This window comes from Erpetoichthys calabaricus, chromosome 11 (assembly GCF_900747795.2).
Source record: "Erpetoichthys calabaricus chromosome 11, fErpCal1.3, whole genome shotgun sequence".
Lineage (NCBI taxonomy): Eukaryota > Metazoa > Chordata > Cladistia > Polypteriformes > Polypteridae > Erpetoichthys > Erpetoichthys calabaricus.
In genome coordinates this window covers 102,895,917-102,968,005 of record NC_041404.2, presented here as the reverse complement: position 1 = coordinate 102,968,005, position 72,089 = coordinate 102,895,917, and the positions used below count along the sequence as shown (strand labels likewise).

At 38.2% G+C, this 72,089-nt stretch overlaps 2 protein-coding genes, 2 long non-coding RNA genes and 2 other non-coding genes across 7 annotated transcripts in view; 1 reads left to right on the top strand and 5 right to left on the bottom strand.

Annotated features, from left to right (window-relative positions):
* Positions 1-20,151: 20,151 nt before the first annotated feature.
* Positions 20,152-30,796, bottom strand: rps11 (ribosomal protein S11). Its single transcript, XM_028813660.2, has 5 exons — positions 30,682-30,796; positions 29,662-29,793; positions 26,548-26,623; positions 22,529-22,658; positions 20,152-20,316 (listed from the first exon to the last, which is right to left on the bottom strand). The coding sequence occupies exons 1-5, from the start codon at positions 30,694-30,696 to the stop codon at positions 20,193-20,195; spliced, it is 477 nt and encodes a 158-aa protein (XP_028669493.1). The 5' UTR covers positions 30,697-30,796; the 3' UTR covers positions 20,152-20,192.
* On the bottom strand, positions 26,240-26,333 carry LOC114661440 (small nucleolar RNA SNORD35). Its single transcript, XR_003717827.1, has one exon. It is a non-coding gene; the product is annotated as a small nucleolar RNA SNORD35 (small nucleolar RNA).
* Positions 29,858-29,942, bottom strand: LOC114661441 (small nucleolar RNA SNORD35). The gene has a single exon (XR_003717828.1). It is a non-coding gene; the product is annotated as a small nucleolar RNA SNORD35 (small nucleolar RNA).
* A 1,882-nt stretch (positions 30,797-32,678) lies between the features above and the next one.
* On the top strand, positions 32,679-38,732 carry LOC114660767 (uncharacterized). 2 transcript variants are annotated; one of them, XR_003717761.2, is made up of 4 exons: positions 32,679-32,799; positions 34,781-34,832; positions 35,253-35,379; positions 38,503-38,732. It is a non-coding gene; the product is annotated as an uncharacterized LOC114660767 (long non-coding RNA). The 2 variants fall into 2 exon arrangements; XR_003717762.2 differs by lacking the exon at positions 34,781-34,832 and having other exon boundaries at positions 32,681-32,799.
* A 17,147-nt stretch (positions 38,733-55,879) lies between these two features.
* Positions 55,880-59,500, bottom strand: LOC127529576 (PWWP domain-containing DNA repair factor 3A-like). The gene is made up of 6 exons (XM_051933558.1): positions 59,268-59,500; positions 58,183-58,869; positions 57,575-57,740; positions 56,867-57,067; positions 56,694-56,782; positions 55,880-56,002 (listed from the first exon to the last, which is right to left on the bottom strand). The coding sequence occupies exons 2-6, from the start codon at positions 58,278-58,280 to the stop codon at positions 55,939-55,941; spliced, it is 618 nt and encodes a 205-aa protein (XP_051789518.1). The 5' UTR covers positions 58,281-58,869; positions 59,268-59,500; the 3' UTR covers positions 55,880-55,938.
* A 10,118-nt stretch (positions 59,501-69,618) lies between these two features.
* Positions 69,619-72,089, bottom strand: part of LOC127529585 (uncharacterized) — a 45,093-nt gene continuing 42,622 nt past the window's right edge. The window contains exon 3 of the long non-coding RNA XR_007936207.1: positions 69,619-69,906. This is a non-coding gene — a long non-coding RNA (uncharacterized LOC127529585). The remainder of the gene's footprint in view (positions 69,907-72,089) is intronic.

The window sequence follows — 72,089 nt, the reverse complement described above, 5'->3', positions numbered from 1 at the left end:
TATGGTACTTAGTGTGACTATTTGAGACTTACTTTTCTGTTCAGGTATCCATTTCATTTATGTAATCCTCGGATTCTCCGCTATTTTTTGTTCATTTATTACGATTATAGTTATTTATTGATTCCCTTCTTTAGCTGACTGCCTGCTCATATAAGGCGCTCCGCTTTTTTTTTTTTTTTGAACAGGTTTGATTCCTCCAAGTGATCACTCGGGCTCCGTTCATTCACTTCACGTGAGCCGCTCTCTCGCTTCTTATTCTTTCGCTGCCTCCTTGTAATAAGGTGCTTCAGTGCAAAACCAGCTACAAAGATTGGAATGTTTGGGATGATAGCGAAAGAATGTGCAAAAACTTGTTTCTCATAAAGAGTTTCAGAATGTTATGGGAATACAGTCAAGGCTATGTACTTGTTTTTCACTTCGAGGGGCTTCATTGCAAGCAACGCTTGTTATTGTGTGTCTTCTGATACTAGGCACCATCTCAGTGAGGGCCAAGTAGAAGAAAAACAATACTGCGTCCCGTGGAAGGGTGTGTGCTGAAACTGATCACTTCTGTATACACTGCTTACACGTAAGCCATTTTGGGTAAGGACACTCAATTAGTATATAAGGGAAGGTTCCGCCCTCAGTTTTGTTCGGAAGCTCAACCGTGGGGAACGTGCACACCGCCCGGTATTGGACCAGGCTCACGAGTTGATCCTCTGACGAGACTGACACGCGGGCTCCCTCAGTCTACTGGTCTAGGATGATGGCTCTGGGTCTTTTGATATTACTGTAAGTATAGTATAATTCATATATCTGTATTACTGTAAGTCAATAGTATAATTTACATATATCTGTATTACTGTAAGTCAATAGCATAATTTCTATATCTGTATGTTTATTACTATTATATTGTATGTAACTGATACTATATTTGAACAAGTAAACAATTAAAGTATTGGACCTTTCCTCTCTGATTCCTGCCTGCTTATTTTCTCTTAAAACCTTTGAACCATTTTCCCAAAAATAAAACACTCCTCAATTGTGTAATGAATGTTTTCTTCAGCGCTCTTTCACACTCTTCCTTGATTTCTACGTACTGCCTTCACAGTCAGTTCACGTGATTACGTGGGAGGCGTGATGACGTGACATGCAACTCCGTCTCCTACGGCCATCTTGCTGCCTTCCATTACAGTATATGGACAAAAAAGAGGTTCCAGTTATGACCATTACACGTAGAATTTCGAAATGAAACCTGCCTAACTTTTGTAAGTAAGCTGTAAGGAATGAGCCTGCCAAATTTCAGCCTTCTACCTACACGGGAAGTTGGAGAATTAGTGATGAGTGAGTGAGTGAGTCAGTGAGGGCTTTGCCTTTTATTAGTATAGATTCTCAGTTTTAGCTCCCCTTCTAATAGCAACATTTACAGAAGCTAGAGAAAATCAATTTCTACCTCCAACTTTTCACCAAGCATTAATCACCGTCTTTCCTAAACAAAATAAGGACTTATTAAAATGTGCATCGTACAGACCAATTTCACTTCTGAATAATATTAAGATACTCTCCAAAGTCCTAGCTAGAAGGATGGAGAAAGTGCTGTTTTTGGTAATATCACAAGACCAAACTGCATTTCTTAAAGGCAGACACTTAGCTTCCAATCTTCAATGCCTGTTTAATGTAATATATTCACCCACAAAGTCAAACACCCCGGAGATGATATTATAGTGTGATGCAGAGCTGAATGGCTGAATGGAACTACCTTTACACTACAATGGAGAAATTTGGCTTTGGCCCGAACATTTGTGTATGGATCAAACTACTGTATACCAATCCAGAAGCTTCAGTTTGTAGTAACAACATTAATTCAGACTACTTTAAACTAGAGCGTGGCACCAGAGAAAGATGCCCCTTGTCACCACTGCTTTTTGCAATCACCACTGAACCACTGGCAATTCATTGTCAAAATGCTTATGAGATAAAATGGAATATCAGAGAAGGACTAGAACCGAAAGTTTCTCTATATGCAGATGATATGGTACTGTAAATATCAGATCCACAAAATACTGTGCCTGCATTCCTAACAGCACTAATAGAATTTCAAAAGATTTCTGGTCTCAGAATCAATTTGAATAAGAGTGTGCTCTTCTCAGAGAATTTTCAAGCATACAATATTAGATTGGACACCTTCCCTTTTATCATCATAGAGCAGTTTAAAAACCTAAGGGTAAACATCACAAGTAAATATAAAGCTCTTTATCAAAAAAACTTTTGCTATCTGTATGGAAAAAATTAACCAAGACTTGTACAGATGGACAACCCTTCATCTCACTTTAGCTGGAAGAATTAACATTGTTAAGATAAATATCCTTCCTAAGCTTCTCTTTTTATTTCAAAACATTCCAATATACATCAATAGATCATTTTTTAAGAAATTATATACAACCATAACCTCATTTTATTTGGAATTCAAAACATCCACATATCCAAAGGGCAACCCGACAAAGACCTAAGGAGGAAGGTGGCATGGCTGTACCTAATTTTCAATTTGATTACTGGGCAGCTAAGTTACAAACTATAAAAATATAGACATGGACACAAATAGATGAACATACACAGGCTTGGTCCGCAATAGAAATAAAATCCTGCAGTAACTTCTTTATATTCCTTGCTTTGCACCCCAATAAATACAAGTTATTGCCAATATACTAACAACCCAATTGTGCTTCATCAATGTAGGAAGTATTTTAAGATAGAGAAGCTTTTGTCTGTGGCACCTCTGCATGAAAACCACCTTTTTCCACCCTCTCAAACATACTGTATGCAGTTTTTAATGCCTGGAAAACATTCAGGATTAAATCACTTAGAGATCTGTACACAGACAATGTCTTTATATCCTACTAAACAATTATACTTCAAATTTAACTTTCACTACCTTTAAATTTGAAACTTTGTTAAACAGAACTTGCCCCAATTTCCCTCAGCTCCCACCTACCTCTATGCCAGAAAAAATATTGCTCAGTCTTGATGACTCAGACAGCATTTCCGTAATATACAAAACCATTTTACAGTCCCTCCTTTTCAAACATTCAAGAAAACAGTGGGAAAAGGATCTCTCACTCAACATCTCAGAAAAGGAGTGGAAAGTAGCAATGCATAGAATTCACTCGAGCTCCACAGGCGCAAAGCATAGAATTATTCAGCTCAAAATCATATATCGAGCGCATCTCTCTGGTTTAAAATTGTCCAAATGTTGCCAGGGCAAGATCCAAGCTGCGAACACTGCAATCAAGCTCCGGCCTCACTGGGCCACATGTTTTGGGCATGCACCAAACTAACATCATTTTGGACCAAAATCTTTAAATGTCTTTCAGACAGCATTGGTGTCACAATCCCTCTTAATCCACTAACAGCTGTGTTTGATGTACTTCCAGATGGGCTTAAAGTGGAGAAGGACAAACTGTAATTTCCTTTACTACAATATTGGCACGTACATTTATCCTGCTCAACTGGAAGAATCCTAACTCACCTATTCTAAGTCAGTGGGTAACTGAGGTTATATCTCTCTATTACAAAAAAACTTGTGATCTTCTGAAGAGAGAAAAAAAGACACTTCAGAGAGGCAGAGACACTTTCACGTCCTGCTACACGGTCAAGTCACGTCATACTGACATCCATTGGAAGCATGTTCCCGTCAGACGGTGACCTAGGCAAGGAAAGTAATAATCAGCCCGGAACATGTGGAATTGAAAACCTTGCAGGTCCAAACGGGGTCAGAAATAAAAGACAAAGAGTAAAAGACACAGTAGAACTTCATAAAGACGTTCAAAAACGTTGGCGCCATACACATGCAGAGCAGGTTACATATTATGAAAGCAGTGGAATTTGACAGGCTCAAAAAATACCTTGGCGCGATACACACGCAAAGAGAGAGAGAGAGGTTAAGAGATACAGCGAGTTGCCGCACCCATCACGTGACAAACCAACTCAGGATCCCTGGTTAGGACCTGAGTGCACACATGCAGAGCAAGTTCAAAAATATGACAGTACTAAAATTCAAAAGTGAAAAAAAAAAAAAAAAAAGAGTACAGATCGCATTCATGCAAACAAATGGAAATTATTACTAGGTGAATAACCGAACAGCAAAAAGAGATTGAACATATGGACATAGGTGATATGTCAGAAGTATGTTGATATTGTAAAGCTTTAAAGTTTAAGTCGGAGACTTGTAGATTGTCTCGTGTTGCCATCAGGGAAAAGTACTGCTGCTACCCAATGAAGAGGTGTTTCGCAGGAATTCAAAGATTTGTTGTTTAGTGAAAGTGAAATCCACAAACACTACAGGCAAAATATACGCGTCTACAATAATCTTTTCGCGTTAGCATCATTCGATGCAAAAAACGTTGATTTACACAATAATGGACCATACGCTATAAGAATCGGTGTTCACGCAACAATTACAGCTACAACAAGTTTAATTTTGATAAAAACACAATTTGGTCAGGTGTATCTTTATGATCACAGAGAAGCGATGCAACATAGAATCGAAAGAGTTAAACGATCCAACGTTCTTACAATGACGTGCAATCACCAATGGCCAGAAATCCGCAGCTTTTTGAGAACAATGCCACCTGCTACATCAGCTCTGGATATTCCCATATTCGTAAGTAGTGTTTTATCAGAAAGTCTTATTTTTATTGAATGATGCCATTCGTAATAAAACGTTTACCATTTCCTGTGAGAATAGATTTTGCAATGACAATTAACAAATCACAAGGACAAACATTTGAAAAAGTCCATTTATTTATAACAAAGACAAAGAAAGGATATTCACTCATGGCCAGTTATATGTTGCACTATCACGCTGTAAGACCAAACAAGGAATCAAAATTCAATGCAATCTTGGAAAAAGTTCATTCCAAATATTGTTTTTACTGAAGTTTTAAAAATAATGCATATGTAACAATTCCCCATGAAAAAAAAACACTTTAAATTGTATTTCCACAGGACCAACCTGGGGGTTGGTGAGCGAAGAGAGCTGGGGGCAAAGCCCCCTAGTACTATTTGAAACTGGAAAAAATCAAATTCGCACTGAGAGGATCTGTACAAAACTTTTTCAAAACCTGGAAGGATGTAATAAATAACATTTTAGAATAAGCATTTAAATTGAGGAAGCAGGTTCTCTCCCCTCTTTTACTCCATGCATCTTTATTCATTTATTAATTTATCTATTTACTTATTTTTACTAGCATAGAGTTTTACACTTCTGGCCTAACTCTCTTTCTCGAGGATGGGGGCTGATTTATTTTAAACCTTTTTTTGTATTTGTATGAAATGTTATTTGATTTTAATAAAATCAATAAAATTACATAAAAAAACAATTTTCCTGTGATGCACATTAAGCTTACTGACCTATGGTTGCTTGGATCTGCCCAGTCACCCTTTTTATATAAACAGAAATAATACTTGCCATTTTCCAGAACTTCAGAATCTCCCCAGTGTGCGGTGATTTCCTAAAAATATGTGTCAAGGGTTTATGTATGTACTCGCTAACCTCCTTCAGAACTTGAGAGTAAATATTACTTGGTCCTGGTGATTTTTTTGATTGTTAGCCTTTTTAATCTGAGAAGTACTTCTCCCTCTACAATTTCTAAATCACTCAGAACCTCCTTAGTTGTCCCAATTACAGCTGGGAGGTTATCAGTTCCTCACTTGTGAAGATCTCAGAAAAATGCAATGAATCCACTATTTCACTGTCTGTATCTATTATTTCCCCTTTACTAGTCCATGATGCACTTCACCTCCTCCTTGACTTTTCTTTCACTACTAAATTACTGAAACAATCTCTTTAGGTCATCTTTTGCCTTATCTGCTATATTCCTCTCCAACTGTCTTTTAGCCTTCCGAATGTCTTTCATAATGGTTGCTCTCATGTTCTTATATGCCCTACAATACACTTTGGAATTATTAGTGTTATAGGCCATATACAGCTGTATTTCTCTTTACAGCTTCTTTTTTAGCTCTTTATTAACCCACTGTGGAGTTTTTTTTTAAATTTCCTATTAATTCCAAATTTAGGTATGTACCGGTCCTGCATTACATGTAAAACATTTTAAATCTTTTCCACTGCTCCTGGACGGTCTCCACACTTAAAAACTTATTCCAGTCTATTGTCCTTAGACTTTGACCGATCTGCTCAAAATTTGCCCTACCAAAATTAAATTTAACAATATTACTGTTTGCAATCGTTCTCTTAAAAAAACATTGAGAATTGTATTATATTATGGTCACTTGACCCCTGTGGTTCAATCACCTCTACACCCTCAATTCTATCCTGATTATTACAAAATACTACATCCAGACAAGCTTCACCCCATTTTGGTGCTTTAACATACTGAGTTAAAAAACAGTCACTGATTACTTCTAAAAACTCCTGTTCCTGAGCTCCGTCATTTGCAAGGCTATCCCAGTTAATACTCACAAAGTTCAAGTCCCCCCATGACCATAATATTCGCCTGTAAACTTGCCTTTTAAATATTACTAAAAAGATGTGTGTTAAAAATTACTGTCTGAATTGGGTGGTCTATAACACACTCCTAAAATAAGGCCTCTTTCCCCTCATGCGTTCCAGGCAAAGCCACATGTCCTCGTTAAGATGGGGCTGATTATCCAACTGAAGAGGACTTGCATTTAAAATGTGTTTGACATAAACAGCAACCCCACATCCTTTTCAGTTCTGTCTATCCTTACTAAAAATGTGCATCCCTCTATGTTACACTCATCCCCATATAACTTCAACTCACTTGCCTTATTTTTGATACTTCTAACATTAAGACAAGCTATTTTTAAGGTGTTACTCCTTCTACATTTAAACGTTAGGTTAGAATTTACATTACTAAGCATTTTTTTTCTACACTGTTTGTTCCTCCATGTATAGTTTTAAACCTGGCCTGTCCTAAACTCCCTGCCCTCCATTCCCTAGATTAAACAATTCTCAACTAACCTACTCATATGCCTCCCCAATATATTGGTGCCCCTCCAGTTCAGATGAAACCCGTCGCAGCAGAAACAGGTCCCATTTTTCCAAAAGATATCCCAACGCCCCATAAACGTATAACCTGCACCAGGATTTGAGCCACGTGTTAAGCCTTGTAATCTTCTCAATCTTACCTGGACTGGCGTGTTGCACAGGCACAACTTCAGAGAAGACTACCTTGTCAGTTCTGCTCCTCAGTGTGGTACTCAACTCTTTGAATTTGGATTGCAGAACTGACAGGCTATCCTTATGTATGCCATTTGTTCCAACATTGTAAAGTGCTTTAAAAAAAAGCAGGGGCCTCATGCATAACGCCATGTGTAGAATTCACACTAAAACATGGCGTACGGACAAAAGCAGAAATGTGTGAATGCACAAAAAAATCCAGATGCATAAATCTGTGCGTAAATGGGATTAATAAAGTATCTATCTATCTATCTATCTATCTATCTATCTATCTATCTATCTATCTATCTATCTATCTATCTATCTAATCTATCTATCTATCTAAAGCCAACTTCCACGTTCTTCCGGCTACATAAATCCCGGTCAGAATGAAAAACAATGCACGTGCCTGTCTCCACTCCCCAACTCCTCCCAGAATTACACCTCCTTGAATATGCAAATCAATATAAATAGCCCTTAAGTTCAGCATTCTGTGAAAAGACAATGCAAAAGCACAGGGGGAAATAGAAGAATTTCAGTGAATACCAGATAGATAGATAGATAGATAGATAGATAGATAGATAGATAGATAGATAGATAGATAGATAGATAGATAGATAGATAGATACTTTATTAATCCCAATGGGAAATTCACAGTGCTGATAAATACTCTGAGTGGTGCACTAAGAGTAACAACGCAAAAGCAGCTATGGTATTTGGAATAGTTTGACTATTCCATGGACCATTATATTGTTACAGGTTAATTACAATCAGATACCTTAAACTAATAAAGAATAAGTGGTTAATTTCAGTGTATTTGATAAAGCCGCATCAGGGATCTAAAAAAGAAAGGGAAACCACACTGGAACAAAAGCACTGCTTTGATGCTGGGTGCCACCAGTTTGCTAAACCGAGCGGAGGATTTGTGTACGCCAGGGATTAAGCTGGAGTGAAAATGTGTGAGGCTTTGGCCCAGTTTAGTTTTTATACATCGCGATGTGAGCGTGGAAACGGGCGTACACAACATTTTTGTGTGCATGTACCGTTTATACATGAGGCCCCAGGTGTTTAATGTGGTCTACTAACACATGTAGTTGCATTCTATTATCATGATTACTTTTGAATATAACCCATTGTTACAAAACTATTTAATAAACAAAAATGTAACAACTGACTCTTAGATGGAGTAAATAATAATTCATTTCATTTATATAGCGCTTTTCTCACTACTCAAAGCGCTCAATAAAAAATATGAAATGGTCCATCTTTCATATCAGTTAATTTAGTCGGTGGATGCACGTGAATGTAACTCCATCCGTAATTGTCAAAACTTATTTCCTTCGTCACTTCCTTTTTTAGTTCATTATGTATCCACCTCAGATATTTCTTTAATTTCATAATGCTTCTAAATTTTGAAATGAACTTGTTTGACATTGTAACACTTTTAAACCTACACCACATCTCCTCAACTGTCGCCATGCTTAAACGCTTACCCAATTTAGCTTGCATAGGCTTTGTCTGCTCAATGTTAGGCTACTAAAATTAAACTGATTTTGTTTTAGAATATGCACTCTGCCAAACACTGTGAAACATATTACATTATGGTCACTAGATCTTAATGGTTCAATCACTTTTACCAGTTCAATTCTACCCAAATTACTAGAGGATACTAAATCTAGGGAACATACTTTAACATACCGAGTTAAAAATAGCCATTAATTATGTCTAAAAACTACTTCTCGTTGCTCGCTATGGGCTAGCTCAGTTAACACTTGAAAAATTGATTATCTGTTAACACCTTCTAGAAGTCTGATAGTGTGCATTTACCTAAAAATGGTTACATTATACATATGAAACCTGTGCAGTTCTGGAATTTTTTTTTTCATCTTTGATATTCCTTATTAAAAAGACAGAGAGATAATACACTGTAAGGAAAACAATTTATGTTGGGTTTTAAATAAACTATCCTTCCTAATTTACTTAAGTTCTGCATGTAATAGGTGCCTGTCATCAGTTGAGGTGATTTCAATTTTTATTAACATTGCTTTCTGATGATCACCTACATCAGCCCCAATACGTTTAGCTGCACATTTTGTAAACTGCTGGAGCTTTTTCAAAGTTTGGTTTACTAACTAGACTACTAAACTACTGACGCTGAAAACCAGAGCTCACTGCAATAAAAAGACATCATGAGGTCCTTGTCCACTTTAAATAGTCTTGTGTTTATGTAGAAGAAATAAGTGCTGATTGCAATTGAAGTATACAGTATATCTTTAGTGTTTGTATTGCAATTAAAGTCATCATCTAGGGTAGTTTCTAAGTATTTACATTCAGTCACTATTTCTATCTCTTTCCACACAACACTGATGGGTAAACATGCAGATTTATGTCTCTTGAAGTCAAATCTCATTTTTTCGGTCTTTTGGAAATTCAGAGTAGATGCTCCTTATTGCAACATTTTACCAAACTGCTCACTTGATTTAAATAATGGCTTTCATCTTCCACAGATACTGTATGCATCCTATCAGTATGGAGTGATCAGCATACCCGGTAATGAAATTGTGAATATTTTTCTGCCTCTGATCACTTGTGTAGAATACAAATAGTAATAATAATAAAACATATCCTTGAGGTATCCCTGCCTTTGAATGAATGACTTCTGAAAGCATCTTGTACTTTGACAATCTGTGAACAATTTAAAAGTCCTGAATCCATAAAGTAATCCCGCTGTGTTGTGGTGTTTTTTCCAAAAGTACTGCTTTCATATCTTTAGTGGTCCATGGCTTACTATGCAGGTGCTGTTTGGCAGTTCTTTTGTTAATAATCAGAGTCACAGAATTTCATACATTCACTAACAAAACATGTGGCCTCATTCTGTCTGCGAGGATCAGTACAGGATAAACACTCCTGCAGTTCCTAAACAGTGTCATTACATCGTAAACTATAATACTCCTGTGGTAATGTGCCTTACTGGCATTACCTAGAATTAAAATTTTTCAAGTGTCCTCTGCAGTGTTGAGAGGCATTTGTTTGGGGTAAAAAAAATCAAAGTATAAAGAAAGGAAACATGCCTTTTTCCTTTTGTATAGAATGCAGATAGACATCTTCACTGACCTTATTAGCGCCTTTTGGAGAGTGTCACGGTAGGTCTCGTGTAGTATGGACAGACAGCCTTGCCATTAACCGGCCGGGATGGCATTGTCAGTCCTGCGTGTGCCTACCGCGATCCCATAACTCTAAAGGAGTAAAAAGATAGTGTGAAGCGTCGAAATATTAGTTTACCGCGGTTTAGAAAAGGGTTCCCATGTGCGTAGTTGTCTGGGCAGTAGCTCAGGGGAAGGACGTGACAATTTAAAAGTGCTTACGGTAACTTAAAGCAGAAGCGCAGGTGCGACTCAAAAGCCGGCACAGCTATTCGCGTGCGCGCCGACTGCTTAAGTGATTAATAGTATTTTTGCAGGGCAGGAGACGCCACATCTCGCAGACGCGTTCTCGTCATCGCGTGATTGAAGAAAGATGACGGAGGACAGCCTAATTGGTCGGCACAAGGGCACCGAATATAAAAGGGACTTATGGCCCTTAGAGGTTGGTCCCTTTCTGATTAGATCTTCCTGGAGAAATGTACTCGGTAGAGCAGTTTCGAATTTACCAAGCATTACGGCTTGTGCCTTGTTTTTGTAAATATTTGTTCGTGAAAATATCTCTGGAATATTTTTTGGTGGAGGTATTTAATTGGGTTATGGGTATTGGTGCACTGTTTATTTTTGTATATAGCCACTATTTTTGGACTTCATTTATTGACTGTTTTTGTGTGTCTTTTGCGGTATTGAACTGTGTTTTAATATATAAAATTCCGCAGGACATTATTTTTTGTTAAGTGCACCTGTAAATAAAACTTCACTTTATTTTTCAAAAACCCAACCCTTTTTGTGACCGTGTCTCCCTCTCTTGCACTATCATCCTGGTCACACTCGGTCCCACATACTAGACACCTAGAGTGTAGGCTGGTGTTCTTGATTCCCACTACATTTACATTTACATCATTTAGCAGACGCTCTTATCCAGAGCGACTTACAACAGTGCTTAGTAGTCTACGACTGTTCTTCAGTCTTTACACGGGGTGTCACAACTCCCCTTTAAGCTTGCCTTTTAAATATTAAAAGGCAGTAAAAAAAAGTATTGTCTGCCTCAGGGGGGTCTATTACCACATTCTTAATACAAGGCCTTGATCAGGAATTGTGGCTATTCAAACACAAATAACCTCCCTAAGCTACAGTTCACCAAATTCTGTTTTATGAACACAGCACCTCACCCAACCTTTCAAGTTTTGCCTAAGTTTCCTAAATAAAGTGTACCTATCTCTGTTATATTCCAGCTCACCTCTATTATTTTGCAAGGTTTCTGTAACTCCTATTATAGTTATGTGCCACTACATACTGTTCAATTCCAACAGTTCTTAACTAGTATAGCAAAGTGCCCATTTACTAAAATGGGCTTAGCAGTACAATGGTAAGCACATCTTGCATTTACGAACCCGTTTACCCCAAATGCAAGCCACTATATCCCCATTTCTTTGTGTGTCTTGTTGCATTTCTTAATCAGCCATTCTAGCCCTTACAGCCATCTTTACTGGTGGCTCTTTATACCTTTCTTCAGACATTCTAGCCCTTACATCAGTCTGTGTTTACACTTGTTTCCTCTGTTCAGACACTGCTACCCTCTTGTGGAGATCAAACGTCACATATGATACTCCTAGCATTAATGCAACTTTTAATGTATTACTTATTCTACTATGGCACTTGAACTTAAGGCTAGAAATTAGGTTGCTACATGCATTTGATATTACACTACTGGTCCTTACATATGATGTTACTATAAAGCTACTATTCTAAAATAATAGCAATAATAAAAATCCTCGGTACTGTTGAGAACAGTGGCTAATTTAACAAAAGGGAATTCAGATCTACAGTGCAAAATACCAACAGATATTAGCAATACTCAGTTTATGAACTTCTTTAATGAGAAAATTAAAAATATAAGATCCTAGATCTCAGCATCACAGTGCAAATCACATACTAGCTTGGCAGACCCTGTCACACCTTGCACACTTTAGAAATTTTAATCCTGTAACTGAGCAGGAAGTCTTGACTTTGATTTCTAAAATGAAACCTAGTACTTGTTCCCTAGATCCGGTGCCAACAAAACTACTAAAAAGCACAATGGATGCTCTTGCAGTGCCTGTTCTTAACATTATTAATAATTCATTATTGCATGGCACAGTACCTGATGCACTAAAAGAGTCAGTCATCAAACCATTACTTAAAAAGTCAGACCTATACTTAACAATTATAGAACCATTTCAAATGTACTGTTTCCCTCTAAAATACTTGAAAATGTAGTCACCAATCAGCTTCAGTCACACCTTACGCATCATAATTTACTTGAGAAATTCCAGTCTGGTTTCTGCACTGGTCATAGTACAAAAACAGCACTAACGCATGTTGTAAACAACATTCTGATTTCCTATGATGAAGAAAACTCCAGTGTAATTGTGTTGTTAGACTTAAGTGCAATGTTTGACACCACTGATCATTCTATTTTACTGCAAAGGCTGGAAAATGATGTTGGGCTTACAGGCACCATCCTTGCCTGGTTTAGTTCTTATTTATCAAACTTGATTCCTATATGTACAGAAATATGCTGACAGTACTCCATTGACAGTACTCCATCAATATACACAGAACTGAGAAATGGTGTCCCGCAAAGCTCAGTACTGGGATCTTTACTGTATTCACTTTACATGCTTCCACTGGGATCTATCATTAGAAAACAATGTTAAATTTTCACTCGTATGCAGATGACATTCAGTTATACCTTTCTTTTAGACCCAATGAAGTTTCTCCTATGTTGTCTTTGATTAGTTGTTTAAGTGAATTAAATGAGTGGCTGGATGAGAACTAATTGTCTTTAAACACTGATAAAACAAATATGTTAATTATTGGAGGGAATGATGCTGATCACAACAGTATTTTGTTATTGAACTCATTTGGAATTACCATTAATTTTACTGAATCAGCCCGCAATCTAGGAGTTATCTTTGATTCTAGCATGTCTTTTAAAGCGCACATTAAAAAGTTGTCTAAATCATGTTTCTTCCATCTTAAAACTGTTGGGAAATTAAGGCATTTTCTAAATAAGCAGGATTCTGAGAAATTAATTCATGCATTTATTTCTAGTAGGATTGACTACTGCAATGCAGTGTTCAGTGGATCTTCAAACTGTTCTTTATATAGCTTCCAGTTAATTCAAAATGCTGCTGCAAGAATTATTACAAGAACAAGAAAATATTAACACATAACTCCACTTCTTAAATCCTTACACTGGCTCTCAGTTAAGTTTAGGGCATTTTTCAAAATCTTCCTTTTAACATATCTATATATATAATTTACTAAGTCCATGGCAAGCAAGACTCACGCAAGACAGAGCCCAAGCAAGTGTTCAGTCTCTCCCCGTGGATTCCCCGTGCAGCCAGCGAGCGAGCCCGAGAGAGAGAGAGAGAGTGCGACACACACACACACGCACGCAAGACAGAGCCCCGCCCACCAACAATTCACTAAGCAGCTGACCATGACACACAAGACAGAGCCCCGCCCACCAACTCTAACCCTCCTCCCGAGTCCACCCTCGCTCTCGAGGCATGCAGCACCTCACCAAACACCCCTCAGTTGCTTTCGTCTCTGCTACAGTCCACATGCACCTCACACTCGGTATACGAACAAGCCAGTTTCCCTTTCGGTTTGTGTGCGCCGATGATTTCTGCACGTGTTCAGTCTCTCCCTGAGCAGCCAGCGAGTGAGCCAGAGAGAGAGCGAGAGTGAGTGCGACACATACAGGCACGCGAGACACACACACATGCACACGAGAGACACACACACACAGGCGTGCGCGAGAGAGACACACACACACAGGCGTGCGCGAGAGACACACACACACAGGCTGGATGCATAAGGCAGAGAAGGCAGTTAAAGAATGCACCGGGCTTGATTTTGTTTTCACTTCTGTTTACAGCGATCGGTTCGTAGTGTGCATTGTTGCAATGTCACTTTTCTTGGTGGTTTATGAAATTACAGATTTTTCAAATGTTCATTTTTTTCCCTGTGCTTAAAACCAATTAAAAATTTGTTTTTAGCATGCGGTTCGTAGCACGAACTCTTGCAGTGTTAAGTTTTCTCTGTTGTTCAAGGTTTTCTCAGTGTTATTCAATGTTTTTACATTTAGTTTTATGCATTCTATGGTATAATTAACTGTATTTGTGCTTAAAAACTTAAAAAAAATATATTTACATACAGTTCGTACTGTCTGGAACGGATTAATTGTATTTACATACAATCCTATGGGGGAAATTACTTCGGTTCACGACTAAATCGGGTTACGACCAGTTTTGGAACGAATTATGGTCATGAACCGAGGTTCCACTGTACTTACACTGACGACAAATATGACAGCTCTTCCTCACGAACAAGATTTCACAAGACGGGAAAAACGGAACACCTGCAACATTACCTTCACATTGTTTTCCTTTAATTTCTGATCCTGTTCAACAACTATGTGGCGACATCGACTTCTCAACTGTGACTCCGGACCAACTCAGTACGCGAGCTATATTGAGCATCACCAACGAAGACTCGCTTACACCTTAATGAACAGGTACTTAAACTTATCCCTACAGACAAAGTAACTTTCACCAGCGTTGACTCCATCGTCACAGACGATCCCGCACATCAACTTTCATTCCCCGAAGAAATTCTTAGCAGTCTTACTCCCACTGGCATGCCACCGCATAAACTCAAACTTAAAATTGGTTCAGTCGTCATGCTTCTCAGAAACCTCATGCCAGCAAGAAGTCTCTGTAAAGGCACTAGACTGACTGTTACCAGCATTCACCGCAATGTACTAGAGTGTAAAACAATCGCAACTGCTACCTCACAAACCTGTCCATATTCCCCGGATTTCCCCGACCCCATCAGATTCAAATTTGCCTTTTACTTTTACACGCAGACCAATTTCCTGTTAGATTGGCCTTTGCAATGACAAATAATAAGGCACAGGGACAAACTTTCAAAAAGATATGCGCTGCATCTGCAAAAACCAGTTTTCAGTCACGGACAATTGTATGTTGCTCTCTCCAGAGTTCCATCTTTTCATTCACTCACAGGCGTATCCTCAAACCCACCCCATTTGGACAACTGTGTCTTTCATGAAGTGTTCACCCATCAATAAATAATTATGCGGCGCACGGTTGGCTACTAAAGCCTTAAATGGCCAAGGTCTGGCCTTACTTGTCTGAACTTATCATGACTTACAGAATGCACATTAAAATCTCAGAGATGCCGGTCTGCTTATGATTCCAAAGATTAATAAAATAACAGTGGGAGGTCGAACTTTTATTTACTGGGCCGTTTTTAAACTGTGGAATGGTCTGCCTATTACTATAAGAGATGCCCCATTGGTCTCAGCTTTCAGATCCCGGCTGAACACTCACTACTTCACTTTAGCACATCCTGACTAGAGCTGCTGATTAACTGTACAGACTGCATCTCTGTTGTTAGTCATTAGCACTAAAAACATAAGTAATATGATAGTTATGATTTGTTACTAACCCTCACCTATTCAGTTTCTCTTCTTGGTACTCCAATGTGGCACTTGGTGCCACTGCCTACCTGCCAAGTTGTTTTGCATGCCTAAGGTAAAGTCTCTGATGAAGGATTGCAGGAATCACTAAGTGCGGAATTCTTTCATCGGATTGGCTGGCCCAACACTAACTCGGCTGTGGAAACAGGCAAAAAGGGGAGGTAGCTTGATGGCCAAGGTCTCCAGGACTCCGAACAAATCCAAATTGTATTATGTGTTATCTATACTGTTTAACTCTGTTCTGTACTTTGTAACATTTCTATTGCACTATTTTTATTGTATCGAGGATTACTTGTGTTCTGTTCAGTGTTATTATATTTACCCCTTTTGTTTTTGACACCTACTGCATGCCCAACGTACAGTGGAACCTTGGGTCTCGACCATAATTCGTTCCAAAACTCTGGTCGTAACTCGATTTGGTCATGGCCCAAAGTAATTTCCCCCATAGGATTGTCTGTAAATACAATTAATCTGCTCCAGACCGTACAAACTATAAGATTTTTAAGCACAAATTATACCACAGAATGCACAGCGTAATAGTAAACTAAATGTAAAACATTGAATAACACTGAGAAAACTTTGAACAACAGAAAACTAACATTGCAAGAGTCTGCGTTATAGCACTACGAACCGCTCGCTAAAAACACTTAATGAGTTTTGAGCACAGGGAAAAAAATTAACATTTGAAAAATCTAATTTAATAAACAACCAAGAAAAGTAACATTGCAACATTGCACGCTATGAACCGATCGCTGTAAACAGAAGTGAAGTGGAGGTTAAAATCCAATAGAAAAAAAAGTCATTAAATACGAGGTTAAAACAATGCTTGAATCAGTCTCTTTAAAAACAAGCCCGGTGCATTCTTTAACTGCTTTCTCGGCCTTATGTGGCCAGCCCTCTCTCTCGTGGGGGTGTGTCCGTCTCTCTCTCACTGCACAGGGAAAGACTGAATACAGTAATCCCTCGCTATATCGCGCTTCGCCTTTCGCGGCTTCACTCTATCGCGGATTTTATATGTAAGCATATATAAATATATATCGCGGATTTTTGCGGACAATGGGTCTTTTAATTTTGGTACATGCTTCCTCTGTTGGTTTGCCCAGTTGATTTCATACAAGGGACGCTATTGGCAGATGGCTGAGAAGCTACCCAACTTACCTTTTCTCTCTCTCTCTCTTGCGCTGACGTAGGGGTGCCGTTCGCACACCTAGATGATAGGGACGCTCGTCTAAAAATGCTGAAAGATTATCTTCACGTTGCTACCTTCTGTGCAGCTGCTTCGTGAAGCGACATGCTGCCCGGTGCTTTGCATCCTTAAAAGCTCGAAGGGCACGTATTGATTTTTGATTGTTTTGTTTTTTCTCTGCTCCTGACGGAGGGGTGTGAGCTGCCGCCTTCAACAGCTTTGTGCCGCGGTGCTCTCGCATACTTAAAAAGGCAAACAGCCTATTGATTTGTTTGCTGTCCTCTCTCTTTCTGACAGTCTCTGCTCCTGACGGCCACCTCCTTTGAAGAGGAAGATATGTTTGCATTCTTTTAATTGTGAGACGGAACTGTCATCTCTGTCTTGTCATGGAGCACAGTTTATTTGAAAAGAGACAAATGTTTGTTTGCAGTGTTTGATTAACGTTCCTGTCTCTCTACAACCTCCTGTGTTTCTGTGCAAATCTGTGACCCAAGCATGACAATATAAAAATAACCATATAAACATATGGTTTCTACTTCGCAGGGGGGTCTGGAACGCAACCCCCGCGATGGATGGATTACTGTACGTGCGGAAATCATCGGCTTGCACAAACCGAAAGGGAAACTGGCTTGTTCGTATCCCGAGTGTGTGGTCGTGAACAGATGCAAAAGTTTGGCAAACGTTTTGGTCGTAACCTATTTGTACGTGTTCAGAGACGTTCGTGAACCGAGGTTCCACTGTATTTGGAAAGGGGTCTTTTTTGAACTGCCTTTCCCAAGGTTCCGTCCATTTTTTTTTTTTTTTGGGGAGTTTTTCTTTGTCTTTTTAAGAGAGTGAAAGCCGGGGGGGGGGGGGGGGGGGGGGGGGGGGGGGGGGGGGGGGGGGGGTGGGGGGGCGGGGGGGGGGGGGGGCGGGGGGGGGGGGGGGGGGGGGGGGGGGGGGGGGGGGGGGGGGGGGGGGGGGGGGGGGGGGGGGGGGGGGGGGGGGGGGGGGGGGGGGGGGGGGGGGGGGAGGGGGGGGGGGGGGGGGTGGGGGGGGGGGGGGGGGGGGTGGGGGGGGGGGGGGGGGGGGGGGGGGTGGGGTGGGGGGGGGGGTGGGGGTTTGGGGTGCTCTCAAAAGGCAGAGCCTATTAATGCCCATTGCAGCATCTCTTGTGCGATTTTGAGCTATATAAAAACACATTCTATTGTATTTCTATACCTGGCCTGTCCTAATCTCCCTAAATCCCCAACCTACTCATCCACCTCCACAACTTGTGTCTCGGATCTTGGCATGTTAAGCATTCTAATTTCCTCAATCTATCCTGAACTAGTACATGTGCAAAACAGATGACCAACTTGTCAGTTCTGCACCTTTTTAAAATTTGATTCACAAATCTGATAACTTGCCCTGCCAACACTAACAATAACTGGACCCAGCCCCACTCCAGCAAAAGGCCTTTCTACAGCTAAGGCGATACACTATACATGACTTTAGGCTTTGGAGCAAACCTGCATCTCAATCTATTGGCCTAGTCTCTCACTATCACATCTTTTTATGGGGACTTGTTTTAAGGTGATCAGTTGGACCAAAGTTAACCGAACCAACCTCCAGCTCTGAAGGGTCCTGAAAACCTCAAACTCTGGGGTTGATTTCCTTGGACAGTGGACATCGCTTGCCTTGTGCTCAAGTCCAGTCATGACCCACTCGTTTGTGTCTATGGAGTATCGTCTCGTGCATCAATGGAGGATATCATCTCTCTGAAGTACACCTGGGGAAGACTCACCAATTTTCTACAACACAGACCTCAATGACCCCAAACTGGATGTGCTGGATCATCTGGCATCTTCCAGCAAAGTTAGATACATGGAAGTAAGATTTCATTGAAGCAATCTTCCAAAAAGTCAAAAACCATAACAGTACTTGCACTGTAATGGCCTCACGATCGAAGATTGTTGAGTTGATAGTTAAAGTTAATTTGTATTGAATTTTAAGAGGCCTTAACAGGAAGCACTGACATTTAAAACTTTCAGTCCCTGTATTAACTGTTGAAGTTGCTCTTGCCAATAAATATTTTGTGCCCCCTGCTGCTGCTGTCTTCACACTGGCTACTGAAAGAGTTTTCATTAGATGACACCAGTTTTTCAACACTATCTACCAACACATCCATGACCAGTGAAACATCCTCTTCATCTCTTTACCACTCCATCCTTCTAATGTCAGTGCTGGCTGGCGTGCACTTCTTGTACCCAAGTTTACTAGTAATCTTATTTCCTTCTTTACTGTGAAAGCCAAGCACTTCATTTTAACGGATATAGTCTGTTATTCACATGCTGCCTGCCACTGAAGGTTATTGCCCACATAGGCTGTCGAAATGCAATACAAATACACTTGCATTTGCTTCAGGGTAGAGGAGAAAACTGCAAAAAACCTAAAAAGAAACAAAGTGTGAAAACACTGATGTGTGACAACCAAGTTTTAGAAAGAAATTTAACTTTTACAACTCTTCAGTGCAGTGCACCAGCAGAGAGGATGTCGGCATGTAATAAACACTATCAGCAAAGAAAAGCTCCAATCTATTCCAAGTTCAAGCCCAGGGCCAGTTAATGGCACTCAGTTCTTAGGTATGTTTAATTATGACAAGTATGTGCAAGGTCCTGGATTGCCTCAGCCTATCTTGAGTAATGCCGATTAGAAAGATGTGTAAAATGATTTTTCACAACAAATATGCTGTGTTCACTAGTGACTTTTCCATCGATTTTCCAGGCTTAGTCAACCCACACCCAAAAAAAGCACCATTATGCTTTGTGAAGCCAATGTCACATAACAGAACTGTAGCAGCCATATGCAAATCTAAGATCATTGTCAACTTGGCCATGGCTGTATCACAAGCAAACAGGGGAATGAGTGGAGTCAATTCCCTTCCAACACTTAAAACTAAAGATGTTCTCTTTGAAAGTACATTCCAATTCCCTGGAGTACACATTTATTCCAGCTCGAGCAAAAAGCAAATTCAAAAGACATTTCAAAACCCAAGTATTTTTTCATTTTTACAAGAAACATTTAAAAACAAAATATACAATTGTAATAAATCATGACACATCAAAGTAAGTCAGTTATCTTGAAAATTTTATTTTCTTATATCACACACCCACATTTTCAGAACTTCTGAAACTGCTTCTTAGCTCCTGCAGCTTTGGTGACCTTGAGTACATTAAAACGTACAGTCTTGCTGAGCGGTCGACACTCTCCAACAGTCACTATATCTCCAACCTGAACATCCCTTTAAGAGAAAGACGAATAATTTACTTTGGCATCACTTTTTTTTTTTTTTTTTAAAAACAAACAAGTTTTATAAACTAAACTATCAGCCAAGTCAGTCAATGCAATGGATTTTTTTTATTATAAGCATTTACAGTACTGGTTTAAGATTTTTCAGGACAATGGAAGGAGAGGAGAAAACACAATAAAGATATATACTATTCATACAAACTAATGTGCAGCACAACTCAAGTCATGTGATGGAAATTCCAACCCCACCCTGTGTATTGTGAACATGCTAAAATATACACTGACTGATGTGACCAAACCACACTTAAACACAGTGCACAACTCTACAGAACACTGCAAGATGATTAAGAACTAAAACGCATTAGGCCATCAATTTCAACGAAACACATATCAAGCATAAACGGGCATTTAAAAACCCTTTCTGACCCAAACCTAAAAGGGTTCACTTGAGTAAAATATGGTATTGACTGTACTGTAGTTTCCCCAAACATTTGAGGAATTTTAGGATTGTATGCATAATCTATATTAATATTTTTGTTCACTTTTATAAGGGGTGCCAATATCTGGAGCAGACTAAATATGAAAAATGAACACTTTTTAATTAAGCCTTGTTTCAGATAGGTACATTCCAGAAAAAAAATTAAACAATGACAGCTTGTAAATTAAGTAATTCATTTTCTTTAATGCCATATATTCACGGATACATATTTTTTGTACATTACACATTTTAAGGAAATCTTACTTTAGTATTTTTATGGTCACTGAACAAGAACCCTGCAAAATTTTATTTTGTTAAAATAAACGAACATTTAACACCCGAGGTCTTTAGCTTAATTATTTAATATAGGACAATAGACTTCTATGCATCTGGGGTATACAGGAGATTTAAAAGTATTAAGAGAAAAATAATAATCAGAATTGGCCTATGTAAGTAATCTGAAATCTGATCGGTATTGGCCTTAAAAAAAAAAAAAAAAAAAAAAAAAAACCTGATTAGAGCATCCCTGCTATACACGCACAGAATTTTATTCTTCATGAATTTGCCATCATTACTAATCACTGCTCCGTTTTTGGTGGTACCAGGCACTGTGCAAGCATCTTTAGTAATTAATTGAAGGTGGATGGCCTAGCTGTCCACAAGACCTACTGTGTCAAATCCTTGAGACAAAGCCTAGAAACAAAGACGAATGACTTAAGAACGTTTACGATAGGTAGAATGCGCCATGGGAGCTGGATGGTCTTTTGGCCTCAGAACCCTTTGTAGATTAAGCTGGAGCAAAACACCTTGTGGTTTTTTTGTTTTCTGTTCTCCCAGCCATCTGACCTTATCAAGACTCTTTTCTACTAATTAGATGTAAGCTTATACTGATTTTAATTACTGTATTCACAATTCTATCCTATTTTAACCATTTTATTTTTCTGGGAACTGTTTGACATCTTAAAAAACATATTGAACTACACTCTGCATATGAAAATGCACTATAGAAATACCAAATTCCTGATGCTGTAAAAATTCTCTTTTCTCCTGAAACAAACACCAGATCCCCAAGTACACTGGTTAATCCCCTGGTATGAAGGCAAACCAAGGAATGTATTTCTGGTATAATATTGACCATTCTGGTTAGGTAACCCAGGCTCAACAATCAAAAGGTGGGGGTTTGGTTTGGGGAGATGATCCAGGTCAGAGGTTCCCAAGGCAGTCTTTACTTTTTAAAAGATCAAACTTTGCCCAGTGAGGGATGAAATGTCTAGAGGGACACTATCCATAATAAGAGACTAAGGAACACACACACAGATTATAGCTCGACAACAATGGCCAAATTTGTACCAGAACTATCAAAATACTCAAGACTATTTTAAAGAGCATGTTATTTCTTTAGTTTCTTTAATAAAACTCCGATTATACACAACTTTGGCAAAGGAGGGAGAGTAGCAGCACAATATGAATGTTCAAATGTACACAAACTAAATGGACTTTTTTTTTTTTTTTTTTTTTAAATCAAAAAACATTCAAATGTCTTAGAAAAATGCAATATGAACCGAGCCCAAAACATAAAAGCCTTTGAAAGTTAAGAGTTAACAGTAGGTGTTTTGAGACTTAAACATGAATCAACCGGTCTTGAAGTTGAGTAAGAAATCATCCTACTTAAAAAGGTAAAGCGTGTATTTTAACATTAATATACAAACACACACTCCTAACATACCTGAAAGCAGGAGAAAGATGTACAGACATGTTCTTGTGGCGCTTCTCAAACCTGTTGTATTTACGAATATAATGCAGATAGTCTCTTCGAATCACAATGGTCCTTTGCATCTTCATCTTGGTCACGACACCTTACAGAGTTAAAGTAGACACAAGGAATGTATTATTAAAAGAAACCCTAACAAGATAATGCAAGGCAACATTTGTCATGATGTTTCATACACCTTGAATTACAGCTAGTGGAAATGTCCATGTGGGAATGCATAATTGTGGAACCAACGACGCTCAGAAATGCAGCAGAGAATCCTATTCAAAATGCTCTGTTCACATTTAATTCATGCATCAGATTTCATTTTGATTTCAAAATATTGCAATGAAAATGAGCTTAACCTCCTTAGCATTATGTTTACCAAAGGAAAAATGAGCAAAAACTTAACATGTAACTACCACCAACATAAAGTTGGCAGTGCAAGCCTTAGTGATTCCCATATTTTTGATGACATTTGCGGAGGCCAGGGATTTGCACTGGCAATCGGAAGGTTGCTGGTTCAAATCCCATAAACACCAAAACTGACTACTTCGTTGGGCCCTTGAGCAAGATCCTTAACCTGCAATAGCTCCGTCCGGAGTATGACATTAATCTGCATCCAGCACTGCATGTAGGCCCTCCGACGTGCAGGGAAAAACCTGGGGGTTGGTGGCAGAATTGGCACTCCAGCTACCATAAAAAAACCTCACATTGGTTCCATTCTGAACTAGTGTGGTGCAGAGGTGTCACTCATCACATGGCTGTATTCAGGTCTTAATCTGGGATCCTGAGTTTGTCATGTGGTGGGTGCAGCAATACACTATCAGCACCTGCTTCTCTCTCTCTCTCGCTGAATTGTGAACAGTGCTGAAGAGGGTAACATCTTGCTTGTCTCACTCTATTATTGTACCTCTTCCTCACTGAGCTATGGTCACAACATGGTGAAACTTCACATGATTGAATTCACCAGGCACACCACGGCGATAGTGTGTCATTTATCAGGTTTAAATTTCCATGTGAACATCTGATGAAGTCACATTGATATCACTATAGCTTTATTCGAGCAATTGTTTAGTTGGTTCTTAAAAGGCCTCTGCTGACTCGTGAATGTTGATGAGCTACCATAAAACGGCATAAAGCACAGGAATTTTTTTTTTTTGCATCATGCTTTTTAAACCAGAAGATAGCAGAATACTATCCCAAGAGTTATTCAGGCACTAGCAAAATACCCACATTTTGCAGTGTGAAGTACTGCTTTAAAATTTTTATTAAGAAAAGTAAACCTTTTTAAACTGAGGGAAAATATACCAATAATTATTTCTTAAGGATCTCTTTGTATACCATGTTGTCAGTTCGGCCCTCCGGTTGTAATATGACCAAGCTGTGCGCGGAGCTTACTCTTGAGCATGCAACGTATAGTTGGCCATGTGAAAAGCAATCCTGCCTCAAATCAATGCCAACCTTTTGTAGGGTCTGTCCCTGAGACTTATTGTGAAGCAGAGCCTTACTGGAAATTGGAGGCATTTGAATTGAAATGGGTTTCATCGATAACTTTGCATCCAGCTTTTGAGAATTTAAACATTCATAAACATCAAAGTGTCCACTACTCAAATTGTCACCTGTGAATCTAAGATGTTTAAGAGGCATTGGCGGTTGTCCAAAAGGTGTAAAATATTTGGCCATTTCAGTACACTTGAAAGCGACAACCGAACAATTCAGCAGCAGCCATCAACTCAGGTGAAGGGCTTAAGCATTTCACTCATAGTGCTCCTGTGTAGTATAATTATCTCCTGTACATTCATCAGTCCACACCTTGAACCTGTCCCAGTCATTCAATACATAAGACACAATGTTCCTCCGGATATCAAGAGTGAGCCTGATACGGCCGTGCAATATGTAACACAGAGAATGGAAAAGGCAGTCACCATCTCCGGGCATGGAAACCACTCGGTAAGTGATAGTTCTTTGATCGACAGTGATCACCTCGATAGACATGTTAATGGGGGCATGGTTGGAACGATAAAATGGGTACCTGAACAATGTAAACTAAGTCTAAAATACCTACACAATAACTATAATCGTAATAAACGAACAACACCGCGGAGAAACCGTGGATTAAATAAAAAGGCTGCAGTTATCAGCAGGGAGACGTGAATACTGTGGCGAAGCAAGGAAGGGAATGAAGAGACCGGAGCGACAGAAGGCCTTATATACCAAATTTCTTGAAGATGGGCCCATAAACAAAGACCGTTGGAAAGTTCAATATGGCGGCCGACAGTGGCGTCATACCACCGAAATAAGTATGTACATTGGTTTTGGTTATCGCAGATTACCAAATTCCGTGAAGATGGAGCCTTAAATAAAGATTAACATGGCGGACATTGTCGACCATTATGACTGTTACGCGTAGAATTTCAAAATGAAACCTGCTTAACTTTTGTAAGTAAGCTGTAATGAATGAGCCTGCCAAATTTCAGCCTTCTACCTACACGGGAAGTTGGAGAATTAGTGATGAGCGAGTCAGTGAGGGCTTTGCCTTTTATTAGTATAGATAGATAACACTATAAATACACGTCTGACTCAGGTTTAACCATAACCACACAGAATTCCAAACCTGAATCATGCTCTGGGTTATCACAAAGCTAGTTAAAGAAATACTCCTCCTGATTATTTTTTTTAAAATATGCCACTTCACACAATATTGTTTTTAGTGGTGGTCAAATTTTTTTTTTTACATTTTTTCATGGAGAAGAGAAAAACTGATAAGATGGGCATCTGTGGAGAACAGCAAACAATGTAAAAGCATACACTAAAAAAAAAACAAAAAAAAAAAAAAACTTGGTTTTAAACCTGTACTAAGCTCATAACAGGCTAAACAAATTTTTGCTAAGATACTGATAAATAATTCTGGGGAAAAAAAAAAAAAAAATACAAATAGTGCATACAGGGGAAACGTTCACATGGTTGAACAAAGCTTCCAAACTCAAGACTGGAGTCTTGACCAGTGAATGGGAAGAAGCATATCTTTAATTTAAATGAGCAATTCCACATGAATAGGTTTGCGGTGGTCCAGCATTAATCTCCACAGAAGCCCGTTCTACCAGAAAGTTTCTCTGTTCTCCATGAAAACAAGAAAAAAAAAATCCCTGTCATCACTAAAAACCAAATGGGTAAGCTACATATACTGTATTTCATTTCTCTCTCATCATATATATATATATATATATATATATATATATATAAATAAACGTCTACGTGTGGAAGTGTGTCTGTCCGGCCCAGAAGTGCGAGGCTACAGCGTGACCCTTAAAGAAAGCAACTGTCACCGAAGTGAAACTCGCTTAGCCGTTAATACACAAACAAGGCGACCATATCAGCAAAACGAAACTGCCAAGGAAAGAGAACCTAGCTTTGCCGCTAGTGCCCAACAGATGCGATTGATTGATTGATTGAAGTGCCAGAATCCATGGTTTCTAGGAGCCCGGGTTTGCACAGCTACGATAATATATAAATTAATCAAATAGACTTAGTCTGGGTAAGTCCTAGTCGTAACTTAGCCAACTGATACAATCTGAGGCACAATACCAACCACTATAGAGTTAATGCAGAAACTGCTTTCAAAAAAAAAAAAAAAAAGTTTCAGAACTTTGTACCGTGGAAAAAATCTTTACTGTACTTGTGCATCAAGCTGCATCAGCAATGCCTAAAGGCAGATTTCGTCAAAGCCTCTTATACCAATGAAGCTTGGAAGACCATCGTGAGAAAAACATCATGTGCAGCTTAAGATGACAACCTCCAGTGTCAGTTACCTTTTTGAGTTACACATTTAACTGACAAATTCAAAGCATCACCTGTCTAAACCTTGATATCATTCTATTTACCCCATACTCCACTACATACAAAACACTTTTTCATACCACAGTAATGCTAAATACTCCTCCACACCTTAACCATAGCCTCACTTTAATAAGTCAATGCAGCAGGACACTCACCAGACAAGATTCGGCCACGAATTGATACATTTCCAGTAAATGGACATTTCTTGTCGATGTAAGTTCCTTCAATTGCCTAAGGGGGCAAATACCACAAGAGAAAAACAAAATTATGGGTAAATATCACTCACTATAAGTCCTTTGGAGTAGAACAAATTTATGCATCACAGCTTACTAAAAGAGGCAAGGAAAGTTGACTAGTTAGCATAAGCTTAAATTTTATTTCAAGTAATTTTTCTTACAATACTGTCTTACTGTTACTCTTTTCATTACACACAATTTATCAGTAGGATTTGGTTCCTGCATCACTCAAATTAGCACATGCTACCTCCATAATAACTTTAACTTTGAAAAATCATCCATAAAAATTTCCCAACCTACTTAATTCACATGATGGAAACATTTCCGGCAGGGTGAATCCCTGAACAGGGTACCAAATTTTCACAAGAAACTCGACATATTCACAGATTTTCCGCTTCTGCCAGAAAACCTTGAATGAGCTGGGAAAAAGCAAAAAGTGCACTTAAAGGAATACAAATCCCCAAAATATCTTATTTTCCCCATATATTTTAAAGTGATGAACAAGAATTCTTGCTGTTTTTGTAGAGAATGGAAACAATTTCTGATAAAAGAAAACCTAGGGCTGAGCAGCAAAGAACAACATCAAAAACTCAAAAAAAAAATATCCCCTTACCTGCATCAAATAATCCACACGTTGAGGCATCCATTCATATGCTTACTACATGCATTTTTTGTTAAAATACATTTAAATTACTCCAGAAAATGAAAATAGCCCACAAGCAGAAAGTCCCTTCAGACATTTTTCCAGAGTTACTGATCCAATAGTACTTTCAGCTAATGCCACATTACTGACTTTGTCGTGGGGCATATCAGATTTGCCAATGCAGTTACTCATCTTGTCACTGCAACAAGTTAAAATTTCATGACTGCAAAACTGCTGCCCATTATCATATTTAGTAGCCAAGTACAGACCTTTCAGCACAGTCGTGTTTTCCCTTTTCTATAAAGGACCAATAGCTGTATGAAGGGTTAACAAGCAACCTCAGTCTTTTTTCTATTCTGTTTTGGTACATAAAACATGAGACAAGAATGTATATTTGTGAGGTTCAAAATACATGTGTTCCTCACTCCTTGTCGTTGCATTCTATCTGCTGTACTTTCAGATGAGTATTCATTTGTTGTCTCGTCTCCTATGCACACAGCCCATGCCACCAAACTCAAAACAAACCTGATGTTATCACAGCAAGTCACAGACTATTTGGTCTCAGTCATTGGGGATGTCACATTAGGCAATTAGGAAGTCAGTGGTTTGCTCCCATTTAAGCTAACAGCATGTAAATGAAGGCAATTACTGAAAATTGGTGAAAACGTCATCTAAGACGACATAAGCTATTCCAAAAAATACATACATTTTGCATATTGTCAGTGTATGAATAAATGACATGTGGATTATACAACACAGGTAATGGGCATTTTACTTAATGGATATTTTTGATATGGTTTGCAGTTTCCCAGTGCTGGTCACAAATGGTTACTTCCATTCTCATTGAAAACATGATTAAAAACTTCTCGTCCATTACTTTGAACTACTTGGGAAAACATTAAAAAAAATTTTGGGTGAAGTATTTCTTTAATAATGTTTTTGCATCTTTCAAGTTTAAATTAAATGACTGCTGCTTTGAAAGAAGAAAAAAAAAAAGTTCCTAGTGTTGTCCAGTGTCCAGCAAGACAAACTAAAAGCTGCTATAGCTAGATGGAATCTTACTACTTCCTTACACAGTCATTTAATGGCAGTATCAATTTTCTGTTGATGGCTTGTATTCATCAGGTTCAGTACTAGGCTCAGTAAACTATTATGACCTAGTCTCCTCTGGGTAACCTGCCCTTTCAATTTTATGATGCATAAACTCATAATTTTGGAAACATTTTCCCATTGGTACTCATTTCTTTGTAAAGGAAGACAATATATAACACATTTGAATCTCAATTACATAAAAACTATTCAATTACAAAGACATCCCAAAATACTGATGTGCACTGCACAGTAGTTATCAACCAGAGCAAGTGTCTTGAAACTCTATTCCCATGTTTTATTGAGGAAACTCACAAATATTTCTTCATTTATATCTTGTAGAGTACAGAACTCCAGACACTTGTTTGAGGCTCATTTAAGTAAACCATTTACACAAATATTAAAAATAATCTCTCTTTACAAGAGTTATAACTAAAACTGCACCAGTCTTTAGGTTCAAGTGATTCCAACATTGTGCATTTGAATAGATTCTCAACTTTCACAAAATACTGATAGCAGTAGAAATTATAAATGCACCATTCACGATTATACTCATTCAGTTTGATCTCTCTGCTCATTTAAATCGGCATTATTTAAATTCAGAAAAGCTGAACAATTACACCCTCTCAACGGAAGTGCTGGATTTTCTTTCTGATACCAACCTCCTTTAAGGGCCTTTTATGACATAAAAGATGGACAGTGACCTTATTCTTATCAGGGTTATATACCACTAATTTTATATACTATGTAAAAAGTAGCTTGACACAAAATTATCTGATGAACAAAAGGCAAAAAAAACACCTCAAAGCAACTTTTGACCAGATTGTTTTCAGCTTGTAACTACCACTGGAAACAGAAGTTAGACTTTAAAAGAAAACTGACTTAAATGCTTGAACAAGCAAGTTATCTTCACAGTTTGGAAATGTAGCTTTGTACTAATATATATTTAGCAAATGCTAACATTTTCAAACAAAGTAAAACAGACATTATATAAAAATCCAGATACTCATGTGGCAAGAAATTGCAACTTTAAACCTTAACTGCATTATAGCAGTTTTCTCAGAAATTGAAAAAGATACATGCACCCGAAATGGGTTACAAGAACCTTAGCGAATAAAAGGTGTCATTTTGCTCGACTTCCCACTACATTCATAATGGCTAACATAGTACTAGGGTGTTGTACCAAAAACCCCAAAAAGAAAATGATTTTTTACCAAACCTTTATCAAAAAAAGTAAAAGCAATTGCCTTAAAACTGCGTAAAGACTCACTGTCAACTATAACTTAGGCAAAATAACCAACCTCTTTAGGTGTCTTGAACCCAAGACCAACGCTTCGGTAATATCTGGGAAGCTTCTCTTTTACACCCTCTGCCACCAGAGTTTTTTTCTTATTTTGAAAAATTGTGGGCTGCTTCTGATAAGCCCTCTCAGTCTACAAAACAGAAGAGTCTTAAGTATTTACAGTAACAAACGACATTAAAGAAATACACTTAAAGACAGCTGCATCAGTATTTCCATGAAGGACTTGTCGTCAATACCGCTTCCACGGCTTGGAAGACCATCGTGAGACCATCATTTGCAGCAGACACATTTAAAAATCCAGCCACAATTTCCACTTAATTAAAACTACGCATCAGAAAATAATTCAGTACACAATGGGTACTTGGATATAAATGAACATAAAGTCAAATTTTTATAGTTAAAACAATAAATCGACACTTCTTACGCCATCAGAAGGACTTTCTTATGTACATTTAAAAGACTAAACTTGACAAATTACGAAGTAGCATTCTACGGACGCTGCACGTGGCCACATCCATCTTTCCCAGCGCCTCCCGGCGTCTTTCATATCCATTCATTTAAGATTCTTATTTGTTTACTCTTCAGGACAATAAATAAAATGGCAAACTGTAACAGTAATAAACGCGTCCCAATACGGTGTGCCTTTTCGCTTCGGAAGTTCCCGAAAATTAATCTTTTTAACATCACACAGGGCCACGTATTCACGTCAACTGCAAAACGACATAACCAAGGAGATATTAAAGCTCAGTATAAAATAACATGCGTAATCTATTTACACATTATTTTAGACAAATAGTAAAACAAGGCACATGTTAAAATTAACAACTACACGACTTTACTCGAAGAGGCCTAAGAGGCTCCAATGGGCCTCGGATTAAATTGATAAATATCTACGTGAAAATACAAAATATTGAATCACCGAAAAAACAGCAACTCGTCGGCGTCTCGATGAACAAAAATGTACAGAATTACAGCATGAAAAATTTTTAAATTACACTATCCGTATCGCTCACCATACCTGAATGTCCGCCATCTTCAGCCGTCGAGGAGAAAAAGACAGTTAAGCGCTCGCTCGATCGAGCAAGTAATAGTGTTCCGGATATGACGTTAGTAGGTTGGTCAAAGGATCCAGATAATTTCTTTTTCCGCATAAGAATAGAAAAATATAAAGCCAAATAAACAAGGCAGAAAATGACTATTATAACAATAATAAATTCTGAAACAAGGATATGCACAAACATATTGTGTAAATATTTTCATTTTATTTAGACGTCATGAATAAACGAACAGCCTGCAGGATCCGTTTATAAAAATACAAGTAATATTTGTATTGTTAAATCTGTAAACATGTTATCAAGCAAAAAAAAAAAAAATCATTTAAAATTTGTAATCATTTTTAGTAATGTATTTGTAAAAACCATCCATCCATCCATTTTCCAACCCGCTGAATCCGAACACAGGGTCACGGGGGTCTGCTGGAGCCAATCCCAGCCAACACAGGGCACAAGGCAGGAACCAATCCTGGGCAGGGTGCCAACCCACCGCAGGACACACACAAACACACCCACACCCACACACCAAGCACACACTAGGGCCAATGTAGAATCGCCAATCCACCTAACCCGCATGTCTTTGGACTGTGGGAGGAAACCGGAGCCCCCGGAGAAAACCCACGCAGACACGGGGAGAACATGCAAACTCCACGCAGGGAGGACCCGGGAATCGAACCCAGGTCCCCAGATCACCCAACTGCGAGGCAGCAGCGCTACCCACTGCGCCACCGTGCCGCCCTGTAAAAACCAGTCAGTACATAAAAGTGTATTTCCAAAAGAAGTCCAAAACAGACTCACTAAATTTACTGGAAGATTATTTAGTTTCGAAGTCGTTTTTAAAAACTTCCAGGTGAGTTTCTTGCTAAGTTGTAGTACTAGTGTATTGTTAGCCATTATGAATGTTGAGAAAAGCCAAGCAAAATGACACTTTTTATTGGCTAACTAAAAAGATTACAATATGCAAGCTTTCGAGGTAACTCAGGCCCCTTCTTCAGGCAAGATGTAATCAAGCTTAACACAGGGTCAGAGCGTTTGGCGCTATTAGAACGACGCTTTTTTGTGATCTTTTCTCTTGATCTGGACTTTATTCGTTGCCGTCCAATAAGCTGCAATCTGAATGCAGTGTTACAATTGTCCTATCACGGCTGGCTAATCACAAAGTTATAAAATGAAATGTGGCACTGAGTTTAAAGCATAAAGTATCACTAGGGTGTGACAGATACCTTTCATTGGCTAACTAAAAAGATTACACTATGCAAGCTTTCGAGGCAACTCTTGCCTGAAAAAGGGGCCTGAGTTGCCAAGCTTGCATACGAGGTGAGACACAAAAATAACTGGATTGGTAAAAAAAAGATGAATTGCAGCATTCTAAACATTGTCACCTTCTATATACTCCACTTCCCGATCTCTACACTGCTCCATACGTGTTTTCCATTGATTGAAACAGTGCTGGACGTCTTCTTGCTTGAGGCTCTTCAACAGGCTTGACGTTTCTGTCTTCGCTTTATCCATCCCTCCATCCAACCCGCTGAATCCGAACACAGGGTCACGGGGGTCTGCTGGAGACAATCCCAGCCAATACAGGGCACAAGGCAGGAACCAATCCCAGGCAGGGTGCCAACCCACCACAGGACTCACACAAACACACCCACACACCAGGGCCAATTTAGAATCGCCAATCCACCTAACCTGCATGTCTTTGGACTGTGGGAGGAAACCGGAGCACCTGGAGGAAACCCACGCAGACACGGGGAGAACATGCAAACTCCACGCAGGGAGGACCCGAGAAGCGAACCCAGGTCCCCAGGTCTCCCAACTGTGAGGCAGCAGCGCTATCCACTGCGCCACCCTTTGCTTTATCCATTGAAGAAAAATGGAGAAGCATCCACTTGCAGAGCCACAGCACCATACGTCACCGCAGTTTCAGACCCGCAGTTGTAGACCCGCAGTTTTAGACCCGGAAGTGACGTTCCCATTTCTAGGCAAGCCGAAAACAACACCTCCATTTATCGAACACAAGTCTTGGTTTTTAGCACGAGCGCAGCATTTTCGAGCACAAACAAAATATGACAGAAAACAGCACGGTATTATTATTATTATTATTATTATGCCTGTTATTCTTAACTATAATTATAAAACTGTACATTTTGCGAAACGTTTTTCAAAACAGTTTAAAAAGTTAACGTTACGTTTACATGTATGTAATCTTTGGCAGGCGAGTTAATTGTTAATGACTGCAACACTGGTTACGGTGGTTTGCCTCATAAAAACTGGGGAAATCGACACTTAATGTTGCATTGTCAGCAAAATACGATAAAAATGCATTTTGCCCAAAGTTCAGTCTATCTTCTTGATGAACGGAAAATTCCCAGTATTTTAAGACGATATTTAACTTAAATTAAGATCTTTTAAGTTCCGTTTTATTGTGTGTTATATATTTTATAAATTGTATTCATCCAGCCATCCATCCATCCCCTAACGAATGTTAACGTAGTGTTTATTTAACTTTTAATTCTTTTCTTTTTTGGGGGGTGGGCGCGACTTTTTTAAATGAAAATGAAACAATAAACATATTCCTGTTCGGTTAAGAAGTGAACATTAAGTCTTTAAATGAGAAAGTAATCTAGGGATAAGCTTCAAAATTCTACACCACTTTAGAATAAATTATGTTTTCTTATTTAGCCAGTGAAGTAGTGTCAAATGATGTTGTTTTTAAGAAAGCTGTGAAATTAAAACCCTTTGCCCAAATTGAATGTTCAGAATTTGGTCCGTTAGTTAACAAGTCTAAATCTTCCTTCATTTTTTTACTACATTTGTGAAAGATCTTTTACTTTCTCTCTGGTAAGCCACATTTAAGTATTATAAATTAGTTTTTAAATCTTGGATATGTATCTACATTATTTATACTGGCTAATAACCTCTTCTTAAGGTAAAAAAAATCTTTTTAACTGTGATCTATCAAATTATAGACCAATTTTCTAATCTTTCTTGTATTTCTAAAATTTAGAGAAAGGTGTAGGTAAGCGGTTCTCTATATTTTTGCAAATAAAAGTAATCTCTTGTAACATTTTTACCCAGGTACTGCATTAGTCAAAGTATTCAATGATTTGCAATCCACTGACCATGGTTGCATTTTTAGGCCTATAGTATAGCATCTACAGTAAGTGCCACATTTGATACTATAGACCATGATATTCATCTGATCAACTACATGAACCATCTCAGTGTTCTAAAATAGAGGTTTACCTAGTAGAAAGTAGATTCCTTGAAATTTTCATTTGTTGAAATCTAACAAAACAGAAGTGCTAGTCATTGGTTCGAAAGCTGCCTCTATCACTCAAGATACACTAATTCTAAACTTGGGTATATCTACAGTGAAAATTATGATCTTTCATTTGATACACATACTAAATATGAATCTAGAGTAGCCTTCATTTTACTTAAGAAATATTGCAAAACTTAGATTATGTTAGCATTCCATGATGCTAAATAACTTATCTGTGCCTTTATTACTTCTACATGGATCACCGTAAGGCTTTGTGGCTGATAACAGACTTAATTTAATTCAAAACACAGTGGCTGAAGAGCTTACAAGAGCCAGGAAATATGCACAGTATACATCACCCCTGTTTTACTTTCTTTTTATTTTCTTTCTGCAAATTTTGTATTTCGTATTGAATTATTAGGTACTGGTGATCACCTGTATCATTTTGTATAGTTAAGATTAACAATATTTGAAAAAAATAAGTGTTCATAAATGTTCTCTAATTTTGATCACCAATTTATGTGTACATGTAATATTTAAAACAATGAGGTTGATATTAATTACGTTTTAAGTTTCTAAGCATTGCAAATTTTTTTTAATTAATTCAAGTGTGTATTGTAAATATTTAAGTTATTCACATGCAAAATGCAGTCACACTAATACTGATAAACAACACATGCCTACTTTAAGAAGTTGTGCTTGTATTCTGCTTACATCAAGATTTTCTTACTCTACCTAATTATCAGCACATATTGGATATTTACATTTGTATGTGAAAGACTTATTTGTTTTTGTTACAGTAACAAGCTAAAACGAATATCTTCAGGCACATGGATACTAATTAAAAACAAGGTTAGTTTATAGGGATGTCATTGAGAGGACTACAAGTAATGGTCATTGTTTTGTAACTTGCAGTAGGTGATATGAATCCATTTCAATTTCGGAATCTTCCACAGCAGTTGGTTGGGTGAGTGGATTGTGGAGTATTCATGTTGATGGTGAGAAAATCAAAGAAACTTATTTTTTAGGTTGGGAATACTTTAGAACCACTATAAATAAATTGCAGTAAGTAGAGTGTGCACTGTACTGTATGCAAATAGATTAAATATTAATTTGAAATAATTCTTCTGTGTGCTCCACAATATGCTCTGCACCTTGTCTTGAATGCGCCATTTGACTTCACAGCTGTAAGCTTTCTCTTATATCTCTGATTATTTGTTAATATCTGTTACTGGTTTTAATGTTCTTTGTTTTTTTCCCTCTGCATGGCAGTGTGATTTATCCTTGATCAGGAGGTGCTGGTGCTTTATTCTATTGGAGAATTTTGCTGTTGGAAGTTATCTCTTTCTCTGTGGCTAACGTGTGAATATTTCGTACAGGACAAAGGCGTTCACTAAAGGTGAGGAGGTATACAGTTAATCTATATATATAAAAATGGAATGGGTGGGTCGTCGGGTGGGCCTTTTTTTCATTCCGTTGAAAGACACGCCCTACTCACTGGACAGTTAAAAACACCAATCAAACTAACGATGACATCAAGTATTACCCAATCAAAAGTAGGAAAGGAGGCATCTTCATAAAATGCGTGTGGGATGATTTGCATGAGACGCTGCTTTAAAAAAAAAATGATAAAAAAAAATACGGGATAAATCCCGTCCAGTATTGATTCAAAACGGGACGCGCAATTTCATTCTCAAACGCGGCACGATTCCGTATTTTAAAGGACGGGTGGCAACCCTACAGTGCCAGGTAACCACCCATACAATCACGTTGTGATTCAGACTAGGAATGCAATGAATGTAATTACCCCGATCTACATACAAGGCGAAAGTGTTGCAACATTCAAAGATGATGGTTTGGGATAAGTACACCATACAACATAAAAGAGCTTATGAAGCCTTGAACCGAAAAAAGCAACATCTCAGAGATCGTAAAAAAAAAAATAGGAGGTAATGTCGTTTTACTCGCTGTAGATTTTAGTCAAACATTACCAGTTATTTCACGAGGGAGACCAGCAGATGAACTCAACGCGTGTTTAAAATCCATGCTTCTCCCACGGTCGGTTATATGTCGCGTGTTCTCGGGTAGGTGCACCAAAAAATGTATACATTTAAGCATGTAATGGGCAAACAAAAAATGAGGTATACCCGAAGGCACAGCAGTAGTACTTAATGTAACTTTACTTCTTAAATCTTAATGTTTTACTGTTTAATAATTTATACGCTTCTTATATGTTGTTCAAATTCTTTTATCAAAATACCACTGACAGCGCAATGCACGATAACATCGAGTGAATACACCATACACATCCGCCCACGGCTGCCCTGCTGTGCGCAGATAGGACTTGATTGTACAATAAAATAAAATAAAGATAAAAAGACTAAAACAATCATCACCCATAAAGCGGATAGTAGACGTGACGTACTATATGTGTACCACATTTCAAGTGTATAGGTGCAACTGTTTGCGAGCTACAGGTCATTTAAAATCCTGGACAGACACACAAATTGCCACGGTAGCAAATTACAGAAGAAGATTTTATTGTTTAATAATTTATATTTATATGAAATGTGCTTCTTATATATTACTTCATATTCTCATATGATAATGATGTTAATGTTTATATTGATTTCTGTGTTGTTAAAACTGCATGTATGTGTGTATATGTATATATATATATATATATATATATATATATATATATATATATATATATATATATATATATACTAGCAAAATACCCGCGCTTCGCAGCGCAGAAGTAGTGTGTTAAAGAGGTTATGAAAAAAAAAGGAAACATTTTAAAAATAACGTAACATGATTGTCAATGAAAGCCCGTTTCACTCAGTAAGTCTTATGTGTGTGTTTATGTATGTGTGTGTATATATATGTACATGTGTATATGTAGATATGTATATATATGTATATGTATATAAATGTTTATGTGTGTGTGTATATTATATATATAATATATATATATATATATATATATATATATATATATATATATATATATCTATATATATATCTATATATATGTATATATATATATATATATATATATATATATATATATATATATATATATATATAAAAAGACAGCAACAGTTATAACAATGACAACACAATTACATTGACAATCATGTTACGTTATTTTTAAAATGTTTCCTTTTTTTTTTTCATAACCTCTTTAACACACTACTTCTCCGCTGCGAAACGCGGGTATTTTGCTATATATATAAATATATATATACGAGCTGTATATACCCGGTGTTGCCCGGGGCAGAAGTAACCTAATCGGTCAAACACTTACACATATACCAAAGTAAACCTAATCGGTCAAACAGTTACATATATAAAAAAACCGAACCTAATCGGACAAACAGCTTCATATATACAGAAGCGAACCTAATCGGACAAACAGCTAATCTATATACATAAGCAAACCTAATTGGTCAAACAGTTACATAAATACAAAAGCAAACCTAATCGATGAAACAGCTTCATATATACAGAAGCGAACCTAATTGGTCAAACAGTTATGCATGTTCAGAATAATTTTACAAAGATTATGCGTGTTAACAATCATTAAAAAGAAAAGATTGAGGAACTCTTCTTCTATATGTGATGAAGCTGGATGAAGCTGACTTGACGAAGACGTAGGTGGCATAGATTGGTTTTTCTAAAACAGAAGAAAAAAATGAGTATCTATTATTATTTTAAATTAGAATGAAAATGAGAACCTTGATTAGAGATAGATTATCCGTATTAAAATATGTGCATGAATAAACTTTTGCTAACTCTCTAGCAAAAGTTTATTCATACAAATTGGCATGGGATGGCTTTGTGAAAAAGTAAAAATTAGATAAAAATAAATTGAGAATGCGTACTTCCATTTGACTGAGATTATGTGTAATGATGAAAAAAAAGTTTAGTATGTTTTTTTTTCCATACGGGAAGGATGTAAAACCTTACATAGGCACCCTTCAGCCCGTACTGAAGGGTAGTGTCAGATTCTTACTGACTAAAAAACACCCTTTTTATTCCACAGCTACCCCAAAAACCACTATTAGGCATTACTTTGGGGTGGCAGTAGTTTAGTTATGAAACAGCTGGGTCCTGAAAAAAATCTGTCTTATTAGTGGCTTCATCACATATAGAAGAACAGTTCCTCAATCTTTTCTTTTTAATGATTGTTAACACGCATAATGTTTGTAAAATCATTCTGCACATGCATAACTGTTTGACCAATTAGGTTCGCTTCTGTATATATGAACCTGTTGACCAATTAGGTTTGCTTATGTATATAGATTAGCTGTTTGTCCGATTAGGTTCGGTTTTTTTATATATGTAACTGTTTGACCGATTAGGTTTACTTCGGTATATATGTAAGTGTTTGACCGATTAGGTTACTTCTGCCCCGGGCAACGGCGGGTATATACAGCTCGTATCTAATATTATTTAAATGGGCATGTAGAAATACATGTTTTGTTTAATTCTCTTTGTGGTCTTTTATCTAAAGGAACCACTAATAAAAAAGGACCTCCACACTGCAGTAAAATGGTTGCGCCAACATAGACGGTTGTTCAGAGGTGCCGTGTCTGAGCCCCATTTTCTGGAGATTGAGGAGGAGGACCAAAGCCGAGCTCTCCAGGACATCATCGATGTAGTCGAAACTGAAGATTTAATTTTGGCAAAAGAACCCTTTGTATTTATTTTTCAGTTTAGGGATGATATGGAACTTTTCACTCAGGAATGTCGGGATAAAATGAAACTTAAAGTAAACTGCATATTTAATGAATCAGTATAATTATTGTCTGTTGCTACATTGATTGTTACTTGTATTTTATTGTGCATTAATACTCTATTGATTTCAGTTTATAATACTTTGATTTTTCTGTTTTCCTTTGATGGTGGATAGTTTTTGAAAATAAACAATTTAACTGCAAGTCTTTTTTTGGGTCTGCTGCTCATTTTGAAATATTGATATTAGTTCTTCTTACTTATGTTAGTATTTTTAAAGCCCACTTAGTGCTATCTAAAGGCTCTTTTAAAATAATTTAAAAAAATATTTCATCACAGAACAAACACGAAAATTAGTAAAAATGTCTCCTTTTGGAAATAATAATGTAGTGTTTTTTTTTGAGGGTTTCCTTGGAGGACAGAACATCATTTTGTACAGCAGTGAAAAATTTGAGGTCTTGGACATTATGAAGATGCTGCTGTGCAATAATGTAATATTGTGGTTTTATAAGTCACTACACACATTACTGAAGTACACTCAATGATAGTTTTACATAGCCTCACACTTCAGTCCTTCACAAATACAGTAGTTTACAAACATTGTATTTTAATTTCTCTTTGAGAAGCATGAAAGATAATTGTGTTGAATCTCAATTTATGATTCAATTTTTTCTACATATGTACTATTGAGGGACTTTTTTTTTTAAATCAGATGGTCACTTTATTTTAACAATCAATGTAAATAACTTGTTTACTCTTTACTCTCAGATCACATTCTGTGTGTTTATCAAGCAGAACTTAATATTTTCATTTTCTACACAATACTGTAATAACTGTACAGTTCACTCAGTGAGATACACAAACACACTCACTATGCATACACACTACAGGTGCCGTCATTGGTTCCTCTGTGGATTGGACTGTTGAATTAACACAATGGCTGTACATGCTGGGGTCTTTGGCACATGCCGTCCCAGTAGCATGTGAGGTGTCACCAATGGTTTACCCTGCTCCTCCAAGATGGCTCTGTCTCCTTCTCCCTGTTCCAGTCTCGGTTCAAGGTTGTCCAGATGACAAAAGTATTTTTTAGGAGATGTTCAATATGTTGAAAAAATTGCCTGTGGCCAGCATCCAGTGTAATGTTTTGTCTAAATTCTCCACTCCTCTTTTTGTAGCATTATAGTCCATTATCATTTCTGGCCATGGAATCTCCTATCCCTGTGCAGGTCACATTGTGCACCAAGGATGTGTCATTTGTTTAGACAAACATGAAGGTCTTCACTGGCCTATTCTGTGTGGCCAGCAGTTGAGATGGGAGCTCTGGCTTATTTTTCCTTATTGTGCTAAGCATTGTTACCTTCATCTTGAGGAGCCCCTGTCCCAGTTTGTGTAAAAGTTATTGCATATGGCGTTGTGGCCATGCAGCTTATGTCATGTCCAGGGTAACCCTCACACCTTAATTTCTCACAGGATTTCCTCCATCTGACTTCCCTTTGTTAATGAAATGACATCCTCTGCTCTTCTGTATCTCTGTGCTTCACCTTGAGCAAGTTATTCGTAGCTTTGGACTGGGTTATCGTTTTAATGCAGATGATGCTTAGATCTATTTCGGTGTTAAAAGTGACACTTCATCACAGCTTTCTCAGCTCACAACTTGCCTTAGTGAAATTAAAGTAAAATTAAAACCTGAACAGAGCAAAACTCTTTAAAATGAAATTGCAACATAACTGAACTCCTGCAAAGTGGCACTAAAGTGCAACTTAAGAAAACAAGCAACACTTCAACCATTCTGGGTGATGATCTCATCAGACCTTCTTTTACTGCAAAGAATCTCAGTGTCACTTTGATTCCTCCTTTTCTTATTTCACCCATGTAAGCCATATTAAACTTCCACCTGTGTCACCTTTCTTATGTTTGCTCATTCCTGTCCTTTTCTAATGGTGAGTATCTTGTCCCTGCTGTTATCACATCCAGCATTGATTATTGTAAGTAACTGCTGGCAGGTGCCACTTCTAATCGTATATCACAGCTCCAGCTGATTCAAAACTCAACTGCAAGAGTCCTGACACGGACCACCGACAGGGAGCACATCCCAGCCATACTGAGAAAAGCGCTATATAAATGTAATGAATTATTATTATTATCCTGCTGCACCTTCACTGCTCCCTGTGTCTTACAGGATTGAATATCAAATTCTGTTACTGACCTGCCCACTAAGGTCCTCCGATTCTGAACCCCCCACTAACCTGCACTCTGTGGGTGACAGCAGGGTCTTCACCTGTATATAGCGCCCTGACTGTGGAATGACCTCCCAAAATTAATGACATCAGCTGACTCCATTCATTTGTTTTTAACTCATTTGATTAAGAAGACATTAAACAGACTTGACATTCTGCCCCTTCTTTCAGTTTACCCCCTCTATCTGTCCAGGGACTCGGGGTTTGCATTATCACAAATTATGTTATTTGTTCAAAAATTTGTTGTAGTATTATATGTTGTATTTTAGTCTGGATTATTGTCTTTTATTCTATTTGAATGTTTTGTATATCCTGTATTTATCTTTATTTAGTGGAAATATTTGTAGCCAATGTTATATAGGTCTTGATTTTCTTTCTGAATTTTTGGCATAGGAAGGGTGCTATATAAATAAATGAGGGTTATTAATAGTATTTTTTTGGTGGCTTATAATAATAAGTGACAAAAACTAGAGCAGTTCTATGTAAGGCAATTAATATATAGCATATTTCAGTGTACTGTATAAGATGTATTGCCGTTTTCTTCACATGTTTAAAAATATTAGATTGGCTAAAATGTTTACAGTATTCTAAATTGGTTTAGAACAATATTGCACGCATGCATAGTACATTTTAAAAAATGTAATCACTTTTATTATTAATGTTTTACTAAAATCTAACGTGGTGCAAACATTGTAATTATATTGTATATTTCGTTTCATGAATGTAAACGAAAAACTATTTTCAAGTAACACAAATTTTAACGATTTTAATTTTGTCGATATGTTAAATGGTTCCTACACACCCGAACACAACGTAAATGTTAATAGTGTATTTCACAGAAACGATCCGTATTGTTTAGTTTGATGTATGACACGAGGTGATGGCAGAAACCCTCCGAACTTCACAAGGATGTGTATTATTTAGTTTGTTGTACTGTTTTTCCTTCTCAGTTTTATCTTTTAATTTCTGAATGGGTCCTTGACCCGACATTACTTTCCGGGCTTTGCCGAAACATGCCGAAACCTTCCAAAAGTTATCTTCCGATTCTCCGTCCTCAAACTGCGGTGACGTCAGTTCTGACTTGGAGAAGACTTACTTGCCGAGACCGGCCGAAACCTTCCGAAAGTAATGTTACGAAGTCAGTCCTGAAACGTCACTTCCGGGTCTACAACTGCGGGTCTACAACTGCGGGTCTGAAACTGCGGTGACATATGGTGCTGTGGCTCTGCAAGTGGATAGTATTGCGCAGATCGGGTAGCGACAGGATATTGCTGCAGACCGGAGACTTTATGGGCGGATCTGAAGGCGGGATAACTGTAAATGGAAGTGGATAGTATTGGCTAATTCAGAATTTCAACGAATGAGATTGTTGTTAAAGTATGACAATCAAAAACTCACTCAACGTTTCAAGTTGTCTATCAAGTGTAACTTCCACCAATCTTTTCAGTTAGTGATCCCTACCGCTTTGAGGTTCCGCCTCATAGAGTTTCTTTTGAAATAGCCTTGCTCTGTACTAAGCAACGATACACTGTTAAAGAAAAGATGACAAAGACGAAGCAGCAGCGAAGAAACTCTGTTAGACCAAAGAAGAAGCAACGAAACGAATTGTTTTGACAATGGAAGTAAGTTTGCTTCTAAATTAAAACGTATGAAATTTGCAATTGCTACGTTTTCTTCGTGTTTTTCAAATAACTTTTTGTTTCTTTGTTGTGATTGTACGTTTGTATAAATATTAATATATATTGTATTCACGTTTGTATTAATAATCATTTTCGCTGTAGTAATTGATGCATATTCAGTGCTTGAAGTGGTCCGGCACTCAGCGGTGCCGGCAACTCTTCAAACACCGCAAAGCAAGTTTCACGGGGAACATCCACCCATACCCACCCCCTCTCCGGTGCTCAGGGGAATGCTAGTATATCACCGCCAGTAGTTTGTTTTCCTATTAATTCTGTGCATATTTACATTTGTGAGATGTTCGATTAAAACGCTGTAATGTTATTTTACATTTTTTTAAACAGGATCATATCACGATCAAAAATACCACAGACATTCCGTCCGTACTTCAATCTTCAGATGTGTTTTTGTGCCCTTTCTGTCATCCACGACTGTATTCTTCACGCTCGTATATACGAGCAAAAGAACACTTGCGAGATCACCGCAGAACAGCAGTTTCCTACGGAGGTACGTGTATCCCACTTTTCCCATTAACTCAGGCTGAGTAATCTTTAAACCAATTTCTCAATGAATTAATTTTTCAGTATTGATAATTACCACGTATGGTGTCCAGTCCTTTCTTTTAATCTCATTTGGACGTTTTTCAGCTAGTTTATTTATGCACAAAATAAGAAATGAGACAATCCCAGGAGTAACACAAATGAGAGATATCTAAGAAAATACTGGAAAGTAGACTGAGGTGGTTTGAATTTGTAATGAGTAGAGATAATGTGTATGTGGGTAAAAAGATGATAAAAATGAAAGTACAGGGGAAGAGAAAGCTAGTGAGGCCATAAGCATAGATGGATGGATAAAGTAAAAGAATATCTGAAGGGCAAGGGTCTGACAGGGGAGTAAGTTCAGGGCTAAGCTGTATGGAGAGTGCTGATCAAGCACATTGACCCCACATAGAAGTGGGAATTGATGATGATGAAGAAGAAATTGTTTGGCACTTTCAGCCCTTTAACCAGCTGTAGTGTCATATTTTTCATATACAGGTCAATTGCCTATATTTTTCTGTTGTATGTAAAACACTGCAGTGGTTGATGTAGTTTGCTGTGCTGTTAATGACAACAGACAACATTAGGAGAACAAACCTGCAGCCTACATTAGCTCAATATAAATTAGTATTTTCAGTTTTATTTTAAGATGTAAGTTGGCTAAAGGGTATATAGGTTATACTTCATGTCTGTACATAGAACCATGTCTATTTTCAGTAAACTGTTAAAACAGTTAAAGTGTTTTTAAAAATAGGTTTGCTGTTTCAGTAATTGCTGTTTGCACTGGCCTGCTAGTCTGGTTAGGGTCACAGATGAGCACCAGAGACCATGGATATTAGATGGGTAAAGTCTAAGACAGAAAGCTAATTTATCACAGATGTGTATATATGTACAATATTTACTCAGTTATGCACAGAACTAGTGGTTTTATTAGTGTTTTAACATAGATTATTCTGATGAAGAAATGAGTAGTCAAGCAAAATGACACCTTTTATTGGCTAACTAAAAAGTAAAACATTGGTATTGTAATCTATCTGGCAGCAAAGAGCTATGATGACTTTATAGTGCCAAACACTTGTATTTTCTTGTCCAACAGGCTGTTGTATCTCGTAAGGTATCGTCCAAATGGTTTACAAAATTATGAAAATCCTAAAGGTCACCGGGTAATGACTTATATAGAAGATGAGGAGCTGATAGATGGCCTCTACAACTTCTTGGATGAAGTGCTGTCAAGTGCTGTAGGCACTTTTGAGAGGATTGACCGAGTTGGCATCATTCTGGATGCGCTGATGCCATAGGTTAATTAGCCTTCAGTAAATCTCTAATGAGTACAGAAAGTGTGTCTATGAGTAACATCCTCTCATTTTCTGTGTTTTTGATGGGCTCTTATTAAAGCTGTACAAACAGATGAGAGGATTTCTCTGCCAGAGGCAGACAATCTGTTCATGGATGGACCAGCATACAGTGAGTGGTACGTCATGTGGAAAATAAACTGTCCTTTCTTTTTCTTTTCAGCGCCATTATTCTGTTAAACAGAATACCCTATAGTTGTTGTGAATTTAGACAAGAATATAAACTAAATACAGTAATCCCTCGCTACTTCGCGGTTCACTTTTCGCGGATTCACGACTTCGCGGGTTTTTAAATACAAGTGATTGCCCGCCTATCGCGGAAGTTATGTTCCAGACCCATCAGCAACAGGAGAAAATCCGCGATATAGAAAGACCATATAAATAAACATTTTTATAGTTTAAGCCTTAAAATACCCATCCCACATGCTTTAAACACATGTAAACTTATAAAACACACTTTGTTAACACATATGATATGTGGATGTCGGGCTAAGGATATGAGTAACATCTCACTATTATAAAACATTTTAACTTCACGCAAGACAAGACAGTGAGACAGGAAAATTGGTAATGTACAAGCAGCACAAAGCCAGCACAAAGTCCACTTCTCCTTAACGTTCATTCAGCTCCCCACCCCATTGACAATGCGAAGTGGCAGGAGCGTACTGCGCTTCCGGGGAGGGGGGGTTTGAGCGAAGGTGCGTTCAGCTCTCTCTCACACACACACACACTTATCCTTCCGAACGCGCAGAGCGACAAGCAGGCATTTTGGCAGAAGCAGCACAAAGTCCATTTCTACTCAGCGTGAGTTCAGCTGCCCCCCTTCACAAAGCGAGTGCAGACACATTGACGTCTGATCGCTGCGTGCAGTGTGCAGTGTTGGTCTGAGGTGTTTAAGAATGTAGAAAGTGTTTAAGAGCATAGGAAGTGTTTATAAGAGCGTGGGAAAGGTTAACAAGAGAGCGAGAAAGGTTTATAAGAGTGTGGGAAGGGTTTATAAAGCCTTAAAATATGTATAAATAATAAAATAAATATAGGTCGCTACTTCGCGGATTTTCACCTATCGCGGGGGGCTCTGGAACGTAACCCCCGCGATAGGTGAGGGATTACTGTATATATAAATGTGAATATATATGTTTAAAGTGACATTTAAACTATACATTAGTACATTTGTAGTATTGGTAAAATTACATTTAGAAGTATGCCATATGTAGCATTTATTCTAAACTGTACAAGGTCAAGAATTGTGGTTTCAAATGACAAATGCAGAAGTGTTTCTGGGTGGTATGATTAGAATTTGTTCATTTGTGTGCTTGTTTTTGTTTTGTTTTTTTAGTGAGAGGGAAGAGTTTGACAAACTGTACTTGTTTTACAACAGTTGGACGCACAAGGAAAGCACCACTGAGACATTTAAACTCGGGATTACATCTCAACTCTACTCAAATGTGTCTCTTTCTTTACTTCTCTTTTGCCTTTTTTATTTCTGTGTGTTAAAATGACTGTGCATAATAGAGTTGTATATATTTAATGTAACTATTGATGTAAATAATAAAGGACACTTTCTGTTATTGTTAAAGATTGTTGACTAAGTTCTGTATATTTGAAATTGCTTGTCTGTTTTTAGACAATTGATGTCATCTGGATTTTGTTATAACTGCTTTGTGCAGTTGTTATGCATTTTACATTGTTGTTTTATTTATATATAATATACAGTGGTGTGAAAAACTATTTGCCCCCTTCCTGATTTCTTATTCTTTTGCATGTTTGTCACACAAAATGTTTCTGATCATCAAACACATTTAACCATTAGTCAAATATAACACAAGTAAACACAAAATGCAGTTTTTAAATGATGGTTTTTATTATTTAGGGAGAAAAAAAATCCAAACCTACATGGCCCTGTGTGAAAAAGTAATTGCCCCCTTGTTAAAAAATAACCTAACTGTGGTGTATCACACCTGAGTTCAATTTCCGTAGCCACCCCCAGGCCTGATTACTGCCACACCTGTTTCAATCAAGAAATCACTTAAATAGGAGCTGCCTGACACAGAGAAGTAGACCAAAAGCACCTCAAAAGCTAGACATCATGCCAAGATCCAAAGAAATTCAGGAACAAATGAGAACAGAAGTAATTGAGATCTATCAGTCTGGTAAAGGTTATAAAGCCATTTCTAAAGCTTTGGGACTCCAGCGAACCACAGTGAGAGCCATTATCCACAAATGGCAAAAACATGGAACAGTGGTGAACCTTCCCAGGAGTGGCCAGCCGACCAAAATTACCCCAAGAGCGCAGAGACGACTCATCCGAGAGGTCACAAAAGACCCCAGGACAACGTCTAAAGAACTGCAGGCCTCACTTGCCTCAATTAAGGTCAGTGTTCACGACTCCACCATAAGAAAGAGACTGGGCAAAAACGGCCTGCATGGCAGATTTCCAAGACGCAAACCACTGTTAAGCAAAAAGAACATTAGGGCTCGTCTCAATTTTGCTAAGAAACATCTCAATGATTGCCAAGACTTTTGGGAAAATACCTTGTGGACTGATGAGACAAAAGTTGAACTTTTTGGAAGGCAAATGTCCCGTTACATCTGGCGTAAAAGGAACATAGCATTTCAGAAAAAGAACATCATACCAACAGTAAAATATGGTGGTGGTAGTGTGATGGTCTGGGGTTGTTTTGCTGCTTCAGGACCTGGAAGGCTTGCTGTGATAGATGGAACCATGAATTCTACTGTCTACCAAAAAATCCTGAAGGAGAATGTCCGGCCATCTGTTCGTCAACTCAAGCTGAAGCGATCTTGGGTGCTGCAACAGGACAATGACCCAAAACACACCAGCAAATCCACCTCTGAATGGCTGAAGAAAAACAAAATGAAGACTTTGGAGTGGCCTAGTCAAAGTCCTGACCTGAATCCAATTGAGATGCTATGGCATGACCTTAAAAAGGCGGTTCATGCTAGAAAACCCTCAAATAAAGCTGAATTACAACAATTTTGCAAAGATGAGTGGGCCAAAATTCCTCCAGAGCGCTGTAAAAGACTCATTGCAAGTTATCGCAAACGCTTGATTGCAGTTATTGCTGCTAAGGGTGGCCCAACCAGTTATTAGGTTCAGGGGGCAATTACTTTTTCACACAGGGCCATGTAGGTTTGGATTTTTTTTTCTCCCTAAATAATAAAAACCACCATTTACAAACTGCATTTTGTGTTTACTTGTGTTATATTTGACTAATGGTTAAATGTGTTTGATGATCAGTAACATTTTGTGTGACAAACATGCAAAAGAATAAGAAATCAGGACGGGGGCAAATAGTTTTTCACACCACTGTATAGAAGCGGGCATGCTGTTGTTTTAATACTTCAGTGTATTTCTTGATCAGTCTGTTTTGTTAAATTTAATCTTTGTGAATTCTTTCTTTCAATTCAACTGACCAATCATTATTGATAATTGTAAATATTTCTTGAAATTGTTGCACAATTTATATTGAATAATTATTAGTAAAATCTTGTTTTTGGTAGTGATAATACTGAGTGTTCTGTTTAAGTGGCGCTGGTCCAATCACCTTGCATATTAACACTGATAGATATGACCAGAGCCTCCACTTGTATCCACATGGTTACAAATGCTGTGCACTGTGCTAGTAATCCCACAAGATAAAAGAGCTTGGAAACTGAGCGTCCTGATCAAGGCTTTGCTGTTCACTTACAAACTTACTCTACAATAATATGGTTCTTACTTATTTTTTATTAGGAGTCACATTTTCAATAACACTTGCATTTTTAACTTAAAATACAGGTTTTACATATGGGAACAAAATTAAAAGAAAAGGATTGTATACGCCTGATAAACAGTCAAAACTTTTGAAGATCCGTATTCTAAAACCATGACTCACAGCTAGGACCTTGTTGTTCTAAGGTCTTGACACTATATATATAGATATAGATATTTCTTCTCAAAAAATGAAAGGAACCCTTTTTAATGAGAGTACAGCATCAAGTCAGTGACACTTGTGGGCTATTGATCTGGTCAGTTAAGTAGCAGTGGGGCTTGTTCATCAGTTTCAGCTGCTTTGGGGCACTAGAGGGGGGGCAACAATGAGACGACCCCCAAAACAGGGATGAATGGTTTAACAGGTGGAGGGAGGCCACTGACATTTTTCCTTCCTCATCTGCTTTGTCACTCGTTTTGTATTTGGCTACGGTCAGTGTCGCTACTGGTTGCATGAGGCCATACCTGGTCCCTACAGAGCTGGCACAGGTAGTCCAACTTCTCCAGGATGGCACATCAACACGTGCCATTGCCAGAAGGTTTGCCGTCTCTCCCAGCACAGTCTCAAGGGCATGGAGGAGATTCCAGGAGACAGGCAGGCAGTTACTTCAGGAGAGCTGGACAGGGCCCCTCGTAGAAGGTCCTTAACCCATCAGCAGGACTCACCAGTTTGTGCTCCTTTGGCCAAGGAGGAACAGGATGAGCACTGCCAGAGCCTATAGAATTACCACCAACAGGTAGGCCACTGGTGTGAATGTCTCTGACCAAACAATCACAAACAGACTTGAGGAGGGTGGCCTGAAGGTGGCCCGACGTCCTCTAGTGAGCACCATGGAGCTCGATTGGCATTTGCCATAGAATACCAGAATTGGCAGGTCTACCACTGGTGGGCACCCTGTGCTTTTCACAGATGAGAGCAGGTTCACCCTGAGCACATATGTCAGATGTGAAAGGGTCTGGAGAAGCCATGGAGAATGTTATTCTGCCTGTGGCGTAGTTCAGCATAACCGGTTTGGTGGTGGGTCAGTGATGGTCTATGGAGGCATATCCACACAGACCTCTACAGATTAGACAACAGTGGGCACCTTGACTGCCATTAGGTATCTGGATGAAATCCTTGGACCCATTGGCAGACCCTATGCTGGTGCAGTTCCTCCTGGTGCACCACAACGGCCGGCCTCGTGGTCAGAGAATGAAGGAATTAATCCCATTGACTGTCCCAAGAAGCCCTCTGTAGGTTCATCGTTTTCATTTCCAACAAACGATGTGCCATCCTTTTGTTCCTAACACATCAGTCCACAGCAGTAGAGACAGCCAGCAAGATTTTTTTTTCCCATTAAGATCTCATGTGCTTTCAAAGTGTTCCTTTAATTTTTTAATATACTATATATATATATAATACATACTATTGAAAACTACATTGATGTAAACCAGATTTTCAGTATAAACCAATGAGAAACGACAATATAAAAATGCCTTACCAGAAATATCATTGCCAAAATAAATTTCCAGCTGTTCAGATTGAATTATTTAATGGCTATGACTTGACAGACTCAGTGTAGTGTGTGCTAAATGACCAGTTAAGTGGAGTCGTTTACAGCTGTACAGGGTGTTATGTCAGGGCCATACTGGAGTATACAGACTCTGTCTGCTCTTAATATGATGTTTGCTTGGATACTCGTATAGGATGATGTCCAGCTCAAATATTTGTCATCTCTATCTTGTTACCAGTCGTGATGCTGATGCCCATCAGTGCCTGCTGTACAGTTGGACTCCTGGCCTCCTCCAGTCTCAGAGACCCTAAAGACAGGCTGATGTGTTCAGCACACCACTAGGACCTGATGGAGTCAAATGGAGGATAAATGAGATATGAACAAACATCTGTCATGTTTTAATATCTAAATTTAACTTTTGCATAAGTAATATGTATTATAATAAACACATATTTGATGATCTTAAAGAGGTATTTAAAATCCCAAAAGTAATAAAGGTCCAATGAAGTCAAATAATTGAATACCCTGATTAACAGGTGCACAGTCACAAAAACTGCAAAATTATTACTCTTTTGAAGGCATAATATTTGCTCTTCACAGATCGTTTAACATAGTAAACTTCATTGTAAAAATAATAATTGAAAGGTGACTGTTAGCACTATGATAACTGTGTTTCTTACATTTAACATTGATAACATAGAGACAGCCAATGGATTCTTTAAAGTCACAATTTTATTTCCAGCGTTCTTAACGTTTTATATTCCCTGATACCTGACGTGAGAGTGTCAAGTATGTGATTTGTAATAATCTGTAATCATAATACAGCTAAAAACACAAACTTAAATACGTGATTCACAGGCAAGAAACTCACTAGAGCTGCTGGTATATTGAAAACAGACATGAAGACCGAAGAATATTTGACTGACATCAGCAAACAAAGAACGGATGGTGATCTGCAGGCAAGAAGGGGCTACAATGGAATATTAGGAACTCTGACAGTTTATTCAACGTTTAAAATTGTAATACGTTCATAGCCTTTAAGGTATTTAAGGTGACCCGTTAAATGTAGGCGGCTATTTCATTTGGACATTCGAGTAAACACCAACAGTCAAACATTTGTTTTAATCTGACTGACTTAATCAAGTAGAGCCCACACTTAAGTCCACGTCAATCCATTAAAATTAGGCGGACACAAATTTGTATTGTTATGTTCATTTAAATTTTCTTCAGACGTTGTTCAGTAACGATAAATATCTCATATGCAAACTTTTATTATTATTTTTTCAGAACCGCTACTTCATAAATGACTGTGGTAAAAATACACTGCAGTCTTAATAATGCACTCGACAAAATGCTATAGTGTAAGATATTGACACTAGTAGACTATCGTCGCAGAGGTATTTTATGAATATACACTCCCGTCTCTTACAGTCACTTTATCTTGACTGTCCACCTTTAGAAATTATCTTACACGTCCACCTTTAGAAATTACACCAACCTTTCTTTTTACGTATCCAAAAGGCAATTGGCTAAAGTGGCGTTAATATCATTTTCGACTTCAGCCAATCATATATTAAATTTGCGCACGTCAGTCACTGATCAGCCAATCGCAAATTTAAACGTCGCGGTCAATCACCTTTTTATTCAACAAATCGCCAATCGGTGCTATTTGTCATTCATCGGCCACTTTAGCCAATTGCCTTTTGGATACGTAAAAAGAAAGGTGGGTGTAATTTCTAAAGGTGGATGTGTAAGATAATTTCTAAAGGTGGACGGTCAAGATAAAGTGACTGTAAAAGACGGAGTGTATATTCATAAAATACCTCTCCGACGATAGTCTACTAGTGTCAATATCTTACACTATAGCAGTTTGTCGAGTGCATTATTAAGACTGCAGTGTATTTTTACCACAGTCATTTATGAAGTATTGGTTCTGAAAAAATAATAATAAAAGTTTGCATATGAGATAGGCCTATTTATCGTTACTGAACAACGTCTGAAGAAAATTTAAATGAACATCCATCCATCCATTATCCAACCCGCTGAATCCAAACACAGGGTCACGGGGGTCTGCTGGAGCCAATCCCAGCCAACACAGGGCACAAGGCAGGAAACAATCCTGGGCAGGGTGTCAACCCACCGCAGGACACACACAAACACCAAGCACACACCAAGCACACACTAGGGCCAATTTAGAATCGCCAATCCACCTAACCTGCATGTCTTTGGACTGTGGGAGCAAACCCACGCAGACACGGGGAGAACATGCAAACTCCACGCAGGGAGGACCCGGGAAGCGAACCCGGGTCCCCAGGTCTCCCAACTGCGAGGCAGCAGCGCTACCCACTGCGCCACCGTGCCGCCCTTAAATGAACATAACAATACAAATTTGTGTCCGCCTAATTTTAATGGATTGACGTGGACTTAAGTGTGGGCTCTACTTGATTAAGTCAGTCAGATTAAAACAAATGTTTGACTGTTGTTGTTTACTCGAATGTCCACATGAAATAGCCGCCTACATTTAACGGGTCACCTTAAAGACCTTAAAGGCTATGAACGTATTACAATTTTAAACGTCGAATAAACTGTCAGAGTTCCTAATATTCCATTGTAGCCCCTTCTTGCCTGCAGATCACCATCTGTTCTGTTTGCTGATGTCAGTCAAATATTCTTCGGTCTTCATGTCTGTTTTCAATATACCAGCAGCTCTAGTGAGTTTCTTGCCTGTGAATCACGAATTTAGTTTGTTTTTTAGCTATATTATGATTACAGATTATTACAAATCACATACTTGACACTGTCACGTTCAGGTATCAGGGAATACTGTATAAAACGTTAAGAAAGCTGGCAATAAAATTGTGACTTTAAAGAATCCATTGGCTGTCTCTATGTTATCAATGTTAAATGTAAGAAACACAGTTGTCATAGTGCTAATAGTCACCTTTCAATTATTATTTTTACAATGAAGTTTACTATGTTAAACGATCTGTGAAGAGCAAATATTATGCCTTCAAAAGAGTAATAATTTTGCAGTTTTTGTGACTGTGCACCTGTTAATCAGGGTATTCAATTATTTGTCTTAATTGGACCTTTATTACGTTTGGGATTTTAAATACCTCTTTAAGATCATCAAATATGTGTTTATTATAATACATATTACTTATGCAAAAGTTACATTTAGAGATTAAAACATGACAGATGTTTGTTTGTAGTTCATATCTCATTTATCCTCCATTTGACTCCATCAGCCTGTCTTTAGTGTCTCTGAGATTGGAGGAGGCCAGGAGTCCAACTGTACAGCAGGCACTGATGGGCATCAGCATCACGACTGGTAACAAGATAGAGATGACAGATATTTGAGCTGGACATAATCCTATATGAGTATCCAAGCAAACAGCATATTAAGAGCACACAGAGTCTGTATACTCCAGTAAGGCCCTGACATAACAACCTGTACAGCTGTAAACGACTCCACTTAACTGGTCATTTAGCACACACTGCACTGAGTCTGTTAAGTCATAGCCATTAAATAATTCAATCTGAACAGCTGGAAATTTATTTTGGCAATGATATTTCTGGTAAGGCATTTTTATATTGTCATTTCTCATTGGTTTATACTGAAAATCTGGTTTACATCAATGTAGTTTTCAATAGTATGTATTATATACAGTATATAGTATATAAAAAAATTAAAGGAACACTTTGAAAGCACATGAGATCTTAATGGGAAAAAAAATCTTGCTGGCTGTCTCTACTGCTATGGACTGATGTGTTAGGAACAAAAGGATGGCACATCGTTTGTTGGAAATGAAAATGATGAACCTACAGAGGGCTGAATTCAAAGACACCCCGAAAATCAAAGGGAAAAAACGATGCGGCAGGCAGGCGAGTCCATTTTGCCGAAATTTCATTGCAGCAACTCCAAATAGCACTCAGTAATTTGTATGGCCCCCATGTGCTTGTGTGCATGCCTGACAATATTGGGGGGGGGGGGGGGGGGGGGGGGCAATGCTGCTAATGAGATGAAGGATGGTGTCCTTGGGGATCTCCTCCCAGATCTGGACCAGGGCATCACTGAGCTCCTGGACAGTCTGAGGTGCAACCTGGTGGCGTCAGATGGACTGAAACATAATGTTCCACCCAGAGGTGTTCTTGGGGCAGTCAATGGGATCAATTCCTTCATTCTCCGACCACATGAGGCCGGCCATTGTGGTGCACCAGGAGGAACCCAGGAGCCACTGCACCAGCATAGGGTCTGCCAATGGGTCCAAGGATTTCATCCAGATACCTAATGGCAGTCAAGGTGCCCACTGTTGTCTAATCTGTAGAGGTCTGTGTGGATATGCCTCCATAGACCATCACTGACCCACCACCAAACCGGTTATGCTGAACTACGCCATAGGCAGAATAACGTTCTCCATGGCTTCTCCAGACCCTTTCACATCTGTCACATGTGCTCAGGGTGAACCTGCTCTCATCTGTGAAAAGCACAGGGTGCCCACCAGTGGTAGACCTGCCAATTCTGGTATTCTATGGCAAATGCCAATCGAGCTCCCTGGTGCTCAGTAGAGGACGTTGGGCCACCTTCAGGCCACCCTCCTCAAGTCTGTTTGTGATTGTTTGGTCAGAGACATTCACACCAGTGGCCTGCCTGCTGGTGGTCATTTTATAGGTTCTGGCAGTGCTCATCCTGTTCCTCCTTGGCTAAAGGAGCAGAAACTGGTGAGTCCTGCTGATGGGTTAAGGACCTTCTACGAGGGGCTCTGTCCAGCTCTCCTGAAGTAACTGCTTGCCTGTCTCCTGGAATCTCCTCCATGCCCTTGAGACTGTGCTGGGAGACATGGCAAACCTTCTGGCAATGGCACGTGTTGATGTGCCATCCTGGAGAAGTTGGACTACCTGTGCCAGCTCTGTAGGGTCCAGGTATGGCCTCATGCCACCAGTAGCGACACTGACCATAGCCCAATGCAAAATGAGTGACAAAACAGATGAGGAGGGAAAAATGTCAGTGACCTCCACCTGTTAAACCATTCATTCCTGTTTTGTGGGTCGTCTCATTGTTGCCCCCCCCCAAGTGCCCCAAAGCAGCTGAAACTGATGTACAAGCCCCACTGCTACTTAACTGACCAGATCAATAGCCCACAAGTGCCACTGACTTGATGCTGTACTCTCATTAAAAAGGGTTCCTTTCATTTTTTGAGAAGATATATCTATATCTATATATATAATGTCAAGACCTTAGAAAAACAAGGTCCTAGCTGTGAGTCATGGTTTTAGAACACTGAACTTCAAAAGTTTTGACTATTTATCAGGCGTATACAATCCTTTTCTTTTAATTTTGTTCCCATATGTAAAACCTGTATTTTAAGTTAAAAATGCAAGTGTTATTGAAAATGTGACTCCTAATAAAAGATAAGTAAGAACCATATTATTCTAGAGTATGTTTGTAAGTGAACAGCAAAGCCTTGATCAGGATGCTCAGTTTCCAAGCTCTTTTATCTTGTGGGATTACTAGCAAAGTGCACACCATTTGTAACCATGTGGATACAAGTGGAGGCTCTGGTCATATCAATCAGTTCTAACAGTGTTAATACGCAAGGTGATTGGACCAGCACCACTTAAACAGAACACTCAGTATTATCACTACCAAAAACAAGATTTTATTAATAATTATTCAATATAAATTGTGCAACAATTTCAAGAAATATTTACAATTATCAATAATGATTTGTCAGTTGAATTGAAAGAAAGAATGCACAAAGATTAAATTTAACAAACAGAATGATCAAGGAATATACTGAAGTATTAAAACAACAGCATGCCCGTTTCTATATATTATATACAAATAAAACAACAATGTAAAATGCATAACAACTGTACAAAGCAGTTATAACAATTAAAGAAAAAATCCAGATGACATCAATTGTCTAAAAACAGACATGCAATTTCAAATATACAGAACTTAATCAACAATCTTTAACAATAACAGAGTGTCCTTTATTATTTACATCAATAGTTACATTAAATATATACAACTCTATTATGCACAGTCATTTTAACACAGAGAAATAAAAAAGGCAAAAGAGAAGTAAAGAAAGAGACACATTTATTTGAGTAGGGTTGAGATGTAATCCTGAGTTTAAATGCCTCAGTGGTGCTTTCCTTGTGCTTCCAACTGTTGCAAAACAAGTATGTCAAACTCTTCCCTCTCACTAAAAAAAACAAAACAAAAATAACCACACAAATGAACAAATTCTAATCATACCAACCAGAAACACTTCTGCATTTGTCATTTGAAACCACAATTCTTGACCTTGTACAGTTTAGAATAAATGCTACATATGGCATACTTCTAAATGTAATTTTACCAATACTAAAAATGTACTAATGTATAGTTTAAATGTCACTTTAAACATATATATTCACATTTATATATATTTAGTTTATATTCTTGTCTAGGGCTGCACAGTGGCGCAGTGGGTAGCTCTGCTGCCTTGCAGTTGGGAGACCTGGGTTCACTTCCCGGGTCCTCCCTGCGTGGAGTTTGCATGTTTTCCCCGTGTCTGCGTGGGTTTCCTCCAGGCGCTCCGGTTTCCTCCCACAGTCCAAAGACATGCAGGTTAGGTGGATTGGCGATTCTAAATTGGCCCTAGTGTGTGTTTGTGTGTGTCCTGCGGTGGGTTGGCACCCTGCCCGGGATTGGTTCCTGCCTTGTGCCCTGTGTTGGCTGGGATTGGCTCCAGCAGACCCCCGTGACCCTGTGTTTGGATTCAGCGGGTTGGAAAATGGATGGATGGATGGATATTCTTGTCTAAATTCACAACAACTATAGGGTATTCTGTTTAACAGAATAATGGCGCTGAAAAGAAAAAGAAAGGACTGTTTATTTTCCACATGACGTACCACTCACTGTATACTGGTCCATCCATGAACAGATTTTCTGCCTCTGGCAGAGAAATTCTCTCAACTATTTGTATAGCTTTAATAAGAGCCTATCAAAAACACAGAAAAAGAGAGGATGTTACTCATAGACACACTTTCTGTACTCATTAGAGATTTACTGAAGGCTAATTAACCTCTGGCATCAGCACATCCAGAATGATGCGAACTCTGTCAATCCTCTCAAAAGTGCCTACAGCTCTTGACAGCACTTCATCCAAGAAGTTGTAGAGGCCATCTATCAGCTCCTCATCTTCTATATAAGTCATTACCCGGTGACCTTTAGGATTTTCATAATTTTTTAACCATTTGGAGGATACCTTACGAGATACAACAGCCTGTTGGACAAGAAAACACAAGTGTTTGGCACTATAAAGTCATCATACTTTTGGCACGCAGACTTATTTTGTTAAATTGGAAGAATCCTAATTCTCCTCTTATAAGTCAGTGGGAAACCGATGTTTTATATTATTTGAAATTGGAAAAAATCAAATTTTCAGTTAGAGGATCTGTACAAAATTTTTTCAAAACATGGCAGGATTTAATCAATATTATTTTAGAATAAGAGAAATAACTATTACCGCATTTAACTCTCTTCTCCATCTCTTATTTACATAGATATTTACTTCTCCCTTTCTTTTGTTTAATGTTGCCTTATTAAATAGCCTTAAGCAATTTTCCTTTAGCTAAGCTCTCCTTCTCAGGGGTGGGGTTTGATTAGTCTTCAAATTTGTTGGGTTATAAATTGATCTGTTTGTATGGAATAATTACAATGAAAATTAATAAAAAAAAAAAAAAAAAAAAAAACAATACCAAAGTTTTACTTGTCATCTGAACTAAGTTACCAGCAAGTGATCATCTGCTCCATGGTCCTTTACTATGAACTCTAACAGTTTTTCATGTTGAGTCCTCCTGTAGGTCCTGCTGATCTCTGCAGCTGCAAAAACCTGAGCCCCTTGTTCTTCAGTCAGCTGCCCTACTGCAGCCACACAGCCAGCCTGCTCTCCTACACTGTGGACACACACAAATAAATGCATCAGACTGTCACATGTAGTATTTGTCTTATGCAAGCTGTCTGGTTTTGGTCTGAACAGTTGTGTTTTCTCAGAAAAGTGGACACATTGGAAGACAGTTGAAACTGTGAGGATTACTCTGTGGATCACTACAAAAACTCCTGTTGGCTGTGATCTCAATAGCTTTTCTGAATACATCCATTACTTCAGAGTATTATGATTGCACCAGTCCGGACACTAGCTAAAGTAATATGCAAGTCACAGAAAAGCTTTGAAGATATTTTTATTCTAACCATCAAAATAACCAATCTAACACTCCCCATGTGACAACGGGTCAAAAAGCTTATGACAATCCTTCATACCATGTTCAATTTTAAGGTTTTTACTCAAGTTGAACCAAGTATCAAACCACAGTGGTAGACTAAGTTCTACATTAATACCTTGGTGTGGCTGTATCAGTATATTCCTCAACGAGTTCACTGCTGCCATGATCTTCTTCGTCCTGACTTTTAGACATTAAAATATTGATGTTATTCATTTAACAGAAAAAAAAAAGAGTGCCAGTAAAAGTTTACCTGTATACACCAAAACACACACTGGTGTATTTAAAGTAACACTATATGAACTTATTTAGACATTACAAAATGTAAAATTCCAAGCTTATTTAAACTGTTTTCCCCTGGTTGGATGTAAGGTGTCCCCTTTAACTGTCCAAGCATCCCAAAAAGAAGCATCTCCAAAAGCAGGGTACCCGCACTGGCACTCAGCAATGGTACACTCAGAACAAGTACCAATATCTGTAAATTATTCTAACAAGGCACAGGTCATTTGGCACCCACTAAACCAGTCCATAGGAGATGGCCACATTAAATTATGGGATAAATTGTTAACAAAACAAAAAGGAAACACTGAATATTTACCACCCATACTCAGCCTGAGTTAATGGGAAAAGTGGGATACACGTACCTCCGTAGGAAACTGCTGTTCTGCGGTGATCTCGCAAGTGTTCATTTGCTCGTATATACAAGCGTGAAGATTATAGTCGCGAATGACAGAAAGGGCACAAAAACACATCTGAAGATTGAAGTACGGACGGAATGTCTGGTATTTTTGTTCGTGATATGATCCTGTTTAAAAAATGTAAAATAACATTACAGCATTTTAATCGAACATCTCACAAATGTAAATATGCACAGAGTTAATAGGGAACCAAACTACTGGCGGTGATCTACTAGCATTCCACTGAGCACCGGAGAGGGGGTGGGTATGGGTGGATGTTGCCCGTGAAACTTGCTTTGCGGCGTTTGAAGATTTGCCGGCACCGCTGAGTGCCGGACCAGTTCAAGCACTGAATATACATCAATTACTACAGCGAAAATGATTATTAATACAAACGTGAATACAATATATATTAATATTTATACAAACATACAATTACAACAAAGAAACAAAAAGTTATTTGAAAAACACGAAGAAAACTTAGCAATTGCAAATTTCTTACATTTTAATTTAGAGGCAAACTTACTTCCATTGTCAGAAATAACAATTCGTATCGTCGCTTCTTCTTTGGTCTAATAGAGTTTCTTTGCTGCTGCTTCGTCTTTGTTTTCTTTTCTTTAACAGAGTTTCGTTGCTTAGTACAGCGCAAGGCTATTTCAAAAGAAACTCTATGAGGCGGAACCTCAAAGCAGTAGGGATCATTAACTGTGAAAAGATTGGAGGAAGTTACAATTGATAGACAACTTCAAACGTTGAGTGAGTTTTGATTGTCATACTTTAACAACAATCTCATTCGTTGAAATTCTGAATTAGCCAATAATATCCACTTCCATTTACAGTTATCCCGCCTTCAGATCCGCCCATAATGTCTCCAGTCTGCAGCAATACCCTTCTCGCTTGCCTCGAAAGCTTGCATATTGTAATCTTTTTAGTTAGCCATTAAAAGGTGTCATTTTGCTTGGCTTTTCTCTACATTAACGTTACACAAACTTATGATCCACTTCAATGACGTCTGTTACAACTCTTATTGCTTTTATTTTTTCGCAGTTACAGACTGGGTTCGTCAGCAGCTTCCAGTGTCTGATGTCTAAAAAATATAAATAACACTAACGCCGACAGGCAGAATGCACTACACGATAGCAAGAGTTAAACAAAATAAAAGACGCCTCATTCATGGATTCCCGACTCTTTCAATTAGTATTTACTTTTGCACTGTATCATTATAAACGCTCCTGTTATTAGTATTATACTTAACCCTCATCTTTTCTTGAGATCACATTTAATAGCCTTAAATGTTTTCTTTGGTCTGACTTAATTAAAACGGAGTAGACAGAAAATAAAGGTTTATCCCTGTACTTTGCCATGATATAGGTAAGCACATTTGAGAAAGAAAAGGTGAAATCCTTAAATCACAGATGTTCTAATTCGATCAAGTATTAAAATATTTCATTTATTAGTACTTTACAATATTTTTGGAGCTCAAAAGTAACGAGTTCGCTACGAAGAAAAGACGCCGTCAGTGGCTCAATTAACTAACGTGGTTGCTTTTCAAATTCTGAGCGTAATGCTAGCCCGAATTTGATCCGAACTAAAGACTCCTCATACTTAATAATAATAATTAAAAAAATAATCTCGACTGAAATCTTTATAACCAATTTGAACTAAATACTTTTGAGAGATACTGTGGAAGGATCGCATAAGAGATCTGTTCGGGAATCATCCCCACTTAGAATCGCCATCAAAACGCGATGACTAATTGCGTAAGGCAGCTCACGTATTTACATTAATTCATCTTCTATTCATCGCCATTTGAAGTCCATGAACCCCTCCATTGAATAAGGTGATAACAAACTCACTGTGGTAGATCAGGTTGAATTTGCTCTGCTGCACCAAACATTCAAAGGTGTCAATCCGGAGCACATCAAAGAGGCTGAGAGACACGGCGCAGATCAGTCACCAACACACTGACACACACGGGACACTCCAAGGTGAGTAGTGCATGTATCAAGTGAGCATTGCACGTATCAAGGTCGGCATTAAAGATCCTCTTGAGTGCTTAGGCAACAACAAAAAGCAGCGGGATAAACACATCTGGACCTGCTGCCGAAAAAGCATTTGCTTTTAACAGCAGCATCCCTCCCTCGTGAACACATTTTCAAGGTCCGGACAGGCGATCAGTAAAAGGTTGCCTTAGTCACAGCACAGTGCAATAATAAAACATTTCCTAAAACATATAGTTGTCCAGTCTGTATCATTCCTAAGCAATCTTCCAGTTATAGAGGCACAATCCCAGTTACTAACACATTTATCGTGTAGCTCTCCCCCCCCATCCCCAACACTCAAAAGTAAGAACACATTCCACCTTATTAATTTAATATTTAAAAATTTAAACCACTAAATCCGCCATCAACAACTACAGTAACAGTTGAAATCGTCACTCAAATATTTTTTTTATGTTATAGACATAAAACAAGATGCCCATTTCCATTTAATATATCTTTACTAGTGTTCTCGCCTTGCTCGCTCTTGGTCCACGGTGGAATTTGCTGTTAAATGGAAAAAAAAAAAGAACAACAGACTCTTTTGGGTCACAATTCACAATCGGCGGACGTAGGACCCGAACCCTCGCAAGCCTTATTATGGAGCGGCAACGCTACAGCTGCACCACTACTGTTTTCAGCAGGGTGGATGAATATAATGAATGTTTTTTATGTACGTATGTAATGAAAACAATTATATATAGATGTATACTATATGACATACGTTCAGTGTTGCATGAAAACGTCGCATGAGGCGAAGAATGGATATTTATGAGAGTATTTTAGTGAGAGATGTGTCATCACCAGTATTACTAAAGCTCTTCTTTGCAGCATTATGCATTCTACAGGTCGGCATTTGTATGATGTATAATTTATAATTTTATTTTTTGCCACAAAGTATTATCGGGCACAATCATTTAACATGTATGGATCATCCACAAACATTCATTTCAATGAGAATTCTGTCGAGTTTTTGAACTCTGTTGATGCCATATGTACTTCAAACGGGAACTTGAATAATGATTCGAAGCACTAAGCAGACATGCACACTGGAATCGTCAAGCTTGGTTAGAAGCACTGAGCACACATGCGTAGTATTGAGATTGCATCATGACAGGGCTTCGAAGCCTCGAGCAGACATGCGTAGTACTGAGATTGCATCATGATGGGGCTTCAAAGCCTCGAGCAGACATGCGTAGTACTGAGATTGCATCATGACAGGGCTTCGATGCCTCGAACATGTGCACTGGGTTAACAGAGGCTTCGAAGCCTCGAGCAGACATGCGTAGTACTGAGATTGCGTCATGACGGGGCTTTGAAGCCTCAGACATGCGTAGTACTGAGATCATGACGGGGCTCCGAAGCCTCAGACATGCGTAGTACTGAGATCATGATGGGGCTCCAAAGCCTCAGACATGCGTAGTACTGAGATTGGATTATGACAGGGCTTCGAAGCCTCAAGCAGACATGGTCACTGGTTACTGAATCTTTGTGAAGCCTCAGCACACTCAAAGGCCTTGACCTCTATATTTTGAGAGTCCATCTTACACTTAACTCTCTAGGTATATTTTGTAATTCGTATTGACATTACACACTTCAGTTGATATTGTTAAACTACAATTCAGGTAGTTGCTGAGAATTAATTATTGTTCTTGTGGATTGCTGTGATTTCCTTTGTCTGATACATAGTGTCAAAGATATATTGTCATATATCAACTTTATATATATATATATATATATATATATATATATATATATATATATATATATATAAAAAGATTAGGTAAATCGTGCAACCTTTTTATGGAACGCTTAATTTTGTTCAAAACCGAACGTCATATAGTATACATCTATAAATATAATTTTTTCGTCTTCATTAGGAGAATACAACAATGATACTCTCGTGTCAATTAAACCAATTTAACGTGTATACAGTATGTCAAACAACATATTTCTACATCCGCCGGAGTAAGAACAGTAGTAGTAGTTCAGTTGTGCGGAGCTCGTTAATTATCCCCATTAAGTGGCTCAATGATATTGCAACTGTCTCTCAGTAACAACACCAGGGGTTCGCATCGTTGATCCTCTTCTTGTGAAAGTTTTTTTTTTTTTTCATTTCCTCCATTTAACAATATTTTCAGCTTGGATGGATAGCGAGCGAATCGAGCTATCGAGGGAAGGTTGGACCGCTGTAGTCGGGCAGGGGGCACACGTCCCTAATTATATTGTGTATGTAAAGAGTTTCACTGTAAAACGTAATAAGCTTCATATTTGTGTGTTTGGAGACCCTGGTGTTGTACTGAATTTGTATTGTAGAAAAAACAAACTACTGTGCAGCATGCCTAAATGTGTCTTTTTGTTTCTGATTGCTATACGGCACTTCTAACTTGGGACAATTCGCTATAAACAGTTTCAGCCAATCAGCGCCTTCTAAACATGCAGAATGACAGTGTGAACCTTTATTGTAGCGGCGCAGCATCTTCGTTTCAGTCAGTCATTGTCCTGTTAGACTATTTACTGTTAAGTGCTGCTTGAGCTACCGTTTATAGCACAACAGGTGGCCTACCTAGTTCTTAAATCGATATTGAAATGCACACACAAGTCTCCTAAATTATTTATTGAAATGCCTATACATTTACAGTGTCCGTTTTAGGAAGTCGTAGTTTTTACTTGTTCCCGTTATTAGGACTTATAATTTCTCAGTGTCACATATTATTCGTTACTGCTCACGAGTCCTGTATCATCGAGATTGTTTTATATTCTGTATAAGCAAACTTTTTAAATTAATTGAACTGACTATAGCAGACTTGTCATCTTCTTAAAATGACTTTATTGATTTGATATTGACAATTAATCACAAGGTCAAAAATCAAGGAGGATACAAGTTTGCATGGACTGTGCGGTTTCTTTTTTTTCGTGACATCGCGTCAGCAGAGAGTGCACGTTAACAATGCATTCTGTCCTAAATGACAGCGCACACGCTTTTTGATATTCCCTAAAGGCCAATGTGTCTCAATTTGCTCATTAATATACACTGCCTGGCCAAAAAAAAAAAAAGTCGCCACCTGGATTTAACTAAGCAAATAGGTACGAGCCTCCTATTGGATAATTACTGCATGGGCAATTATCTTTCAGCTGGCAACAAGTTATTTAACCCCAACTGGTGCAATGAGTTGCTTCTCATTTCTTAAACAACCATGTCGAAAGACACATCTCATGGTTGTGGAAAAGATGTTAGTCTGTTTGAGAAGGGTCAAATCATTGGCATGCATCAAGCAGAGAAAACATCTAAGGAGATTGCAGAAACTACTAAAATTGGGTTAAAAACTGTCCAATGCATTATTAAAAACTGGAAGGATAGTGGGGACCCATCGTCTTCAAGGAAGAAATGTGGCCGGAAAAAAATCCTGAATGATCGTGATCGGCAATCACTTAAACATTTGGTGAAATCAAATCGAAGAAAAACAACAGTAGAACTCAGGTCTATGTTTAATAGTGAAAGTAAGAGCATTTCCACACGCACAATGCGAAGGGAACTCAAGGGATTGGCACTGAACAGCTGTGTAGCCGTAAGAAAACCACTAATCAGTGAGGCAAACCGGAAAAAAAGGCTTCAATTTGCTAGGGAGCATAAAGATTGGACTCTGGAGCAATGGAAGAAGGTCATGTGGTCTGATGAGTCCAGATTTACCCTGTTCCAGAGTGATGGGTGCATCAGGGTAAGAAGAGAGGCGGTCAGACTCTACCATCATCAATGCAAGATCGTGGTGAAAAATTAATGCAACACTGGATGGAACTAAATCTTGTGACATTGCAGAAGCTTATCGAAACAATGCCACAGCGAATGCGTGCCGTAATCAAAGCTAAAGGCGGTCCAATGAAATATTAGATTGTGTGACCTTTTTTTTGGTGGCGACTTTTTTTTTGGCCAGGCAGCGTATTTTAGTGAGAATGATTATAAACATATTACCCACGTTCATTTCCCGTGTAGATATGTAATGTTTGGTGAGAATAAATAAAAAGTAACAACACATAATAGTTATGTTGCACTGTTTATGATTAACAAAATTCATAGTTTATCTGAAATGTTCTACTTATACAGTCGATTTATTCCACTTCTGAAGGTGTACACTGTTGGTATTCTCCATTGCATTTGCCCGAGTGTAACGTGTGCCAGTGCAACTGAAGGGTGGCAGACGAGCTCACATAATGGGCGACAAGGAACATTCTCAACCTGATGCCGAGGCTCTTGTCATGAATATTCCCATCTTGTGCTTTTTCTCATTCTTGCCAGTTTACTACTATTATTGGACACGTATGTAGAGGAAATGTGTGTCTTATTTTATGTCTATGAAAGGAAGGACGGTAAAGCCTTGAATGAAACTGAGTGTTGATGCTTTGGGTAACAAGACAGGTTAAGGAGCAGGGAACGTTAAATGTGACGGTGACTGCGGGGGATTGTGTAACTGGAAGATGGTTTAAGTATACAGAAACGACAAAAGCCTAGTCTTTCAATAATTCTATTTACATCAATGATTTACTCTGTTGTGTTACAGTTCGGAAGATTACTTATTTAAACCCCCCAACCCGCGCAGCCTTTGATAAGATGCATTCAGAAGTAAAGGATGTTGCTGACAAAGTTAGGTGTTTTTTTGAAAGTTTGGCTCCAGATGTGCTTATCCAGCTGCTCCTTCTTGTCAGTACTTGAGTGATGTTTATGTTCACCTCTGGATGAATTCGCAAAGTTTCTTCACAACTTTTTGTCTCATTAATGCAGAAATCCCGAGGCTTTCCTAAAATTGCAGAAGACACTGTTGATGGCGCTGATTCTGTTTTAAAGACTGTTTTGATTAGTTATGCAGAACACACTTTTACTCACATTGCTTTTTGGAAATCAATAACACAAATCAGCTACAGATCTGGGAATCACTGAATAGTAAAAATGTTTAATGAGGAGTGTCTTGCGCATATACTGGTGTAATGACCATGTCGGCTTTAGTGAAGCGTTTCTTAGCCTCTCTGATATGATCAACATGGGGTAAAATATATTCTGGATTGTTATAATACGTGCAACCTTACGCAAAATATGCTCATTAATTTGTTACAGATTCTAGGTAGAAACGATTCCACACCAAGGAAAAAGATGCCCCATGTAAATTGTTCATAATGTCTCCAAAATATATTTGTTAACTTACAGACAAGTACTACTTAACTGTTTTATACAAAATCCTTAACTCTTGGAAAGGGCAGAGTAGATTCAGACATGAGATTCAGATGGAGGATTCTGGAGGTGCTAGACTAGGGTCCTCAGTCACGATGCTAGAGGGCTGCAGTGACTGTTGGTTTTCATTCCATCCAGTTTCTAAATTAAAACTCATATCTTGCTGCTAATAAAACTTGGTATTTAACTATATACCTTGTTAGCGCAGTCATTCATCAAAGACAAATGTTAGTTAGATTGTAAACCAGAGCTCCTCAATAGCAGTCCTGGAGGTCCGCCATGTCTGCAGATTTTTACTTCAACAAATTTCTTAATTAGAACCCATTTATTTATTACTAAAGCAATATGTTTTTAGTTATCTTGCCTGTTACAGTTCAGAACCCTTAACTGCTTATTTTAGTTTTTAACAGTTGCATTTGCAAGTTTTAATTGTTGCCTGTTTTCTTAACCAGACATTAGTTGATAATGAAATGCAGATAACCAATAAACTGGGAGCTCTGCAGCTAACATGCTTCCTTTTAAACCTGTGCATATGCACGATGAAGTATCTGTGTTAAAAAAATGTTTATAGATAAATGAGAGGGGGATTGGAAGGACCATTAAGTTTAAATCTGTTCTGGTGTGCAAAACACAGATAATGTTCTCAGAGAAGAAAACTCTACAATGCAATTAAAATTTCTCTTGGATGAATGACAGCACTAACAATACAAATAGTTAAATACCAAGTTTCATTATTAGCAAAGATTGTCTTCTAATTAGGAAACTAGTTCAAAAGAAAATTTGCAGCCACTGTGGCCATCCAGGACAGTGATTGAGGACACCTTTGCTAGACAATTGGGCCAGCCGCTACTTCAGTATGTCACACATCTATCCTGCATGCTGTCCCAAGTCCTATGTACTGATTCAAAGTATTCTAAACTGTCTGTCAATCCACCTGTGGTATTATTTGCAAACGTAACCAGCTTGTCATTTATATTCATTTGTAAATCATTTACATATTAAAACAGCAGCTGTCCTAGAACTGACCCTAGAGGGAGATCACTCTGAACATCACCAAATTCTGATAAGGCTCTTCTCACTTTAACCCCTTGTTTCCTGTGATTTAGTCAATTCTACAGTAATCTACAAACTACACCATGAACTCCCACTTCCACTGCTTTGATGCCAAGCCTCTCATGTGGTACCTCATGAAATGCTAATTATAAGTCAAAAATAAATAATATGGTATGCACCACTCTGATCATATTCTATTGTTGTTTCCTCATAGAATTCCAGCATGTTAGTAAAACACAACCTCCCTCGTCTGAACAAATGCTGACTGTTCAGTAAAACTTGTTTTTGCCATGTATTGCTTTTCTTTAATATTTCCTTCAGTTAATTTATTTGTGATGCATGATCATCTTACTGACCTAAAGTTGCATGGATCTGCCCAATTACCCTTTTTATATAATGGAAACATATTTCCAGTACTATGGAATTTGCCCAGTGTGCAGTGACTTCTAAAACATATGAATCAAGGGTTTATATAAGTACTCATTAACCTCCTTAAGCACTAAAGATCAAATATTATATGGTCTTGGAGATTTGTTTAATTTCAGCCTATTTAATCCGAGCAGTACTTCTTTTTCTATAATTTCCAAATCACTCACTACCTCCTTAGTAGTCCCATTTACCCATGGGAGATTATTCACTTCTTTACATGTGATGTGCTCAGAAAAATGCAAGTTTTGAGTATATGCTATTTCCCTGTCAGTATTTTTTAATTCCAAATGCACTTCACCCCACCTTGGGTGTTCTTTTACTACTAAAATATTGAAGGAATCTCTTTGGGTAATCTTTCGCCTTATCTGCTATGTTCCTGTCTAACTGACTTTTATCTTCCCTGATATCATTCTTAATGGTCACCCTCATGGTCTCATAGGCCCTATAATTTGCATTGGAGTTATTAGTCTAATATGCCTTATACTGTGTACAGCTGTTTTTCTCCTTTGAAGCTTCTTTATCAACTCCTTCTTTCTAACTACAGAGTTTTTAAAATTTCCTACTAATTATAGTTTTTGAGATGTACCTGCATTTTATATAAAACATTTAAAAACTTGTTCCACAGCTCCTAGACCAGGGGTCTCCAACATTTTTCCCCTGAGAGCTACTTTTACAAAATGAAAATGGCCGAGAGCTACTCATGTTTTCTAACATTTACTCTCATAGCTTATTTCAACCCAAACAAACTGAATAAGCTTGTTTTGCCTAAACATTTACAAAATGTTAGTGTCCACAACATTTTGCATTAAAACATCACAAAAAAATATTTAGTTCACCTGCAAGTGCATTTTGCATGTCTGTATGCATTTTCTAGTGTATCTCACACCATTGAATCAACACATGAATGTTGTCAAAACAAAACAATGTAATTACAAACACACATATATTACTTATTCATTTGTCATTTGTTCCATGTCACGATTTCACTTCACAAGAGTATTCACATGTCTAGTTGCATGTGTGATGTGTTTTTCAGTTAGTCAGATGACTGGCACTGCATGGAGTCAACAAGAGAGGTGAATGGTAGAGCGTAGCTACTTAGGTTCCGTCTTATGGAGTCATTTAAGTGTTCAGCTGTCAGTCTTGTTCTGAACTTCGATTTCATGACATTCATGTCAGAAAAGGCAGACTCACAGAGATATGTAGACCCAAACAAAGCAGATATTTTCAGAGCTGCTTGGTGAAGATTCTTATAGTTATCTGGCTCTACTAAGCTCCAGAAATGCTGAGAATGCTTTTGAGACTTTAACTGCACATTATTTTGAAGGTTTACTAATATATAATATACTGTATAAAATCCACTGTCTCTCTGTATGTCTGTCCGCTTTTCATGAGAGAACTATTTAACGGATTTAGATCAGGTTTTTTTCTATAATTTGCTTGAACATTCCGGTTGATTTTGCGACTTCTCTCATTTCGCTATGTATCTATCATAGTTCGCTTGCAGTACTGATTTATTTGTGCGAATCTGAGAAAAAAGCAGCAGGCCAAATTGGAGGGTCAGCATTGGGGTGCGTCTACCTTAACTCCGCTTAGCTAGTGAACGAGATGAACAATTGAATTCAACTTTGTTTGATATTTAAAATAAACTGTTACTTACGTCTTGATAAGTTTGATTCCGGATATTCTCTTAAGTGTATGCCACATTGAAAAGATAGACTGCAATTCAGATTGTGGATCGTGATATGATTTTTTGGAAAGATCACCCACCCTTAATTTGACTAATCAAGGTTGGAGACCCCGTCCTAGACTGTCTCAACACGTAAAAGCTTATCTCAGTTTATCCCTTTTAGACTTTGCCTAATCTGTTAAAAAAAAAAAAGAACGAAAGTTAAATTTAACTGTTTTGGTTTTTGAATTTGTGCTCTTCCAAAATACTGAAGATTGTATTATATCATGGTCACTTGTCTCTAGTGGTTCAACCACCTCTACACCCTCAATTCTATCTTGGTTATTACAGAATACCAAATCTAGATAGGCTTCCTCTGTGTTGGTGCTTTAACATACTGTGTTAAAAAATGGTCACTGACTATGTGGTAAAAATAAGGCAGTAGACAAGAAAAAAGTTTGGGGATGGCCACTCCATATACTGAAAAATCAGCAAAATAACAATCACATCTTTACAGATCGAAGTTCACAACTGAACTGAATTAACAAGATGAGTCTGTTCTATAAATATGGTGGGTAGGAGGAAGAGGTGGAGTTAGAGTGGCTGGAACAGGAACTGACATGGCAGGAAGGTGAATTCTGGATACAAGGTGATGTGATACTGGATACTCAGTGATGTCATCAGGGTTGGCCGGAAATCATGTTAGTGGGTGGTTCGGTAGTGATGTCACTGACAGGCAGGGCCTTTGGCTCAACTGCAGGGAAACAAGAGGAGAGAGGATCAGTGGCTGATAAATAACACTATCTGAGCCTGTCAACTATTCCCCACGTGCACGTGTGTGACAGTTTAAAAAACTCCTGCTCTTGTACTCCACTCTTTGCATAGTTAGCCGTTAATATTCAGGTAGTTAAAGCACCCAATGACTATTATATTCCCCTACAAATTTGCCTTTTTAATATTACTAAAAAGATGCACATTTAAATTGCTGTCTGCATTTTTTTGTAACATACTCCTAAAATAAGGCATCTTTCCTTTATGCTTTCCATATGAATCCAGGTGCCCTCAATAAAATGTGGCTCATCATCCAACTGAAGAGGAGATGAATTTAAATTTAAATGACATAAATGGCAACACCTTCTTTTTTTCTGTTGTGCCTATCCTTCCTAAAAAATATGTCCTCAGCTATGTTATACTCATCACCATCTTTATTATTTTATTCAGGTCTCTGCTATTGCTATAAAACAACTCCCTTGTTTTATTTTTAATACTTTTAGCATTAAGGTGGTTTGTTGTGTAGTGGGTACAGCAATGCACTATCAGCGCATGCTCCCAACCAACCTAACATTAAGGCACACTATTTTTAATGTGTCACTTATTTTACTTTTGCATTTAAACTTTAGGTTAGAATTTACATTAATACATATATTTATTTTTAGACCATTGTTTGCCCCTTCATGTTCAATTCTAAACCAGGCCTGTCCAAAACTCCTTGTTCTGCCATTCCATAGTTTATAGAATCCTCAACTAACGTACTCATATGCCCCTCCAGTTCAAATGAAACCAATCACAGCAGTCCCATTTATTCCAAAATGACTCCCAGTACTCCATAAATGGATTTATTTAGCTTGCTTTTAAATGCTACATTTACTGCCAGTAACAAAACAACTGAGGAACCTATAAGGCAGGGAATTTTCATACATTGTTTCCGTGGGGTCTTCAATAATCACATGTCCATTTTCAGAATAGCTGGTGCCATTGCCATAGTCACAGAAAGGATTCCATTTGTATCTGAGCTATATATACTTTTACACTTTTACCAGATGACATTACATCATCATGTATTAAGACAATGCTTGTTACCTATTAATAGACCTTTGATGACAAATTAGTAAGTACCATTAGCAAGCAGACAGACAGATACATAGAACTTTATTTGTCCCCATGGGGAAATTTATCTTTTTTACAGAAGCTCTTATAGTAAATAAAAAATGTATATACACCCAACCCTATGGTCTGAACACACCTCAGAATGACTAAAATGCAAGAAAATTCAAAAGAAAGAAAACTTCTAACATGGCAGTCACAGTCATTTTGAGGCTTCTTGCAGGCATATGGCTTTTGGTATAAAGGAGCCTCAGTAGCATTTCTTTACACACTCTGCTGAATGATTCATTAGCTGAAAGTACTCAGTGTTAGTGTGTAACAGAGAGGATGTGCAGAATTGTTCATAATGGTACTCGGTTTTGTTTTAACTTTCTCCTTTGCTACTACCTCCAAAGTCCAGAGTGTGTCCCATAACTCAGCTTGCCCTTTCGATTAGCTTGTGATTGGGTGGGCCTCTCTTGAAGTGATGTTACCAGCCCAAGACACTACAGCTTTGAAAAATCACACTGGCCATCACAGAGTTATAGAAGATGTGAAGGATGCCACTTCCCACATTAAAGGAACACAATCTCCTAAGGAATAAAGCCTGCTCTGCCCTTTCATAAATATTTCCTCTGTGTTCTCGGACCAGTCGAACCTATCATTAATGTGGACCCCCAAGTACTTGTAGGAGTGGACCACCTCCACATCCACTCATTGAATAGTGACCATACATAGAAGCTCTTTGGTGTGGTGAAAGTCCATAACCAGTTCCTTGTTCCTGAGGTTATTATGTAGACAATTCTATTTGCATCAAGAAACAAAGTTCTCCACCTGACTCCTATGCTGTCTCATACCTTTATCAATACACCCTATAAGTGCAGAATCATCTGAGAATTTCTGCAAGTGACATGACCCGGGCCCTCATGTATAACGCCGTGCATAGAATTCACACTATAACATGGCGTACGGACATAAGCGGAAATGTGCTTATGCACAAAAAAATCCAGATGCATAAATCTGTGCGAACGCCAACTTCCCCGTTCTTCCGCTACATAAATCCCGGTCAGCGTG

Coding starts and splice junctions, on each gene's coding strand:
- rps11 (XM_028813660.2), bottom strand. Junction 26,624..29,661: donor GGTTCAAGACACCTAAAGAG/GTTGGTTATTTT, acceptor TTGCCCCCTTAG/GCAATTGAAGGAACTTACAT. Junction 20,317..22,528: donor CATCTTTCTCCTGCTTTCAG/GTATGTTAGGAG, acceptor TTTCTCTTAAAG/GGATGTTCAGGTTGGAGATA.
- LOC127529576 (XM_051933558.1), bottom strand. CDS start 58,280: ATGAATAACATCAATATTTTAATGTCTAAAAGTCAGGACGAAGAAGAT. Junction 57,068..57,574: donor GAGCAGATGATCACTTGCTG/GTAACTTAGTTC, acceptor CTTGTCCAACAG/GCTGTTGTATCTCGTAAGGT. Junction 56,783..56,866: donor TGGATGTGCTGATGCCAGAG/GTTAATTAGCCT, acceptor TGTTTTTGATAG/GCTCTTATTAAAGCTATACA.